This window comes from Oncorhynchus clarkii, chromosome 20 (genome assembly GCF_045791955.1).
Source record: "Oncorhynchus clarkii lewisi isolate Uvic-CL-2024 chromosome 20, UVic_Ocla_1.0, whole genome shotgun sequence".
NCBI classification, from domain to species: Eukaryota; Metazoa; Chordata; class Actinopteri; order Salmoniformes; family Salmonidae; genus Oncorhynchus; species Oncorhynchus clarkii.
In genome coordinates this window covers 14,750,050-14,821,746 of record NC_092166.1, presented here as the reverse complement: position 1 = coordinate 14,821,746, position 71,697 = coordinate 14,750,050, and the positions used below count along the sequence as shown (strand labels likewise).

At 41.5% G+C, this 71,697-nt stretch overlaps 4 protein-coding genes across 10 annotated transcripts in view; 3 read left to right on the top strand and 1 right to left on the bottom strand.

Moving 5' to 3' along the window:
• The first annotated feature begins 24,510 nt into the window (after positions 1–24,510).
• On the top strand, positions 24,511–39,650 carry LOC139377294 (palmdelphin-like). 4 transcript variants are annotated; one of them, XM_071120306.1, is made up of 9 exons: positions 24,511–24,713; positions 32,512–32,563; positions 32,674–32,754; positions 33,020–33,138; positions 34,091–34,205; positions 34,347–34,371; positions 34,489–34,593; positions 34,742–36,319; positions 39,037–39,613. In XM_071120306.1, the coding sequence occupies exons 2-9, from the start codon at positions 32,519–32,521 to the stop codon at positions 39,075–39,077; spliced, it is 2,109 nt and encodes a 702-aa protein (XP_070976407.1). In that variant the 5' UTR covers positions 24,511–24,713; positions 32,512–32,518; the 3' UTR covers positions 39,078–39,613. The 4 variants fall into 4 exon arrangements, with proteins under 4 accessions (XP_070976407.1, XP_070976409.1, XP_070976408.1 ...); XM_071120308.1 differs by having other exon boundaries at positions 24,522–24,713; positions 34,510–34,593; positions 39,037–39,650; XM_071120307.1 differs by lacking the exon at positions 39,037–39,613 and having other exon boundaries at positions 24,583–24,713; positions 34,510–34,593; positions 34,742–36,425.
• A 1,545-nt stretch (positions 39,651–41,195) lies between these two features.
• On the top strand, positions 41,196–51,041 carry LOC139377292 (uncharacterized). 4 transcript variants are annotated; one of them, XM_071120305.1, is made up of 4 exons: positions 41,196–41,284; positions 48,259–50,260; positions 50,432–50,517; positions 50,848–51,041. In XM_071120305.1, exons 2-4 carry the CDS (start codon positions 48,382–48,384, stop codon positions 50,938–50,940), a joined length of 2,058 nt encoding a protein of 685 aa, XP_070976406.1. In that variant the 5' UTR covers positions 41,196–41,284; positions 48,259–48,381; the 3' UTR covers positions 50,941–51,041. The 4 variants fall into 4 exon arrangements, with proteins under 4 accessions (XP_070976406.1, XP_070976402.1, XP_070976403.1 ...); XM_071120301.1 differs by lacking the exon at positions 41,196–41,284 and adding an exon at positions 42,915–43,305; XM_071120302.1 differs by lacking the exon at positions 41,196–41,284 and adding an exon at positions 42,915–43,305 and having other exon boundaries at positions 50,821–51,041.
• An 8,428-nt stretch (positions 51,042–59,469) lies between these two features.
• On the bottom strand, positions 59,470–69,622 carry LOC139375982 (uncharacterized). The gene is made up of 5 exons (XM_071117986.1): positions 69,354–69,622; positions 64,120–64,286; positions 63,119–63,220; positions 62,869–63,021; positions 59,470–62,768 (listed from the first exon to the last, which is right to left on the bottom strand). The coding sequence occupies exons 1-5, from the start codon at positions 69,481–69,483 to the stop codon at positions 62,448–62,450; spliced, it is 873 nt and encodes a 290-aa protein (XP_070974087.1). The 5' UTR covers positions 69,484–69,622; the 3' UTR covers positions 59,470–62,447.
• Positions 69,623–69,758: 136 nt separating this feature from the next.
• The window catches only part of LOC139375981 (uncharacterized), a 9,726-nt gene continuing 7,787 nt past the window's right edge, over positions 69,759–71,697 (top strand). The window contains exons 1-3 of the mRNA XM_071117985.1: positions 69,759–69,996; positions 70,353–70,497; positions 70,879–70,974. Coding sequence (XP_070974086.1) covers positions 69,897–69,996; positions 70,353–70,497; positions 70,879–70,974 — 341 coding nt within the window. The 5' untranslated portion in view covers positions 69,759–69,896. The remainder of the gene's footprint in view (positions 69,997–70,352; positions 70,498–70,878; positions 70,975–71,697) is intronic.

Sequence of the window (71,697 nt, the reverse complement as noted above, 5' to 3'; positions counted from 1 at the left end):
ACGCTCGGTGTTGTACGGCACAACCCTCCCATAGAGGTCATCCAGGAATGAAATGAGACGCTCGGTGTTGTTTGGCACAATTAGCGGTTTGTGTAACAGCCATCCATCAGAGGATATTGCTGCAGACATTGTGATGTTGTCCCCTCTGACCCGGGACATCCACTGTGGCTCTTTTCCCAATCACATTCCTCGCCACCGTGTTTTGGCCAAGCTGAAACCAGCCTCATCCACAAAGATGAATATGTGGGGTGTTTCCCTGGCTTCAATCTCCATGACGCTCTAAAATAAATCCACAATGCAACATAAGAGTTAGGCTATTACGGTAGTTTACATTATACCTTAAAACATCCATTGTGTGCCTCTGCCCTGTTTGGTTTTGTTTAAAACCAGTTCTGTATTTTATAGTCAACTTGCCTGGACATATTGAGTTGCTTGACTCGTTCAGAGTTCCTCTCAAAGGGGCCAGTGTACAACTGCTTCATCCTGACTTGATGTTGTTTCAGGACTCTAGATAGAGTTGTTATGCTTACATTGTGAATATTTCCAAATGTAATGTTGTCTGCTAACACTCTGTCCCGAATCTGTGAGTATTATGCCATTGTTTCTGATGACCATATCAATGATTGCACGGCAGTGAAAATCCTACCTCTCCTGCCTGTGGGAGGTAACCGTTGGGTCATAAGCAGAAATACAAAAACAATTACATACATTACACAAGTGGGTTTGAAGGCTTTGCTCAATTTACTTCTGTAATGTGCAGTTCAGTCAGGTGCCCCTGCAGAATGCACATCTTACCTGTTGTTTTGCCGGAAATTTCTCACAATAGATGCCACTGTTGAGCATTGCAGATTTGGCTGCACTCTCAGACCAGCCTCTCTCAATGATTGATCATGTAATAAATCATGGTCTATTATAGTAGTGCTAATCTCATCTGACACTACAGCTCTTGATCTTCCTCTCAGTCTTCTTCTACCACGCATACTGTACATACTCCTCTCCCTCTCCCACTCCCAGCCACTCTTCTTACTCTGTCAGCCACTTCTCTATCTCTGGCTGGGTCCATGTTTACATTACAGTACAACATTATTCCTAAGATGTCCCCTTTTGTATAGATGGTAATGAAATTGAAAGACTAACACCTGTGTAGGTGTTCAGCTACAATGGGAATCAGCTGTGGTTGGTCTAATTGTCTTGACAGTATTTCATTTTTAAGATTTGGAATATATTTCAATATGGTATTACTGTAGAAATGTAGCAAATTGCTGTCTTGTTCAATTTTGTGTTATGTTAGGTTCTGAACTTAAGTTTAACAGTTTTGAAAAGAGTATGTAAACATGTGCAAATTGGCCTGTAGGTACATAGAGTTTTGGTGGTGGTTGTGTCTGAGTGAGAAAATAATTCATGAAATTTGTAAGATGTAGTCATTGAATGCATTTTGTGCCAAAGCAATGAAAAAATATCCACCGTTTATCCCACATAGACTGCTGTTGTGTTCACTGTGTTGAGAGTTTTGAAAAAGTGACATAAAAGAAAGAGAGAAAGAGAGAGTTTGTGTCAGACGAGACATCGTAATAAACACTCATATGCAATAATTACTCCAACAGTGTAGAGGAAAATTGGGTACGTAGCAAACAGCATGTTGCTTGGGAATATTTCATGTATAGCTAAATGAATGTTTTCAAACATCTGACACATCTTTCCACAATAAGTACAACACTATCAAAGCCACATTAAACCTCCGTTTGATATAAATTCATATGTGATTGAAGACAATCCCACGTGGATCTAAGTCACTGTGGAGTTTCACTGAGCAGAAGCTGGTCTCAGGAGGACCTGTGTGTTTTGATACTCTCCGTCAGCTCAGCTAGGCATTATTACTACCACACACACACACACACACACACACACACACACACACACACACACACACACACACACACATACACATACACACACAGTCCTCCAGAGGGAGAGTCACTTTAATTTATTTAATCAATTGATTGTGGGTCTTTTGGAGGTCTGGAGGCTGAGTTAAAGATGACACATAGAAACACTGATGTGCTAAACTGACATTTTGGGCAAACGTTTTAAAGATGTCTTGACCTGCTGTACTAGAGAGTTTTCTCAAGCTCAAAGAGCCTACGCCTTTTAGAGTCTCAGAGTAGTAGTGCTTATCTAAGATCAGTTTTATCTTGTAGATAAAAACATTTTAACGCTTTATGGACAAAGGGGGACCTGATTCTAGCTCATCACTCCTACTATCAGACTTTATTAATACAACCCCGATAGTAACAAGAACAAAAACACTTCTGCTTTATTACGGTTTTTCCCAATGGTTTACACACTAAAACTAGCCCATGAGGCACAATGACCTGAATCTGTAACTCATTTGGTAGAACCAGACACCAAATCTGCAATACTACTGGCACATGTTTTGCTTTACACTCAGATTGTAATTCTGTAACAAACATTTGGCAAAACACAAGACACAATTATTTACCTTTGGCACAACCTTCACAACTAAAATATATTGTGTGTGAAAAGCAACACTGTTCAACAAGCTAAACTCAATTACCAATAGATCCCTTACACTCTTCATATGTGCAAACACTATTTGCGTAAATGTTCACTTTGAAATCAGACTTTTGGTATGGATTACAGTTTTTCTCAATTGCTAAAACACTAAAACCCATTGGCTGAACAAAGTTCTCAGTTGCCTGGACTCATTTAGCTAATTATGCAGTCTGTTGTCAATACCTTAAACCATTTCACATGGTAAAACACAATTTGCAGATCTCACTTAGACTTTTCAGCAAAACTCTAAACACATTCTCATTCTCAAAACACATTCTGCACTTTAATGCACATGTCATCCATACTGGTAAACACAAGTGGCAACAATCAAATACAAATAGAGAACACATGTCATTGATTGAACACAACCACTCAAAATTGATTTAACCTGTTTTAAATTATGCAACACAACCACTATAAGCCAGTTCAGAGAGCAAACAGGTTGTTGAAGGTGGGAAGGAGAAAGTCTGAGAATGGATAGAAGAAACAATGTGAGAGGACGAGGACGAGTGCGTATGCGAGGTGGGTGACTAGGAGGAAGAGGAGGAGGAGGGCAAAGAGTGGAAATATCTGATGAAATTCGAGCAACAGTTATAGACCATGTTCTTGTCCACGGACTGACAATGAGGGAAGCAGGACTTAGAGTGCAACCCAATTTGAGCCGATGTTCTGTGTCCACCATAGTAAGGACATTCAGAGAAGAGAACAGGTACAGGATACTACTGTATTTTTGTAATTGCAAATGTACTGTACTACACTATATGCAGCTGTTTCAATAGACATTTGTAAAGTGAATCACTGTATGTATTGTACTGCATGAATATGTTTTGTAACTGCACTACTACTTTTTGTAGAATTGCAAGGCTGCCACATGCAGGTGGAAGGACAGCTATATTCACTCAGGAGCAAGAGGCCGTTATAGTTGGCATGGTCCTTCAAGATAATGCAATACGACTCAGAGAAATCCAGGAACGAGTGATACAAGACAACACACACTTCCAGGGAATCGACAGTGTGAGCATTTCCACAATTGACCGTGTCCTCCATTGTCGAGAAAGCAGCCTTCAATCTAACAAAGAGGAGAAGGGGAGGCCGAAACATGATTGGACAGCGGGCCATTGTTGAAGTCCCTGGTCAACGAGGTGGCAATGTCACAATCCGTGCTGCTATCAGCAACCATGGTGTTCTACATCACCATGTTACACTCGGGCCATATAACACACAGCACCTTCTAACATTTATTGCCAATCTAAGAGATATTTTATTTGAGCAGCAGGTTCAAGAGCAGCAGGGTCAAGAGCTAAATGAGAATCCCATTCCCACCTATGTGATAGTGTGGGACAATGTCAGTTTCCACCGAGCTGCTCAGGTAAGGGAATGGTTTAACATCAATGGGCAGTTTATGAACTTGTACCTCCCTCCATACTCACCTTTCCTGAATCCGATTGAGGAGTTTTTCTCCTCTTGGAGATGGAAAGTGTATGATAGACAACCCTACACCAGAGTGAACCTGCTGCAAGCCATGGATTTAGCCTGTGGTGATATAGGTGAGGAATCATGTCAGGGCTGGATACGACACACAAGAGGCTTCTTCCCCCATTGCTTCAGGAGAGACAATATTGCTTGTGATGTCGACGAAGTGCTCTGGCCTGACCCAGCCCAAAGACAAGAAGAAGCACATTGATTACACGTTTACTCCTTTGATTTTTGTCCCTTTTAGTATTGTATACTGTAGTACAGTGCATTGTGGGCTGTATACTGTACAATGGACAAATTGTATGGCCCTGAACATTGTGCTTTCCATTTATTAACAGTACTGACTGCTCAATAGATTTTGACTGGTTGCAGGTTCATATCAACAAAGAACAAGAATTACAGTATCACAGAGACAAAGGACAAGTTTGTGAGATGCAGGGTACAGTACTGTAAAAATAGGGGTACAAGGAGGAGGAAGAACAAAAAAGTGGAGGTCGAGATAAAGGTAGAGGTGGAGGTTGATGTAGAGGTGGTGGAGGAAGACCAAGATGTGGTGGACCACGTGGTCAATCATGGTTTGACCTTGAGAGAGGTTGGGCAGTGAGTGCAGCCCAATCTTAGCCGCTTCATCGTAGCATCCATTATTAGCTTCCGGACGTTCCTAAATGATAATAGGTATGTACTGCAGACATTGGACCTATCTACTTCTTTTACTACCTGAAAGTAGTACACCATAAAACATAGTAAAGACTGTAGATTCCAATTCATACTTTAAGGGGAAACAAAGTAAATGTTTCAAGTATAACTGTATGTATGAAATTGTAGGTATACTATTTTGCAACATGTATATCTTGTATTACTTTAGTGTTTATTGTACTGTATGCTATTTTGTTTTTGTAGAACTGAAAGACGATTTATTTACAAGCAAACAGGAGGCTGCCATTGTGCAAATGGTAGTTGAAAATAATGTCATAAAACTGCAGGAAATCCAAAAACAGATTATTGAAATCCCTCCAATCTTCCATAACATCAGAGTGAGTTTATCAACCGTAGCCCGCACCCTTAGGAAATACCATCTCCAGATGAAGCAAATCTGCGGAGTCCCATTTGAAAGGAATTCAACCCCATTAAGGAGGTTTTTTTAGCATGGCAGTGGAAGGTGTATGATCGCAAACACTGTAACGTTCTGGGTGAAGTGGGTGAGAAGTCAGGCGCAGGAAGCAGAGAGTTCAGGGTAGTGCTAATTTAATGCACAAAACGGCGAACATAAGCCAACCCCACGAAAACACAGGGCGTAAAACAAACCAACGCCCCAAACACGGGGACTTAAACTGTCCAGCAAAACCCACGAAATGGGAAACACGTAACCCACAGACGTGCACACAAGTTACACAAAACAATCCAGAACAAAGAGCAGGCGGGCCGGCTGGCTAATAAAGCCCAACTAATCAGCAAATAACCAATAAACAGACAAGGAGGGGGAGAAAAGAATCAGTGGCAGCTAGTAGGCCGGTGACGACGACCGCCACCCGAACGGGAAGGGGAGCCACCTTCGGTAGGAGTCGTGACAAACACCATGAATGTCTTACCCTTCTCCAGGCAATGGAGGAGGCCTGTGGTGACATTCCAGCAGGGGTGGATGCGTCATGCCAGAAGATATTTCCCCTTCTGTCTGGCCAGGGAGAACCTGTGATGTTGATGAAAATCTGTAGCCGGACCAAAACAACAGACCTAACTGATTTTGTTAAAGCAATGGAGTATTTTTTTTCATGACTTATGATTTAGATTTGACTGTATTTTGACAGTTTTTTTAATCTATTCCATACAATTGATCTAACGTGCAGTACAGTAGTACAAATAGGTCTATTTTTCTTCCTTTGCTTATGCAAAATATTGTAGCAACCGGGGGATTGGGCAGGGGGATAGAGCATTGGAAGTTAAGACCATGTTAAGCCATTGAGCTCTCTCTTACGTCTGGTCTTCACAAGAGAAGGTCAAGGTTGTTTTACAGGATATCTTTCATTTATTTGGCGTGGGCTACAGCCAGTAGCCTGTGTGGAGTTGGGTTAATAAACCATACATTCGTAAACTCCTCTGTGTGGACAATTGTTTCTTTATGATCTAGCCAGGTCATTACAATGTATGTACTGTATGTGTGCTAACAGTATGCTGTGTGGCATGTATTGAGTCATGTCGAAATACAAAACTAAAATGCTTGCATTTGTGTTCCTTTCTGGTTTGAGTACACAAACAATATAACAAATATAACAACAAAAATTTAGTCTACACTGAAATATGTTCTGATAGTAGTGTTTAGAATATATCACATTAGTGTGATCTCGGTTGTCACTAAGTTAGATTCATTCATAGTGTGTGTATGTCTCATTTGTTTGCAGAGTTTCATTTTGAGCAGGGAGTACATGATTTTGATTGCTGTGTTTCATTTTGCTAGATGTCTGTGGGGTTTGGCAAAAATTGGTAACTGCTTTGTGTTTAGAGTTTTGAGTACTTGAGATGTAGTTTCAGCAAACGTGTGTTAACAATTGGGAAAAACTGTCATTAAAACCTGGAGTCGATGTTCACCATCCTATGAAAATCTAATTAGCATAATAATATGTTTTTCTTTTTAATCCCCATTTTTTTTCAGTCTGTTTAACCCTCCTGTTCTGTTTAACCCTCCTGTTGTGTTTAACCTTCATGTTCTGTTTAACCCTCCTGTTATGTTTAACCCTCCTGTTCTGTTTAACCCTCCTTTTCTGTTTAACCCTCCTGTTGTGTTTAACCCTCCTGTTATGTTTAACCCTCCTGTTGTGTTTAACCCTCCTGTTCTGTTTAACCCTCCTGTTCTGTTTAACCCTCCTGTTCTGTTTAACCCTCCTGTTCTGTGTAACCCTCCTGTTCTGTTTAACCCTCCTGTTATGTTTAACCCTCCTGTTGTGTTTAACCCTCCTGTTATGTTTAACCCTCCTGTTGTGTTTAACCCTCCTGTTCTGTTTAACCCTCCTGTTCTGTTTAACCCTCCTGTTCTGTGTAACCCTCCTGTTCTGTTTAACCCTCCTGTTATGTTTAACCCTCCTGTTGTGTTTAACCCTCCTGTTCTGTTTAACCCTCCTGTTGTGTTTAACCCTCCTGTTCTGTTTAACCCTCCTGTTGTGTTTAACCCTCCTGTTCTGTTTAACCCTCCTGTTCTGTTTAACCCTCCTGTTCTGTTTAACCCTCCTGTTATGTTTAACCCTCCTGTTCTGTTTAACCCTCCTGTTATGTTTAACCCTCCTGTTCTATTTAACCTCCTTTTCTGTTTAACCCTCCTGTTCTGTTTAACCCTCCTGTTCTGTTTAACCCTCCTGTTCTGTTTAACCCTCCTGTTGTGTTCCTTTCATGTTAATTCATTCTGTGTTCCCAGTCCAAAATGACCGCCACCATTATAGCTGATTGTAAATCCATAATAATACATATATTATCATCTAATGTTGTGTTAGATCTTTTTATCAACTTAAGTTCTTGTGAACATTACACGTTTTGAACTTATATTTGCTATTTATGGCCTGTAGGCCTCATTGACCTGAGCTCATACAACTCGTTTTTGAGTTTAGAAAGGCATAATGTAAGGATTATTTTGACTATAACACATACTCAGATGAAACATATTGTGCTATTTATCACAGACTACTTTGTGTCGACGTTTAACAAGGACTCTCTCCTCCTCACCAGTGTCATGATCAAATATATGATCAACAGCCTCACATACAGTATATAATTTGGTCATTGTGCTGCCACAGAATGAATTGTGAGCAAGGCCTCAAAAAAAACGTATATACCAGAGTTGCGAGAAAAGTTCTATATATTATTGAAACAATGTTGCGATTATTTATGAGAATGCCAACAAGTATGGTTCCCGTAGGGGAAAGATTCTATTGGGGAAAGGTTCCAGTTGGGGTTGCCATGGAAGCCAAGAAGGCGAGTGAGGTGTGTGTGTGTGTGTGTGTGTGTGTGTATGTGTATGTGTGTGTGTGCTCAAACACACATTCATGTGGGGGTCTGGGAGAGGAAGTGTGTCCATCTGATGAATGGGCATGTGCCTGAACTCAATTTTATACACTAATTGTAGTCTCACCCATTAATTTCGAATGACCGGTCATTTTTGACCGGGAACACCACAGGTGAACAAAGTTAAGTAAAACACCAAAAATGCTGGGAAAATCAATAAAAATCATCAACATTTTGTGTGTTCAGATGCCCTGTGTGGACAAAGTCATGGAACCTAATGACAATCAGATTAAATTAACTACATTTTGAGAAAACTTTGTCTAATTCGACTGGAACACAGCAGGAGGGTTAAACTAGACATATCTTGTCTCAATCCACCGCATCCGCCAATGGCCTTCCGCATCTGCAGTGGAAGGTGGCCAAGCTACAGTGGTGTTTGTCAGACCTTGAGACATCCCGAGAATCGGTCTTCTCACAAAAACGCCTGTAGCGCCCGAACAGTTTGGCCTACAAATCTAATATCACCCATCTATGGAAAGATGAAAAGACTCATCTGAAGGTAGCCGGTATCAGTTTAAGTATATATGGAAGTAGTTTAGTGCCAAAACAAGTTGGTTAAATTTGGGCAAATTTTCTCATCTTTCTTACATCTCCTCTTAAGGATCGGACCGGACCCTTTTTTGAAATTTTTGCCTAAAATGCATATTCTTGGTACCATTTGAAAGGAAACACTTTGAAGTTTGTGGAAATGTGAAAGGATTGTGGAAAATATAACACATTAGATTTGGTAAAAGATAATACCATCATTTTTGGAATGCAAGAGAAAGGCCATAATGTATTATTCCAGCCCAGGTGCAATTTAGGTTTTGGCCACTAGATGGCAGCAGTGCACATGCAAAGTTTTAGACTGATCCAATGAACCATTGCAGTTAAAAAATGTGTATCAAGACTGCCCAAATGTGCCTAATTTGTTTATTAACATCTTTTCATGTTCAAAATTGTGCACTCTCCTCAAACAATAGCATGGTATTCTTTCACTGTAATAGCTACTCTAAATTGGAGAGTGTGGTTATATTAACAAGAATTTAAGCTTTCTAACAATATCAGATATGTCTATGTCCTGGTAAAACTTCATCTTACTTACAACCTCATGCTAATCGCATACGCCTCCATTAGCTCAACAGTCCCGCAGGGGACCCACCGATCCTGAAGAATATCTTTCAGATATAGGACAGACACTTTAAAACAAACTTAATTAAAATGTATTTATTTTTCCATGTATGAATCGGTTATTCAATGCATTTCTATGGGCTAATAGCAGTAAGGCCAAATTAAATTTTTCATCAAATAAATGTGTTTTATATTTTTTTTTTTAATGCCTAAAGTGGTCCTAAAATTCTAAATCAAACACCTAAATGATCCTTGGCATGACCATTTTAAAACAATTCCATGTGTCAGTTTAGTAGAACCCCCAATCCGGCTTAGACTCTTAGGGATTAAGACATGAAAGCAAATGCAGTAGCTACACATTGCATGACTGCCTGTACCTCCAATGTTCTGGCATACAGTGCATTCAGAAAGTATTCAGACCCTTTCCCTTTCTCCACATCTTGTTATACAGCTTTTTTGATTAAATTACATGTTTTCCTCATCAATCTACACACAATACCCCATCATGACAAAGCGAAAACAGTTATCTTTGTGTGTGTGTGTACAAATAACAGAAATACCTTACTTACATAAGTATTCAGACTGTTACGTCTCTCGTCAGAATGAGGATCGGACCAAAGCACAGCGTGGTAAGTGTTAATGATTCTTTATTACTCAAAAACACTCTAACAAAATAACAAAGTGAAAAAACGAACAGTTCTGTATGACAACTAAACTATACAAAAAACAACTACCCACAAACACAGGTGGGAAAAAGGCTACCTAAGTATGATTCCCAATAAGAGACAATAATAGACAGCTGCCTCTGATTGGGAACCACACTCGGCCAAAAACAAAGAAATAGAAAACATAGAAATAAAGAAACTATAATGCCCACCCTAGTCACACCCTGGCCTAACCAAAATAGAGAATAAAAGCCTCTCTATAGCCAGGGAGTGACAAAGACCCTTTGCTCTGAGACTCAAAATGTATGTTTTATTTAACTGGGCAAGTCAGTTAAGAACAAATTCTTATTGAACCCGATCGATCGAACATCTCTAGAGAGACCTGAAAATAGCTGTGCAGAAACACTTCCCATCCAACCTGACAGAGCTTAAGTGGATCTGCAGAGAATTGTGCCAAGCTTGTAGCATCATACCCAAGTCAGTTAAGAACAAATTCTTATTTACAATGACGGCCTACCCCGGCCAATCCAGGACAACGCAGGGCAAATCGTGCACCGCCCTTTGGGACTCTCAATCCCAGCCAGATGTGATACAGCCTGGATTTGAACCAGGGCTGCCTCTTGCACTGAGATCCAATGCCTTAGACTGCTGCGCCACTCGGGAGCCAAAGAAAATGAGTTGGCACTGAATTTCCATTGATCATCCTTAAAATGTTCCCACCTGTGGTAAATTCAATTGAATGGACATGATTTGGAATGGCACACACCTGTCAATATAAGGTCCCACAGTTGACAGTGCATATCAGAGCAAAAACCAAGCCATGAGGTCGAAGGAATTGTCCGTAGAGCTCTGAGACAGGATTGTGTCGAGGCACAGATCTAAGGAAATGGTACCGAAAAATGTTTGCAGCATTGAAGGTCCCCAAGAACACAGTGGCCTCCTTCATTCTTATATGGAAGAAGTTTGGAACCACCAAGACTCTTCCTAGAGCTGGCCTTCTGGCCAAACTGAGCATACCAGGGGAGAAGGGCCTTGGTCAGGGAGGTGACCAAGAACTTGATGGTCACTCTGATAGAGCTCCAGAGTTCCTCTGTGGAGATGGGAGAACCTTCCAGAAGGACAACCATCTCTGCAGCACTCCACCAATCAGGTCTTTATGGTAGAGTGGCCAGACAGATGCCACTCCTCAATAAAAAGGCACATGACAGCCCGCTTGGAGTTTGCCAAATTGCACCTAAAGGACTCTGACCATGAGAAACAAGATTGTCTGGTCTGATGAAACCAAGATGGAACTTTTTGGCCTGAATGCCAAGCGTCACGTATGGAGGAAACATGGCACCATCCCTACAGTGAAGTATGGTGGTGGCAGCATCATGCTGTGGGGATGTTTTTCAGAGGCAGGGACTGGGAGACTAGTCAGGCTTGAGGGAAAGATGAACGGAGCAAAGTACAGAGAGATCCTTGATGAAAATCTGTTCCAGAGTGCTCAGGACCTAAGACTGGGGGCGACGGTTCACCTTCCAACAGGATAATGACCCTAAGCACACAGCCAAGACAACACAGGAGTGGCTTCGAGACAAGTCTCTAAAGGTTCAAGCCCGGTCTTGAACCCGATCGATCGAACATCTCTGGAGAGACCTGAAAATAGCTGTGCAGAAACACTTCCCATCCAACCTGACAGAGCTTAAGTGGATCTGCAGAGAATTGTGCCAAGCTTGTAGCATCATACCCAAGTCAGTTAAGAACAAATTCTTATTTACAATGACGGCCTACCCCGGCCAATCCAGGACAACGCAGGGCAAATCGTGCACCGCCCTTTGGGACTCTCAATCCCAGCCAGATGTGATACAGTCTGGATTTGAACCAGGGCTGCCTCTTGCACTGAGATCCAATGCCTTAGACTGCTGCGCCACTCGGGAGCCAAAGAAAATGAGTTGGCACTGAATTTCCATTGATCATCCTTAAAATGTTCCCACCTGTGGTAAATTCAATTGAATGGACATGATTTGGAATGGCACACACCTGTCAATATAAGGTCCCACAGTTGACAGTGCATATCAGAGCAAAAACCAAGCCATGAGGTCGAAGGAATTGTCCGTAGAGCTCTGAGACAGGATTGTGTCGAGGCACAGATCTAAGGAAATGGTACCGAAAAATGTTTGCAGCATTGAAGGTCCCCAAGAACACAGTGGCCTCCTTCATTCTTATATGGAAGAAGTTTGGAACCACCAAGACTCTTCCTAGAGCTGGCCTTCTGGCCAAACTGAGCATACCAGGGGAGAAGGGCCTTGGTCAGGGAGGTGACCAAGAACTCGATGGTCACTCTGATAGAGCTCCAGAGTTCCTCTGTGGAGATGGGAGAACCTTCCAGAAGGACAACCATCTCTGCAGCACTCCACCAATCAGGTCTTTATGGTAGAGTGGCCAGACAGATGCCACTCCTCAATAAAAAGGCACATGACAGCCCGCTTGGAGTTTGCCAAATTGCACCTAAAGGACTCTGACCATGAGAAACAAGATTGTCTGGTCTGATGAAACCAAGATGGAACTTTTTGGCCTGAATGCCAAGCGTCACGTATGGAGGAAACATGGCACCATCCCTACAGTGAAGTATGGTGGTGGCAGCATCATGCTGTGGGGATGTTTTTCAGAGGCAGGGACTGGGAGACTAGTCAGGCTTGAGGGAAAGATGAACGGAGCAAAGTACAGAGAGATCCTTGATGAAAATCTGTTCCAGAGTGCTCAGGACCTAAGACTGGCGGCGACGGTTCACCTTCCAACAGGATAATGACCCTAAGCACACAGCCAAGACAACACAGGAGTGGCTTCGAGACAAGTCTCTAAAGGTTCAAGCCCGGACTTGAACCCGATCGATCGAACATCTCTAGAGAGACCTGAAAATAGCTGTGCAGAAACACTTCCCATCCAACCTGACAGAGCTTAAGAGGATCTGCAGAGAATTGTGCCAAGCTTGTAGCATCATACCCAAGAAGACTCTAGGCTGAAATCGCTGCCAAAGGTTCTTCCACAAAGTACTGAGTAAAGGGTCTAAATACTTATGTAAATGTGATATTTCCGTTTCTTTTTTTTATACATTTGCAAACATTTCTAAAAACCTGTTTTTGCTTTGTCATTATGGGGTATTGTGTGTAGATTGATGAGGAAAAATCTATTTAATCCATTTCAGAATAAGGCTGTAACGTAACAAAATGTGAAAATGCACTGTAGAACATATAGCAAAGCAAAGCATAGCATCATGTCTCCTGTGTCTTCTCCTCTGACGTAGAAAGAACATTCTATTCAACAGCGAGATTATCCACCGAAACAGCTTTTCAATGAGGAAATCTCTCCTCTCATTTCTTCCCCAGCCAACCCACCGTGTTATACTACGATACCAGTGGTCTATTCAGGAGAGTGCATCGTTGCGGACCATTGAAATAGAAATGTATTGTGTAGAAAATGCATTATTCTCTGTCATATACAACAGTGAATTGTGTCAGCTTTATACATTGTATTTCTATCAGGTTGCACTACACTGAATAATCCCTACGTGTAGATTTGTCATAGCTCACAGGCTGATGTTAAATACCACTGTGCGTGTGTGAGTGTATCGATTGAAGGGGTGCTTACAGCTGAATGCTGATTGTTCTTTTCTATTTTTCACAGTTCTATCTTGGTTCTTTATTTTTGTGGGTCTCTCCACAGAAAGCTGCTTGACACACAGTGGAGGGCTGCGGAACATGCAATCCTCGATCGCCCATGTAGAAATTCACCATGGCAACCATGCCACGGAGACAGTGTAAGCTCAGCAAGTTTGAGCGGTCAACACAACAAGCTCACAAACACATATGCACACACTGCTTGTGCATGCACAAACACACATACAATTTCACAATTAAAGTGTGTGCGTTTGCGTGGATAGGTAAGCATGTGCATGCAAGACAGTTCGAGAGAGAGTGAGTGTGTGCGTGACTATTCAATACAGTATGGATTTAGCTGCGTGAGAAAGTGGTTCTGAGTTGATTAGATGTCAGATTAATGTTCTCCACAGCAAAGAACACAGTATGAGCACAATCTCTGTATGGGGTCTATGCAGGGGTGGACTGGCCATCTGACATTTCAGGCAAATGCCAGATGGGCTGGTCTGTCTCACTTGGTTATTTTGTGCAAAATGATAATTATCTGGCAAATAATGAGGGCCTCAAAGGAAAAAATGGGCCGGTGTGGCGCCCTCAACAACAGAAAATGGGCCAGTGTGGGGGCCTAAAGGAAAAAAATGGGTGGTGTGTTAGATATGCCAGGACCAATTTCTGGTCCCAGCCCACCCTGGGTCTGTGGTTGCCTGGTGGTTAACATTCAACCTCCAGGCAATCCCAAATGAACCCCACTCTCCCCTGCAGCCACAGACTCTAATCCCAGGGCTTAATCCCATTTTATTTCAGTTTGACTGAACCCAGAACAGTCAACAACAAGGGTGAGACATTCTCATCAGACAGTGTCAGAATTCACACGCTGATCCACAGACAGACTGAAAGGGAGGATGTACAGTAACTGTAGCTATCAGGCTGCCAACAATCTGTCTCCCCTGATAGATTATGTTGCCCTTCTCAAATCAGTTTTGATTGCTATTATGACACAAAATAAGAGTGGTATAAGGGTTTGTTGTTTGTCCCCATAGCAGAAGTCTTTTTTGGTTCCAGGTAGAACATTTGGTGGTGAAAAAGCTTCCACTTAGATCCTTTTAGAGGCGAAAGGTTTCCACTTGGAGCCAAAAATTGTTATTTGCAGAGGTTTCTCATATAGGCACAACTGAAGAACCCCAAATGGTTCTAGGTAGCACCATTTTTTTAAAGAGTGAAGCCCAGAGGTATTCAACTTTAAGCCAGCAGGGCTAAAGTGCTGTTGGTTTTCACAGAGTCCACTCCCCTAGCCTCCCAGTTCTAAATAAATTCCTGATTAGAAATAGAGAAAACAAAGAGTGTTTTGGCCCCTCCTCTATTCATTCACCCATGCTGGGTGGATTTGTGACTGACACTTTGAGATGTCTTCTGCCTCTGTCGTATCCTCCTCTCTGGTGTCACTCAAAAGAAAAAACCTCTGGAGATGTGACCTGCCATCCCATATGCCTCACTGGATTAGTCTCACGCTCCAGTTTTAAATGAGATGTATCATACTGCCACCTGCTGGTCCTAAAGTATCACCAATACCTAATTGGATTGAGTTTGCTTCTGAAGGTGACAGCAGCCAAAACGTGTGGCCCAATTGGCAAAGTAGGAAGCTTCAGGGTATGCTTTGAACTTCAGCTCGTGAAAAAATAACAATCATCCATCATTCTCTCTTAATAAGCAATAATATTTGGTGGGGGGGGGGCTTATTGTGATTTTAGCACAGCTGTGATGCGGTTGGTCATAGGTAGGCTACGAGGTGCTAGGTCATAGGCTACAGCAGCGTTTCCATTTGGGATCGCCCGATTTGAAAATGGGGTCGTGTGAGAAACTTTAAAATAAAATGTAAAAATTGTGCTCGTAATAAACTGTAATAAATTGTGCTTGTAATAAACAGAGCGGTTTTTCTTCCTACAAATGTGGCACTATTTCTTTACTGTTTAATCTACAAATCACTGAAAGATAAGATTCTCAGGAACATGTATGTGTCTTCTGTTTCCCTCTACAATACCCACAAGCCTCACAGAGTGGACAAGACCAGGCACTAAATCAGACTGGGGGGAAAAGACCATCAATGGTAATGTACTTTTTTATACAGAAGATCATACAAAATGGTTGCCTGAAGATCTTCTGATAACTTTCCAATACCTTTTGGATGCATTTCGGTCACTTCAAACCGTACTTCCTTCAGATTGAAATACTTTCAAAAGTACTGTCCGACTGATTTGTAATAGACTGTCATAGCCCATATTAAAAAAGTAAACATTGGCCGTTGATTCCATCACTTTTTTTACATGGTGAATCACAAAACAATGTTGATATCAAAATGGGGTCTCGGGCCAAAAAACTTTACAGTGTTGTAATGATGCAACTCTCAGAAGTCACAAGGACCTGTGTCTGACGAAGTAACTAGAAACGTTGCTCAAACGTGTCTCACAAAGTGACATTCACTCACATGTACGGGGCACACACGCAGAAGAACCTGCTAAAACTAGAGCCAGACACTAATTTGCAAACAATAGATTAGTTAATGGTAAGTTGCTAGAATTCAGTATCCATGACAACACAACAGAGCCTACACTGCACATGAACTTGAGGTCGAAAGACACTTATAGACAGTGGAGGAAAAGTACCCAATTGTCATACTTGAGTAAAAGTAAACATACTTTAAAAGAAAATGACTCAAGTAAATACTACTTGAGTAAAAGTCTAAAGTTTTTGGTTTTAAATATACTTAAGTATCAGAAGTAAAAGTATAAATCATTTAAAATTCCTTATATTAAGCAAACCAGATGACATGACTTTCTTGATTTTTACATTTACGGATCGCCAGGGGCACACTTCAACACTCAGACATCCTTTACAAATGAGGCATTTGTGTTTAGTAAGTCTGCCAGATCAGAGGCAGTAGGGATGACCGGGGATGTTCTCTTGATGAGTGCGTGAATTAAACAATTTTCCTGTCCTGCTAAGCATTCAAAATGTAACTAGTACTTTTGGGTGTCAGGGAAAATGTAAGGGGTAAAAGTACATTATTTTCTTTAGGAATGTAGTGGAGTAAAGTAAAAGTTGTCAAAAATATAAATATTGTGCTAGTTGTGCCACCAGAGACTCTGGGTTCGAGCCCAGGCTCTGTCGCATCCGGCCGCGGGGCAGCGCACAAATGGCCTAGCGTCGCCCGGGTTAGGGAGGGTTTGGCTGGCAGGGATATCCTTGTCTCATCGCGCACTAGCGACCAGGTCGCTAGGTGTACGGTGTTTCCTCCGACACATTGGTGCGGCTGTCTTCCGGGTTGGATGCACACTGTGTTAAGAAGCAGTGCAGCCTGGTTGTGTTGTGTTTTGGAGGACGCATGGCTCTCAACCTTCGCCTCTCCCGAGCCCGTACGGGAGTTGTAGCGATGAGACAAGACAGTAACTACTAACAATTGGATACCACGAAAAGGGGGGTAAAATGTTGTATTTATTTTTTTAATAAAAATATATATAAATAGTAAAGTACAGATACCCCAAAAACCGACTTAAGTAGGACTTTAAAGTATTTTTACTGACGTACTTTACACCACTGCTTATAGACAGTATATAAAATGATCTGATATATACAGTAGATGGCCTAGTAGAATGTGTCTATTGACTCAACATTTTACTCATTTTCATATGGTTTGTGCGATTTCATTCCATTGGGGTTTACTTCTGCTGCTAGCCATGTAATCACACCAGAACTTTGATTGAGGGATTACATAATTTTGCATGTAAACAGGCAGTCTACAAATAATATTTTTCTGTTTAGACCAAATATTACAAATGTTTTGTCAGACAACTGTTTCCTTCAGTCCAAAATGTTGCTGCATCATCATCAACAATACAGAGGACGTACCTGCTTGATGAGGCAACAGAGTGGGCTTCAGAGTTGTTACGCAACCCTCCTTAAATTCAGTTAGAAAGAGTCTATTAAAAGACCAGCTTCCAGATGCTGGATGTTTTTATGGGAATGACCACACCATATGGTTATTTCCCACTAACCTGATACATACCTCTCTCATTAGGTCAGTCATGACACAAAGCTTTATGGTAAGAGTACTAAGATAGCATTGGGACCTAGAAGCTAGAAGAACCGCGCATCAATTCAATTCAATTCAACTCCCATTACACATTGGTTCAACGTCATTTCATTGAAATGACGTGGAAACAACATTGATTCAATCAGTGTGTGCCCAGCGGGTAGCAATTGTGGTTCTCAATGTTCAGCAAATTTTTACTGCTATGTACAGGTCATGAAGTAAAATATTTTTTCAAAATGTACTTCTTCAGCAGATATTCAAGCCGAATGGACACGTCACTTGAGTGGGTTGAGTTGAAGATATCCCTCTAGTGGTGTGTGGGGTTATATCCTTCCTGCTTGGCCATGTCCGGGGGTATCATCGGATGGGGCCACAGTGTCTCCTGACCCCTCCTGTCTCAGCCTCCAGTATTTATGCTGCAGTATGTGTCGGTGGGCTAGTGTCTGTTTGTTATATCTGGAGTACTTATCCTGTCTTATCCAGTGTCCTGTGTGAATTTAAGTATGCTCTCTCTAATTCTCTCTTTCTCTCTTTCTTTCTCTCTCTTGGAGGACCTGAGCCCTAGGACCATGCCTCAGGACTACCTGGCATGATGACTCCTTGCTGTCCCCAGTCCACCTGGCCGTGCTGCTGCTCCAGTTTCAACTGTTCTGCCTGCGGCTATGGAACCCTGACCTGTTCACCGGATGTGCTACCTGTCCCAGACCTATTATTTGACCATGCTGGTCATTTATGAACATTTGAACATCTTGGCCATGTTCTGTTATAATCTCCACCCGGCACAGCCAGAAGAGGACTGGCCACCCCTCATAGCCTGGTTCCTCTCTAGGTTTCTTCCTAGGTTTTGGCCTTTCTAGGGAGTTTTTCCTAGCAAAGTTGGTGCTTTAACACCTGCATTGCTTGCTGTTTGGGGTTTTAGACTGGGTTTCTGTGCAGCACTTTGAGATATCAGCTGATGTATGAAGGGCTATATAAATACATTTGATTTGATTTGGATCCACTCACAATGGCTACAGTTGAAAATCCTCAGTAGCTTTTCTAGTATGGCAGGCCACTGTAGATTAATGAAGAGGAGAAATTATCAAACACAAAGCCTTTGCCTGACCACATCCATCTGTCTGGACTGGAGAAGGGTCATAGGAATGGGAAACAAGGTAACAGGCAGAGAGCTAATGGAAGGAAGAGATGGATAGGGAGACACAGGTAGATGATTAAAGAGGAGGATGAGACAGAAAGAGAAATATAAGAGAATTGGAAAAGCAGAGGAGAAACAGAGAGGACGATAGAGAGAAAGAGAAAAGACTGTGTGGAAGAGGGTGAGAGAGAAAAACAGAAGGAAGAGGAAGAGGGCGAGGATCTTGTAAGAGTTCAGACTCCCTGGGCGTAGTCTTGAATAGCGTCTGAGGACTATGGCTTACGGTCTCTCTCACTTGTGGCAGCAGGTAGCCTAGCGGTGAAGCGCATTGGGCCAGTAATGAAAGGTTGCTAGTTCAAATCCCTTAGCCGACTAGGTAAAGAATCTGTTGATGTGCCCTTCAGCAGGGCACTTAACCCTAGTTGCTCTGGATAAGATTGTCTGCTAAATAACTAAACTGTCAAATCTCAGTGTCTCCATAGGATCAACACCTCTTCCCATTGGAGGGAAAGAAGACAGAGGCCCTGATTGGATTAAGGCTGTACGTAGGTTAAGTGTCCACATGCCTGAACCACACAAACACAATGGCTCTTTACCTGACACAGGGCTGTAACTCCCAATGATGTCAATTAACTCAAATTATATTTTGGAGCGAGAGAGGAAGATGATGTGATGATGTGTTGAATGACTTGTCTACGACAATAGCCAACCACATTGGCCACCATTACTTGCCAAAGCAGAATTGGTGTTGACACATACAGTATATAAACAAAAGTATGTGGATGCCCCTTCAAATTAGTGGACTCACGCACCTGACGCACACATACAAACAAACACACACACTCTTTTGGGATCCCTCGTGGGCTATATCATTTCTCTCTAGGAGCCTGAACTTGTGAACTGTGTAACTCTGGTCATGACCTTCTTGCCCTGGGTTGAACGTCAATAGTTAAATCTTGTGATGGTCAGAGGAATGCCCAAGGCTATAGCCGTACCATACACAGTCTCAGGAGTTTTTCCTGACAATGTTTCCTGAACAGGAACAACTCTGGGCCCTAGTTATATAGACTATTGCAGGCCCAGTAGTTTTTCCTTGTCAGATTACATGATCAGGTAAAACTCCTGGCCCTAGCTATTTGTGTCTCTTCTTTGTGCTTTTGGGCGGCAGGTGGACTAGCTGTTAAGAGCATTGGGCCAGTAACCGAAAGGTTCCTGGTTCGAATCCTCGAGCTGACTAGGTGAAAAATCTGTCGATGTGCTGTTGAGCAAGGCACCTCACCATAATTGCTCCTGTTAATAACTCTGGAGAAGAGCTTCCGCTAAATTACTAAAATGTTAAAAATAAGTTAAATGGGCCTCCCGGGTGGCGCAGTGGTTAAGGGCGCTGTACTGCGCCAGCTGTGCCATCAGAGTCCCTGGGTTCGCGCCCAGGCTCTGTCGTAACCGGCAGCGACCGGGAGGTCCGTGGGGCGACGCACAATTGGCCTAGCATTGTCCGGGTTAGGGAGGGATTGGTCGGTAGGGATCTCCTTGTCTCATCGCGCACCAGCGACTCCTGTGGCGGGCCGGGCGCAGTGCGCGCTAGCCAAGGTTGCCAGGTGCACGGTGTAGCCTCCGACACATTGGTGCGGCTGGCTTCCGGGTTGGATGAGCGCTGTGTTAAGAAGCAGTACGGCTGGTTGGGTTGTGTATCGGAGGACGCATTCAGCCTTCGTCTCTCCTGAGCCTGTACGGGAGTTGTAGCAATGAGACAAGATAGTAGCTACTACAACAATTAGATACCACGAAATTGGGGAGAAAAAGGGGTAAAAATTCAACAACAAAAAAAAATTATATATATAAAAATAAGTTAAATGTAATTGCCTCAGTGATGAGGTAGGACAGGGAAGGTCACACTCTGGGTAGTCTCATTGAAGAGGACAATAAACCTGCTGGCTAACAAAAACCTTTAGACGTCATTGGAGCATTGTAATGTGATGGCTGTACTTGAATGACCTTTGATAGAGTAGTGCAACATAGAAAAGAAAGCGTCTGTTGTGGGCTGAGTCACCTTACTTGTGTGTACAATTATTAAACACATATACAGTACCAGTCAAAAGTTTGGACACATTCAAGGGTTTTTCTTTATTTTCACTATTTTCTACATTGTAGAGTGAAGACATCAAAACTATGAAATAACACATGTAGGAATCATGTAGTAACCAAAAAATATATATTTTAATTTGAGATTCTTCAAAGTAGCTGCCCTTTGCCTTGATGACAGCTTTGCACACTCTTGGCATTCTCTCAACCAGCTTCATGAGGTAGTCGCCTGGAATATGTTGCAATTAACAGGTGTGCCTTGTTAAAAGTTAATTTTTGGAATTTCTTTCCTTCTTAATGCATTTGAGCCAGTCAGTTGTGTTGTGACATGGTAGGGGTGGTATTCAGAAGATAGCCCTATTTGGTAAAATACCAAGTCCATACTATGGCAAAAACAGCTCAAATAAGCAAAGAGAAATGACAGTCCATCATTACTTTAAGGCATGAAGGTCAGTCAATGTGGAAGTTTCTTCAAGTGCAGTCATAAAAACCATCAGGCGCTATGATAAAACTGGCTCTCATGAAGACCGAAACAGGAAAGGAAGACCCAGAGTTACCTCTGCTGCAGAGGATAAGTTCATTAGAGTTACGAGCCTCAGAAACTCCAGCCCAAATAAATGCTTCACAGGGTTCAAGTAACAGACACATCTCAACATCCATTTTTGGTTCCTACTGCCGTGCCTTTGTGAGACGCATAGTAGGTGAACGGATTATCTCAGCATGTGTGGTTCCCACTGTGAAGCATGGAGGAGGAGGTGTGATGGGGTGGGGGTGCTTTGCTGGTGACACTGTTTGTTATTTATTTAGAATTCAAGGCACACTTAACCAGCATGGCTACTACAGCATTCTTCAGCGATACGCCATCCCATCCGGTTTGCGCTTAGTGGGACTATCATTTGTTTTTCAACAGTACATTGACCCAGCACACCTCCAGACTGTGTAAGGGCTATATGACCAAGAAGGAGAATGATGGAGTGCTGCATCAGATGATCTGGCCTCCACAATCACCAGACCTCAATCCAATTGAAATGGTTTGGGATGAGTTGGACCGCAGAGTGAAGGAAAAGCAGCCGACAAGTGCTCAGCATATGTGGGAACTCCTTCAAGACTGTTGGAAAAGCATTCAAGGTGAAGCTGGTTGAGAGAATGCCAAGAGTGTGCAAAGCTGTCATCAAGGCAAAGGGTGGCTACTTTGAAGAATCTCAAATCTAAAATATATTTAGATTTGTTTAAAAAAAAATTGGTTACTACAAGATTCCATATATGTTTTTTCATAGTTTTGATGTTTTCACTATTATTCTACAATCTAGTCATTTTTAAAAATGAAGAAAAACTTGGAATGAGTTGGTGTGTCCAAACTTTTGACTGGTACTGTATGATTGCCATGATTTCTGCTTCTGTATGGGATTTGAGTACTCAAAGACATTTGATACTCAAATCCCACAAGAAGCCTTTTGCGGAGTAGGAATTATGTTAGATATACTGTTAACTCAATCTCCTCTCTGTGTGTGTGTGTGTGTGTGTGTGTGTGTGTGTGTGTGTGTGTGTGTGTGTGTGTGTGTGTGTGTGTGTGTGTGTGTGTGTGTGTGTGTGTGTGTGTGTGTGTGTGTGCGTGTGTTTGTGTGTTTGTCTTTGTGTGCATGCGTGTGTCACTGCCTGTGTGTTCTGATCGCTACTGACGTGTTCCTGTTCATTAGAGGCTGCACTAAGAATGTCTCATGCCACCGAGGGTGACATTTCTTAATGGGAGCACAAACAAGCGCAACACAACGTAGGAATGTCTCCCACCTGGGTGTGTTCTGATGCAGTCTGTGAGCTGTCCCATGCCGAGGTGATTTGTGGATGCATTATTGTTTGACACGCAGGTCTACTCTGTACCTATGAGCTAACTGTTGGACGTTCCACTGAGATGAGAGAAGGAGACCTACAACATAGCCCAAAAATGCATTCCTGGAAATACTCAAACAGAAATAAACACACTGAGCTTAGAGGAGAAAACAGGCAGGGAGAGAAGCCACAAGTGCAAAACCTTATAACATGACTCACACAGACAGACATGGGTATTTGGAGACGTGTGTTGTTGCCATAGCTACACTCCCACTTCCCAGACCTGTCCCCACATGCCTGCATGATGGATGTGCTTGGAGCACGTGTCAGTTATTTATGGAATCTTTAACGACTTGGCCGTAAACATGCATGTGCTGTGGGTGTTCAGGACACTGTCTGTCCCATGGTCGAAGTAGTTGATAAAAAACTCCAAAACATTCCCTGGAATGTGACATAATAAATACATGAATTGTTCAAAATAGCATGACTGTGATGGATGACTGTTTTAGGTTTCTAATTATTCTAGGTTCTAGGTCAATGTCTGTCCATGTTTGTCAAGGAGGATCAAAGCAAAGACAGCTATGCACATTTAGAGAAAAGGCCAATTTGGAACTTTGCAAGGAAAGCAAAGAGGAACTTTGTTTCACAGTGAGATGATGAGAGCAAGCACATGGCTTTCTCAAAGCTTCAGATAACCGGTAGGAAGCTGTTTTTACTCACCAATGTAACAACACAGTGTGGTCAGACTCAGTAACTTAGTTGTAGTCACAATCTGGTTACCTATAAGTACAAATATAGTTATGTTTTTGGGTTATTAAATATTTATTTACTTATTTACGGAAAAAAGTCTAAACTACCCACAATGCACTATTTCTCAATGTCATGTGGAGGGTCTACTCTGTGCTATCGAGTTCGTATCCTAGCTCGGTAGCTAGCTCAAGCTGGCTAATGTTAGCCACACCTCATGCTATTCACAAACTTTGTGGCTGTGTTATCTAGTGGTAACCCGTTAGCCCGGCAGGCTTTGGTGCTTTCTTGCCGTGGGCTCAAAATGAAAGAGAAAATCATACCTGTTTGCTCTATTGTGTAGTACCTCGTCTGTTGTCCTTTTTTGTTTTGTCAACTTCTCGGCATGTTCTCTGTGAAGTAGGCTACGGGAGTTTTGTAACTTTTTCTGGAATCTATCTATTTTGGATTTCGGCCTGGTGAAGCGCCCACCTTCCCCTTGCTTTGGTAGCTAAAAGAGCCTGCACTCTTTTAAAAGTTTTTGGATGGGCCCCAACCATCAATCTGTTAATCTCTGCTCGTACCCCTCACATTCTGAAATTGCATTTTTGTCCCCCCCAGTTTTATCATTGGAATGTGGTACAAAACCAGGCATGGTGTGCTTTAGGACCATGCCGACAACTCCGAGCAGTCGGGTAGGCTGTTTGGGGTGTTTATCCGACTACATAAAAAAAATATTATTATATTTTATGTCCCCAGCACTTCTAAAACCGAAGTTGTGCCCCTACATCACAGCCTTGAAAATACATGACTTTGGCATTCTTTCGGAATACTGATCAGTTTTATGTAATAACTCCAAAAATAGAAAAGCGCATTGGGGCTTTTGATGCATATACTAACGCAAATCTGGTTGAATCAACATTTTTCAAAGTAATTTCAACTAAAAAAAATCTATGTTATGACTTTGAATCTAGGTGGAAAACTGATTGGATTTGCAAAAAGTCATCAATGTAAGGGAATTTATTTTTTTATCAAACCCAAATCCAATTACATGGTGACATGTTTGGTTGATTTCACGTTGAATTCACGTTAGTGGACAACTCAACCAAATGTGACGTTGGCGTTGAACTGACATCTGTGCTCAGTGGGATACCACACTTGCCCTGTTGCTATTGGTGTAAAGGCAAGCTGCCAATCATGCATTCGCTTGGCTCTGTTCAAGGCACCCGCGCTGTACCTGACTGTCGCGTTGTTTAGGACAGAGCGCTTTAAACTGTCCACCAATAGTGAACTTGGGTCACCAAGGCATTTATAATCCATATCCAGCATTTGTTCACGCACAACTGGTGAGTGTTCTTGCCATTTTCTCAATCCGTTTTTGCTTGGCAATGTTGTAAGATAAGGCTAATAGCCTAACCACCGATCAAGCAACATTATGGACTAAACTTTAAAATCCTGTTGCTGCTCTGTATGCTGCTGTGACAATATAGGTAAAATTAAGATCCTGCACGTATTATAACTTTGTATGGGTTTTAGGTTTTAACTTGAGTTCGTTATTTTTAAATCATTTCAACATAAATTCACTCTCATATGTTCAATTTCTCTTTTAGCGTGCATGTATAAAACAATTGGACAGGCGCACTGCGGGGTCTCCAGTGATCTCTTCATTTAAACCACTTCAGTTTTTACCGCCAGTGTTCCTGTTCTAACATGGGAAGGCATGGGGATTTCTTGTCATTTTATAGGAACTTGGGACACTGTTGTTTCACTCATGTGAGAGCTGCAAAATCACAGACGACTATTCCTCAGTCCAATGTTTGGGCAGTGTACTCAAGCGCGTGTTCTCCTTTTGTTTCCTTCGTGTTCACCTTATACTTGTGTGAATAAACTATTCTAATTTACCAAAATAGGTCCAGAATATACAGCATTTATGTCTCATCGTTTGGGCATTCTTTGTGCATCTAGGCTATGGTATTGACAAATACTTTGCATGAGCCCTATACTCATGCAAAGCCCTATATTGGAATGAAATACACACCCATTAAATAATAGCATAAAGCATAAAGAAAATGAAGGAAGAATGCACATGAAATTGTATACTACAAATGTGCATACTGTTTTACCATCCTACTGTACATGTGCCCTTTTGAAAACCATGTGTCCATGCAGTTATTGTTGTGGAAGCAGATGCCCCAACAGATTTGCTGCCTGGCTAAATCACCGCAGTGATCAGCTTAGGGCAGGCAGCTTAGAGAAAACCTCCTTCCACTAGAACTGTCAGTCTGCCTGAGGAGGGATTGGAGCTGGGAACTGACCATCACAGTTTGTAGCTGCCACTCTTCACATGGGGACATATTGGGGACATATTGAAACACATCCGATTGATCTGGGCAGGTGCTGATGAAGAAGTAGCCTATAATATGTCTATAAAGAAAAGAAAAGAGTCTGCATACTGCAACACTCTATATGCGCCCAAGTGTGATATATCAGGCCAGCTAAACATGTTTCTTAAGTCTTTCATCAGTTCTCAAACCTTATTAGAAGTGATGAACTAAGGGTCAAAGCTGTCCAGCCAAATTAGGCTGGGTTTACACAGGCAGCCCAATTCTGGGCTTTTTTTCACTAATTGGTCTGTAAGATCTGATGTGAAAAGATCTGATGTGATTGGTCAGAGAAATGCAGTCTTTGTCACACGTGGGAGGACATATGGCACAGTTCATAATGCTGACCAGGGTTGGGATCAGTGAGTCCTGTTTCAGTTCTTTCTAATCAGGAGATTCATTGAAATTCCCCTTCAAGAACTGAAAAGTGCCATTCATTTTCAATGAGGATTTTTCTAATGTATTCTTGTTTAAAATAATATTTAGCCTTTTGATTTTAAACAGGAAAATAATTAGAATTTGAATTGCATTGCATTGTTTATACAGAGCTGTGTGATGATGTCACTGTAATCATGATAGACATAACTGGCCCTATGCCACCTGGCAATATTTCATCACAAGGGCTTTATGTCAATAACATTTACAACCATAACAGCTGCCCAAATGTTTCTACATCACCCCATTTCCTCCTACAATATCAGAGTAGTGTATCTCCCATGTCCTCATAGAAGAATCCCAAAAAAATGTAATAACATGTAAATGAAGAACAGGAACTGTACTTTAGTTTTATCACCTGTTTGCTTATCTCTGTTTTGGAGACAAACAGACGCATGCTTTGCCGCAGAGTGCAACACTTGTCTATTGTTGTTATGACCTATTTATAGACTCTCCTTGAGTTTACACTGTCTTCAGAAAGTATTCAAACCCCTTGACTTATTCCACATTTTGTTGTGTTACAGCCTGAATACAAAATGGATTAAATATTTGCAAAAAAGTCTCACCCATCTACACACAATACCCAATAATGTTTGCACATTTTCTTGGAAATGAAATACAGAAATATCTAATTTACTTAAGTATTCACACCCCTGAATCAATATTTTGTAGAATCACCTTTGGCAGTGATTACAGCTGTGAGTCTTTCTGAGTTAATCTATTAAGAGCTTTCTACACCTGGATTGTGCAACATTTAACCATTATTTTCAAACGTCTTCAAGATCTGTCAAATTAGTTGTTGATCTTAGCTAGACAACTATTTTCAGGTCTTACCATAGATTTTCAAGTAGATTTAAGTAAAAACTGTAACTTGGCCACTCAGGAACATTCACTGTGTTCTTGGTAAGCAACTCCAGTGTAGATATGGCCTTGTTTTATAGGTTATTGTTCTGCTGAAATGTGAATTGATCTACCAGTCTCTGGTGGAAAGCAAACTGAACCAGGTTTTTCTCTAGGATTTTGCCTGTGTTAAGCTACATTCCGTTTCTTTTTTATCCTGAAAAACTCCCAAGTCTTAACGATTACAACCATACCGATAACATGAGGCAGCCACCACTATTCTTGAAAATATGGAGAGTGTGTCACAATTGTGTGTATAGGTGGTAGGGAAGTCAGGCGCAGGAGAATTAAACTTGGTAAAATTGAGTAATTTAATAAAACAAAACATAACTCCAAAAACCATAAATACAAATGAAACAAATTGGGTACAAGGACCCGTCGCGCACCAAATACAAACAACACGAAACTGAACATAAAACAATCTCTGACAAAGACATGATGGGAAACAGAGGGTTAAATACACAACAGGTAATGAATGGGATTGAAACCAGGTGTGTAGGAAGACAAGACAAAACCAATGGAAAATGAAAAATGGATGAATGATGGCTAGAAGACCGGTGACGTCGACCGCCGAGCACCACCCGAACAAGGAGAGGCATCGACTTTGGCAGAAATCGTGACAGAGTGGTACTCCGTAATCTTTTGTATTTGATTTGCCCCAAACATAGCACTTTGTATTCAGGACAAAAAGTTAATTGCTTTGCCACATGTTTTCCAGTATTGCTTTAGTGACTTGTTGCAAACAGGATACATGTTTTGTAATATTTTTTTTCTGTACAGGCTTCCTTCTTTTCACTCTGTTAATTAGGTTACTATTGTGGAGTAACAACCATGTTGTTGATCCATCCTCAGATTTGTCCTATCACAGCCATTCAACTCTGTACCTGTTTTAAAGTCACCATTGAACTCATGGTTTCCTTACTCTCCGGCAGCTGAGTTAGGAAGGGTGCCTGTATATTTGTAGTGACTGGGTGTATTGATACACCATCCAAATTGTAATTAATAACTTCACCATGCTCAAAGGGATATTCAATGTCTGCTTTTTTTACCCATTTACCAATAGGTGCGAGGCATTGGAAAACCTCCCTGGTCTTTGTGGTTGAATCTGTGCTTGAAATTCCCAGTGCGACTGAGGGACCTTACAGATAAATGTTTGTGTGGGGTACAGAGATGAGGTAGTCATTCAAAAATGTCCATTCAACTTGTTAAGCACATTTTTCTCCTGAACTTATTTAGGCTTGCCATAACAAAGAATTGAATAATTATTGACTCAAGACGTTTCAGCTTTTCATGTTTTATTAATTTGTTACAATTTCGAAAAACATAATCCCACATTGACATTATGGGGTACTGTGTGTAGGCCAGTGACCAAAAATCTCTATTTAATCCATTTTAAATTCAGTCTGTAACACAACAAAATTTGGTCATGGGGTGTGACTACTTTCTGTAGTTAGGGTGTATATTGTAGTTAAGGTTGCAAAAGATAAACTTTCCCTGAATCCCCTAGTTTTTGTTTATTTCAGAAATTCCAGTTAGAGGATTACCAGAATCAGGGGGAATAAGCAGTTACAGTTGAAGTCGGAAGTTTACATACACTTCAGCCAAATACATTTAAACTCAGTTTTTCACAATTCCTGACATTTAATCCTAGTAAAAATCCCCTGTCTTAAGTCAGTTAGGATCACCACTTTATTTTAAGATGTTTAAATGTCAGAATAATAGTAGAGAGAATTATTTATTTTACTTTTTCTTGTCAGAAGTTTACATACACTCAATTAGTATTTGGTAGCATTGCCTTTAAATTGTTTAACTTGGGTCAAATGTTTCAGGTAGCCTTCCACAAGCTTCCCACAATAAGTTGGTGAATTTTGGCCCATTCCTCCTGACAGAGCTGGTGTAACTGAGTCAGGTTTGTAAGGCCTCCTCGCTCACACACGCTTTTTCAATTCTGCCAACACATTTTCTATAGGATTGAGGTCAGGGCTTTGTGATGGCCACTCCAATACCTTGACTTTGTTGTAAGCCATTTTTCCACAACTTTGGAAGAATGCTTGGGGTCATTGTCCATTTGGAAGACCCATTTGTGACCAAGCTTTAACTTCCTGACTGATGTCTTGAGATGTTGCTTCAATATATCCACATCATTTTTCACCCTCATGATGCCATCTGTTTTGTGAAGTGCACCATGCCCTCCTGCAGCAAAGTACCCCAACAACATGATGCTGCCACCCCCGTGCTTCACGGTTGGTTGTTCACGGTTTGGTGTTCTTCGGCTTGCAAGCCTTCCCCTTTTTTCTCCAAACATAACGGTGGTCATTATAGCCAAACAGTTCTATTTTCGTTTCATCAGACCAGAAGAAATTTCTCCAAAAAGTACGAACTTCCAACTGTGCAGTTGCAAACCATAGTTGTTTTTTTTATGGAGGTTTTGGAGCAGTGGCTTCTTCCTTGCTGAGCGGCCTTTCAAGTTATGTCGATATAGGACGCGTTTTACTGTGGATATAGATACTTTTGTACCCGTTTCCTCCAGCATCTTCACAAGGTCCTTTGCTGTTGTTCTGGGATTGATTTGCACTTTTCGCACCAAAGTACGCTCCTCTCTAGGAGACAGAACGCATGTCCTTCCTGAGCGGTATGACGGCTGCATGTTCCCATTGTGTTTATACTTGCGTACTATTGTTTGTACAGATGAACATGGTACCTTCAGGCATTTGGAAATTGCTCCCAAGTATGAACCAGACTTGTGGAGGTCTACAATTTTTTTTCTGAGGTCTTGGCTGATTTCTATTGATTTTCCCATGATGTCAAGCAAAGAGGCACTGAGTTTGAAGGTAGGCCTTGAAATACGTCCACAGGTACACCTCCAATTGAATCAAATTATGTCAATTAGCCTATCAGAAGCTTCTAAAGCCATGACATCATTTTATGGAATTTTCCAAGCTGGTTACAGGCACAATCCACTTAGTGTATGTAAACCTCTGACCCACTGGAATTGTGATACAGTGAATAATAAGTGAAATAATCTGTCTGTTCACAATTGTTGGAAAAAATTACTTGTGTCATGCACAAAGTAGATGTCCTAACCCGACTTGCCAAAACTAAAGTTTGTTAACAATAAATTTGTGGAGTGGTTGAAAAACAAGTTTTAATGACTCCAACCTAAGTGTACAGTGGGGCAAAAAAAGTATTTAGTCAGCCACCAATTGTGCAAGTTCTCCCACTTAAAAAGATGAGAGAGGCCTGTAATTTTCATCATAGGTACACTTCAACTATGACAGACAAAATGAGGAAAAGAAATCCAAAAAAATCACATATTAGGATTTTTAATGAATTTATTTGCAAATTATGGTGGAAAATAAGTATTTGGTCAATAACAAAAGTTTATCTCAATACTTTGTTATATATCCTTTGTTGGCAATGACAGAGGTCAAACGTTTTCTGTAAGTCTTCACAAGGTTTTCACACACTGTTGCTGGTATTTTGGCCCATTCCTCCATGCAGATCTCCTCTAGAGCAGTGATGTTTTGGGGCTGTTGCTGGGAAACACGGACTTTCAACTCCCTCCAAAGATTTTCTATGGGGTTGAGATCTGGAGACTGGCTAGGCCACTCCAGGACCTTGAAATGCTTCCACCCCATGCTTCACAGTAGGTATGGTGTTCTTTGGATGCAACTCAGCATTCTTTGTCCTCCAAACACGACGAGTTGAGTTTTTACCAAAAAGTTATATTTTGGTTTCATCTGACCATATGACATTCTCCCAATCTTCTTCTGGATCATCCAAATGCTCTCTAGCAAACTTCAGACGGGCCTGGACATGTACTGGCTTAAGCAGGGGGACACGTCTGGCACTGCAGGATTTGAGTCCCTGGCGGCGTAGTGTGTTACTGATGGTAGGCTTTGTTACTTTGGTCCCAGCTCTCTGCAGGTCATTCACTAGGTCCCCCCGTGTGGTTCTGGGATTTTTGCTCACCGTTCTTGTGATCATTTTGACCCCACGGGGTGAGATCTTGCGTGGAGCCCCAGATCGAGGGAGATTATCAGTGGTCTTGTATGTCTTCCATTTCCTAATAATTGCTCCCACAGTTGATTTCTTCAAACCAAGCTCCTTACCTATTGCAGATTCAGTCTTCCCAGCCTGGTGCAGGTCTACAATTTCGTTTCTGGTGTCCTTTGACAGCTCTTTGGTCTTGGCCATAGTGGAGTTTGGAGTGTTTGAGGTTTGAGGTTGTGGACAGGTGTCTTTTAGAATGATAACAAGTTCAAACAGGTGCCATTAATACAGGTAACGAGTGGAGGACAGAGGAGCCTCTTAAAGAAGAAGTTACAGGTCTGTGAGAGCCAGAAATCTTCCTTGTTTGTAGGTGACCAAATACTTATTTTCCACCATAATTTGCAAATAAATTCATTAAAAATCCTACAATGTGATTTTCTGGATTTGTTCCCTCATTTTTTCTGTCATAGTTGAAGTGTACCTATGATGAAAATTACAGGCCTCTCTCATCTTTTTAAGTGGGAGAACTTGCACAATTGGTGGCTGACTAAATACTTTTTCGCCCCACAGTACGTAAACTTCCGACTTCAACTGTATGTACAGAACATTTTACCAGTAACTGGAAGCCCCCCATATTCTACTCACTTATCAGACTGCTATCTCTTTCAGGTTCCTACCTCTATGTGAAGAGCAAATATAGAGGCTGCTGCTGAGTCATCCCATTAAGGGGGCTGTCTGAGAAAATAGCTAGTCTAGAATATCTGTGGAGCATGGTGAGAGACAGGAAGTCTGCGGTAGGGCTCACATTTCGTGGAAAGATGTAAGGAGAGACCAGGGAGATGCTGGCATGCCCTTTCAGGGCCATAGGTCATCACTGTCACTGTCACCACACACAGAACCACACCCCTAAGGTACCCCAGAGTGCATTAGTTTTTGCACTTTATGATTTTTGAAAGTATGCGTATCGGCATTCCAGTTGGAGACTCTTGCCTTGTAGGTCAGTACATTTCTGTAATATGATATTAGGGGCCTGAATGCTATGCTCTCTAAGACCAAAAATGTAGTGTGTTATTGGCTAGACCAGACTCTTGTTTCAGGTCTGGTCAGGTAGAATTGAGTGTGAAATCCCTCAGTAATGACTAGGTCATTTGTCATCTGTGGTGGAACTCAAACCCTCTTGTTTCTGGTCAAATTCAAGTCACTCTTTCAAAGTGTGTCAATCACCACTGACACTCTTCCTGGTTCAACTGTTAAAGGGATAGTTCACATAAAAAGGTGACGAATCCCTTTAACTTCCCACTCAATGGATCATAAAGCCCTATTCACTGGATGACTGGTATGTGTGTCTACGCATCACATTTTAGCTGTTGTTTTTGTTCCAGAGTTTCCTTCTCATCGCCGTTGTTTTTTCTTTCTTCATTTTTCTTTGGTCCAGGGTCGGTATGGAAGAGGCAGACCTGGTCAAGGAGCGGCTCCAAGCCATAACGGTAAACTGACCTAGAGTTCTGGTTCTCTTACAGCAAATCAACGACTGAATAATATCTGTGTCAAGTACTTTAAGGTTCACAACTTTCTTTTTTAAATACTTTATCTGCAGGATAAGAGGAAAGTCCAAGAGGACATTGCTCATAAAAAGCTGGAGATTGACAAGGAGAAATTAAAGCTTCAGCACTTAAAGGTACAGTTAGCTCATTTGACCATCAATGAAGTGATAACATTACAGTTTATCTTACTGTCATATTGTCAAACCACATTGTTTCAATAATTCGTAACTATCTGATGACAGCGAGAGTTCCAAGTATATCAGCTTGATGACAGTTTTTAGATTTTATGGTCACTGTGGCTGAGCAGTCCATTAAAGACATATGTTAGAGTGCAAAAATAACATGTCATTCATGACAGTTAAGACATAATGCTGTGTCACCCTCTCTTACTTTGAACAGAAAAAGTCCTTGAGAGAGCAATGGCTCATGGATGGAGCAGCCACCCAGAGCCCACAGCAGAGAGAGACTTTGAGGGGAGATCAACAACAAACTAAGCTCCTCCAGACCAGCATCCACAGGTACAGTAAGCCAGGACAACTGATACTCCATTTGTTCATGTCTAAACTGATCTACACTATGTTTACATTGCTCGTTTATTAACATGGCTGCCTGATGGAATATAGGCCTTGGTATGTCGAGATGTGTTTTTCATCTTGGATGCTTCATTTGATTAAACCTTACCCATGTTAAATCTGTACCACTTATGGTGAAGTGTTGCTTTTAAATGGGGACGCCTCTTTTATTTATTTTATTTCTATGCTCAACACCCTGGCAACGTGTATTGGACTGTCTGCGGTGAAGGGTAGCCCATCAACTGTCCAGTTAGACCTATATTTGTCCGTAGATTGGTCCAAGTGGCAGTCAGTGCGTTCCCTGAAACCCATAAGGTGCTGGTAATAAGACACCCGTAACTGAGATGGAAGTAACAGAGTTCTTTTTTTTACCTAACGAAAACCACCTTGGATTTAAACATATAGGTATTTGTCACTATTAAAGGGTGGTGTTCTGGCCTTTTTGTTTCTTTAGTAAGAGTGAGGGACATCCACAAATAGACTCATTCTGTCCTCCCCCCTCCTGATCCACCCATCTCAACTGAATGGACACTTTTTTGTATTTCACAGGATAGGTTCCAATCTGTTAGGGTCGTACCGCTTTGGGGTATAGCCATTTGAACTGTAGGTGTCAAGTAGCAGGGTTGTGCTATTCTAATGGGGTGATTTAATGCCAGTTGGGTGGGATAGCACAGCATTGATGGGGTTGTCAGAGGTGGGATGCCCTGGTGGTTGACCCTGAGTCTGTCTGCTGCCAGCCATGATCAGTTTGCCAAGTTACACCTCTGACGAGATTAGAGCCAGAAAAGGAAGTCTTCCAAAGATGAGAAAACTGTCAGTTCACTGATTCGTTCTTCATCCCTTCTCCGCCTGTCCATGAGGTGATATGACCTTTGACCCTTTCTGTCTCGGCTTGCAGGATTGAGAAAGAGATTGAGGCTATGGAGAGGGAAGAGACGATGATATCAAAGAACGAGGGCTTCATACTGAAGAGACTGAAGGCTATTGAGAAAACCCCTGAGGAGATAATAAAGGTACTTGGACATAACATAATTGACATTGAGATATTTCTGGTTTAGATGTTTTGCTTTGGCCACAATGAGGCTACTGTTAATCTGAGGTTTTGTTGATCTGAGTTGTATCTCTAAAAGTGCTGTATGTATGTTGTCTTACAGGAGGCAAATGAGAATTTCAAAGAAGGTAAGGTCTTTTGCTAACTTTCTGATTGCGTTATTCATTTCATGTATTTGATCAAGCGTGTTACACTATACACATAATCATTGGTAATACAAAAAACATAGCTTATTTTTTTCACAGAGACAATCTATATTTCCCCAGCTACTCTAGATGTCCCAAAGTTCTACAAGCCTCAGATTTCAAGGAAGCAGTCCTTTAAATTTAATAAGGACACACCCAAACAAAGTAAGAAACTACATAGTAACATTTATTACAACAATAGCGTGTACTGTAGATATGTCAAAACCCTATTTGTATCTAATTTCAACCCATCTCTCTCTCCATCTCTCCCTTCCTCGTACTCTCTGTCTCTCCTCCTTCTCTTCTCCTCCAGCCATGTTTGCAATGGAGATCAACGTCCAGAAGGACCTCCGTACCGGGGAGAGCCGGGTCCTATCTACATCCACCGTCACCCCCCAGGAGCTCCAGCAGACAGGGGTTAAAGTCTACGACGACGGCCGTAAGTCCGTCTATGCCCTGCAGTCTGATGGGTCTCACCTGGGGAATGGAGTGGATGAGCTCAGCCCTATAGAGGTGGAGGAGCTGCTGCGAGCAGCCACAGAACAGAAGAAGTCTCAGAGAGGACCTCGGGGCCACCAGGGCCATCAGGAATCAGCACCTGCATTCTCCCCCAACTATAGCCCTCGGGGCCACCAGGAACCAGTGCCTGTAATTTCCCCCAACTGTGGCCCTCTGGGCCACCAGGAACCAGTGCCTGCATTCTCCCCCAACTGTGGCCCTCATGGCCACCAGGAAGCAGTGCCTGCATTCTCCCCCAACTATAGCCCTCGGGGCCACCAGGAACCAGTGCCTGCATTCTCCCCAAACTGTGGGCCTCGTGGCCACCAGGAACCAGTGCCTGCATTCTCCCCCAACTGTGGCCCTCGTGGTCACCAGGAAGCAGTGCCTGTATTCTCCCCCAACTGTGGCCCTTTGATCCACCAGGAACCAGTGCCTGCATTCTCCACCCCCTGTGGCCCTCGGAGCCACCAGGAGCTCAGACCTATGGAGGTGGAGAAGCTGCTCCGAAAGGCTATAGTGCAGAAGATGCCTCAAAGCGGAGCTTTCCCACAGGACCATCAGGTTCACCAGGAATCAGTGCCTGCATTCTCCACCACCCCCGGCAGGAGTGCCTCAGCCTCCAACAAGCCCCAACAGAGTCATGCTAAAGTCCTCCAAGGAACCAATGGGAATGGGTATCAGCAGGAGTTGTATGAGCATGACGTCCTCTCCTGGAAGGAGCTCCACTACATTGATGGAGTCCACTACTCAGGGCCGGAGAGTCTCTCCTCCTCCCCTCACATTCCAGTCCCCTCTTTCATCTGCAGGAAGGACGAGGAGTACTACCAGCCAACCAACGGGTACAACCAGAACCCTTTCTCCTATGGCGGGGAGTTTCACCCCACCCACAACTCCTACCATAGCCCTAGAGAGAGCCAGCAAGGCGGGATGTTTTACAACTCGTCGGCTAAAAAGGACCAGAAACCATCTCCGATCTACCAGGAAGACTTGCACTTCAGTATCCTGAACGCCATAGACACATCTGAGCCTATCACTGCGATCTTTATGGGCTACCAAACCGCCAAGGATGACAGTGGACGTGGTCTGGGCTACGAAGGGTCCATCCGGGCTGAGCTTGTCGTCATTGGCGATGAGGATGGGGTGGACGAGAGTAACCCTCAGCTTAACACCTACAACCCGGATGGATACAACAACTGGGGTTATCATCACTCTCAACCTCAACAGAAATTAATACAGTACATGGCAGAGCCCACTGCTAATATTAACGCTAACAATGCGTCACCGTACACAGCGTCAAAGAAGTTGGTCTACTCTGGTCAACAGGCCAAAGAGGCATGCTACCCATATTCAGACGGACAGTTGGACGGGACAGAGAAGCACCCAGCCCCAGGTATCAGAAAGATTCAAAAGATTCAAAAGAGAAAGAAGCCATGCTGCATGCTCATGTAACCAACCTGCAACTGTTGACACTAGCTACCTAACATCACTTCCTTTGCTTTGACTGACAGCACTTTTGAGGTTTCTCATTGGCTGGCTAGTGTGTTGAACTGTATGCTGTATGCTGGCTTCTCTGTTGCATCAGTTTGTTCTTGTCTTAATCATTGTAACACAGACTGACCTGAAACTCTCATTCTAATCACACTCTGTCACTGTTTACATACATAGTGATGTTGTGTATCCATACCAGAGCTTGTTTTGATACTTGAAGTCAAACTCTGCCTCTCTCTAGTGGCTGGAAGACAGTAATGCTGTAACTTTGGTTTCCTACAGGAGGCCAAAATGTGCTTGACTGCTTGTATAATATGTCAAATATTATTGGATATTTTTTATGTTTCTACTTTTGGATAACAAAGCTAGAATTAACTTTTTTACTGACATATTATAAATAACTGGTCTGAAGGTACAGTGCATATCAAATGTACACTCTGATTAAATCATTGTTTTGCACTAACTTAATATTTATTATTTTGCATGTGTTTTTTAGAATCTCTTTTCCACATTGCAATGTTCTTATGCCATGTCTGTACTCTGTATACTTACAGTAATATGCATGATTGCTTGCCCAGTAACTTAAACAGTAATTAACTCATTATTGACTGCCTTAATCCTCTTGTGTAACAATGATCTGTTTGTGTGTGTGTGTGTGTGTGTGTGTGTGTGTATGTGTGTATGTGTATGTGTATGTGTATGTGTATGTGTGTGTGTGTGTGTGTGTGTGTGTGTGTGTGTGTGTGTGTGTGTGTGTGTGTGTGTGTGTGTGTGTGTGTGTGTGTGTGTGTGAGAGAGAGAGAGAGGTTGCGCTTTTTGAAATAAACATGTAACAATATGAACGGAGTATGCAAAACATTAAGAACAATTGATCTTTCCATGACATAGTCTGTCCAGGTGAATCCAGGTAAAAGTTATGATCCCTTATTGATGTCACTTGTTCAATTCATTTCAATCAGTGTAGATTAAGGGGAGGAGACAGTTTATAGAAGGATTTTTAAGCCTTGAGAAAATTGAGACTTGGATTGTGTATGTGTGCCATTCAGAGGGTGAATGGACAAGAAAAAATATTGAAGTGCCTTTGAACACCGATTTGTGTTAAGAACTGCAACGCAGTTGGGACGGCAGGGTAGCCTAGTGGTTAGAGCGTTGGACTAGTAACCGGAAGGTTGCAAGTTCAAATCCCCGAGCTGTCGTTCTGCCCCTAAACAGGCAGTTAACCCCTAGGCCGTCATTGAAAATAAGAATTTGTTCTTAACTGACTTGCCTAGTTAAATATAAAAAACGCTGCTGGGTTTTTCATGCTCAACAGTGTGTATCAAGAATGGTCCACCACCCGAAGGACATCCAGCCAACTTGACTCAACTGTGGGAAGCATTGGAGTCGACATGGGCCAGCATCCCTGTGCAACTCTATCAACACATTGTAGAGTCCATGCCCCGATGAGTTGAGGCAGTTCTGAGTGCAAAGGGGAACGCAAGTAAATATTAGGAAGGTGTTCCTAATGTTTTTTACACTCAGTGTATTTCTGCTAAACAATTGTTGTTCAATGTTTGCTTTATTTATTATTAAAACATTTCATCACACCGTCACTATGTAGCTAATGAGATTCAGAACAAAGTGGAAGAAAGTGCATGGCAATATGTTAAGGACTTCAGTAGAACTGTAACTGAAGCTAATGTCAGAATAATTTCCTATACATAACCATCACTGTGTTATTACTGATCACTTCACATCTGAGGAGTCAAAGGAAGAGGGATAAGACATGCGTTCCACCCACCCTCCCTCCCACACACACACACGCACGCACGCACGCACACACATATGTACACACACACACACACACCCTCCCACACACACACTCACACACACACACATGTACACACATCTACACACACCCTCCCACACACACACACACACACACACACACACACACACACACACACACACACACACACACACACACACATATGTACACACACACACACACTCACCCACCCTCCCTCCCTCCCACACACTCACACACACACACACACACACACACACTCTCACACACACACACACGTACACACGCACACACACATACACACACACCCAACAACACTTTCACACCATCTGACAGTGCTAACGACCTTTCTGTCACCTCTCATGATCTCTCTGAGGACAAGGACAGTGGATGGTCTGGACCTTAACAGACTTAACGGTCCAGACATCAATCAGATCATTAGACATGGATGTCTCCCGAACTAAGAGGCTTTTAAAAGGAACGTGTCATCCTGTAATATGTGATTGAGACACACTTATATAACTATAATTTGAGTTACGTAAATGCTGATGACACATGACTGAGGACATACACCAATCTTAGCTCTCCTGGGGTTGGTTCAGACAGTGTTTTTCCTCACAACTTTGTCTGCTTGGTGGGTAGGCTATTGAAAGGGTGGTGTTAATATACTTCACGTAAAGACTTGTCCAATACTTTAGTCATGAGGTTATTTCAGGACACACATTACTATAAACATAACACAACTAATCTGGACGAGTCTTAATTAGTCTTAATTGATGTGATATGATATTTACATGGTAAATGTGTTTTATTTTCCCTTACATTTCCTACAGCTTCAAGTACGTGTATGGAGAAACCGGAACAGTTTGTGTAGAAATACTCCATGCAAGACTCATCAACCATTCAAGTTCCATGACGAGAAGGAAGAAACACATCTTTGCGCAACACATTCGACGAACACCGAGCACACTTCTGTGAGGCCATCAACTTTATATTTGGATTCTAAATATAATTCTCAATACAAGGTTCTGTTTAAAAGTGTAAAACATGTTTGTTCATAATGTTTCCTTACACAGAGTGTTAGAGCTTAAAATATACCAATGATGTCATTTCGAGAAGGAACAACCAGTCTAAAACAGACTTTTGAAGGGAATCACTGATCTTAAATGAAATATCTGCTTGTTCAATGTTCCTGAAGATATCAGTGCATTTGATGTTTACTCTCCAGCCTTTACGCTGCTGCCAGATATATTTTCCTCCTCTACTGTAGGCTACTAGCCAGCACTTTTCATATGCTAACAAACCTTTTTAGAGTGCCTTAATGTAATTTGCTGTTGAAACTGTAACCTGCTTGTGTATTGGTATAAGAAAGTCATGCAAACAAAATCATTAAAAAGCTAATTGTCACACAACTGAGTGTTAAGCTGTTATACAAAGGAAATGCCAATAAGTCGTTGAAACTGAGATTTTCTTATTATGTCCCTTGACAAAGGCTTTGATTTAACTAGAGTGTGGTGATGTGATATTAACTTTCTTTCAGCTCAAGGGGAGGATGCTGCAGATATTTGTCGATATCCATTATAAAACACAGAAACCAATATATGTATACACTGTCTCGTGCCCCCAAATATCTCTCACTTAAAATATAATTGTCTTCACTGACCCTATAGAACAGTGTTTCCCAACCCTGGTCCTCGAGTACCCTCAACAGTACACAGTTTTGTTGTAGCCTTTGACAAAAAAAAACTCATTCAACTCATTGAGGGCTTGATGATTAGTTGACAGTTGAATCAGGTGTGCTTGTCCAGGATTACAATAAAAATATGTACTGTTGGGAGTAGTCAAGTACTAGGGTTGGGAAACATTGCTATAGAGGAAAGATAAATTGTGAAGCCAGAAAAAAATCCATATTCACAGACCTTGATTCTTCTACCATTTAAAATCCCTGACAGGAGTAGTATTTGGTATTTTCTAAGGATCCCCATTAGCTGCTACTAACGCAGCAGCTACTCTTTCTGGGGTCCACACAAGACCTGACAGAGTAGCTAACGGTTAGCTGTGTAGGAGGCTGTGTGGGGGAGTCTTTGTATTCCATCCCAGCTGTTGGTGCCATGCGTGTAACAACAACACATCAAATAGTCAGGTTGTTGTTTTGCATCTTTCTTCTGCTACTGCTGCTGCTCTGAGCTAGTGTGATTAATGAGGATGAAGGAGATTAGAATGTCAAGTTGACAGATGTAACACGTGCCATATGTGATTATGAAAAGTAGTAAGTCCTTTGAAAATGTCATGTTGGTGTGTGTGTGTATGCAAGATCTACACTGAGTGTACAAAACATTAGGAACACCTGTTCTTTCCATGACATAGACTGACCAGATGAAAGTTATGATCCCATTTTGATGACACTTGTTAAATCCATTTCAATCAGTGTAGATGAAGGGGAGGAGATAGGTTAAAGAAACAATTTTAAACCTTGAGACATGGATTGTGTATGTGTGCCATTCAGAGGGTGAATGGGCAAGACAAAATATTGAAGTGCCTTTGAACAGGGTATGGTAGTAGGTGCCAAGCGCACCGATTTGTGTCAAGAACTGCAACGCTGCTGGGTTTTTCACGCTCAACAGTTTCCTGTGTGTATCAAGAATGGTCCACCACCCAAAGTACATCCAGCCAACTTGACCCAACTGTGGGAAGTATTGGAGTCACCATGGGCCAGCATCCCTGTGGAATGCTTTCGACGCCTTGTAAAGTCCATGCCCCAACGAATTGAGGCAGTTCTGAGGGCTAAAGGGGATGTAGCTCAATATTCTGAATGTTTTGTACAGTCAGTGCATTTACCGTGTAGCTGCCCTTAGCTTGTGATATTCAATGTGTGAGCCTGTGAACGCATGTTGCACACACAACTGTCATCAAAGCTTCTGTTTCGTGATTGGCTGATTTCCACGCACCCGATTTGTGTCGCTGCCTGCCGCTGTGGTGACTGTGTGTGTGTGTCAGACAGATGCAGACAGGCACACTCCACTTCATCACTCCACCACTGGACCAGTCCGAGCCCGAATCACTGTGGAAAGACCCTGAGAGGTAAGAGATCAGTAGGACAACATGACGTTTGGTCATCACCTAGTTATTCAGCATCAGTCTGATGACCATTAGCGACACTTTAGAGACGGTGACCAAAGTAGGAAGGTCACAAAAATGTGCTTTGCACTTGATAGTCTTGGTGGTGGTTACCAGTTCAGAGTATTGAGTTAGTACTGCTGGGATTGTATTCTGGAAGGCAAAAAGAGTGATAAAGATGGAGAGTGTTTGAGAAAAACAGGGAATGAGAGATACAGAGAGAAAAAGTGAGAGAGGGGGAGAGAAAGATAGAGATGTAGGCTAGAGTGTGACAAAAAGAGGAGGAGAGAGCTCTGCTTTAACATAAGGTAGGCTGTGTTATTGGTATTTGGTTGATTCGGTTCTTACTGTGGCTTAAGTGTGTGGTTGAAGTGGAGAGAAACAAAGCTCTGCTCCAGTGAGCCAGCTGAGCTGAGGAGAACATAGAGTGAGGGTGGATTAAACTGTAAAAACACTCACAGCAGCACTGAGCATTTCTGCATACACTAGAGAGGTTGTCAAGCTGACCACTGGTTTAAGACTGATAGTAGTGTTTTTAAAAATGTGTTTTATAGGTTTTAATGCTGGATGGAGAGCTGAGAAAAGTTGTAGTGAGTTGAGGAAGCGCTTTTGAAAGCTACTCTGACACAGTTTCGGGTATTTTGTACAGCTGGAATGACCCCTGGAACTCAAAATGTCAGAGTTTTACAGGCCATTCACATTACAAGAGACAGATATATATCCAGGGTTGCCATTTTAGCCAATTTGGGCCACTAAAACTAACTGTGCTTTGTATACATTTTGTTTAGCATATGGCGTAGATATGGTGGCTTTTGTTGGGGTTCTCCTCTTATTTTATTTTGTATTTAACCTTTATTTTATCAGGGAGTCATATTGGGAACAATGTCTCTTTTACAGATGAGCACTGAGTTACATAAATTACAGAAAATACACACATCAATAGAAATAGAAAATGGAAGCAGAAAGTAAAACACGGTCATAAAAAACAAACACGTTCAGCAGATTAACTGAACACCTTTAATGGTAGGCATACTGCCTCATTTATCACAGCATGCCCAAAGTGAACAACTGATCCCAAATGTTGGACACAGAACAAAAGTGGAGCATTAAAAGATTAAAAAGCCAGTCCTGCCATGGCACTCTCATCCACCTCACTTAAAGATCCATCATTGATCCAGATTGGAATGGCTTTTTAACAGCAGTAAGTTAACTGTGTCTTGGGGTTATTTTTCAATACAGTACCCTCACCAGAGACTTCACTCACTTGCACCACTCAGCTCTGGTTTATCCTTGAAACGACTGAAATATTTAGATGTTCTAATTGTCCACTTAGTCACAGAATATTAATACTATAACCCAGACAGCCCAAACAATGAACTTAGGGGTCAGTCAATTGAAATAATTGTATGGACAAATCCTGACAGCTGGTAAAACACTGAAGCCCTTTATGGAAAAGGATTTTAATGGACCACAATGAATAATCAGTGAGCTAATGATTTCAGAGCAGCAGTGACGTTGGTCATGGAAATCGACAGGGTTCTAAAAAGTGCAGGCAAAATCAAACGTTCCATAGCTGGTCTCTGAAAGAGAAGGAGCCTGGGGGCGATAGCTGGATGCTGCAGTATCCGATGCATACGCGCCCAACGTATCTATCTGTATGGGGATTGGGCAGGATGCTGTGAGAGAAGCGCGGGGGGTCGCGGGCGATGCAATGCATTTCAGTAGCGTTTATGCCAATACTTATTGCGTCTGCTCTAGTTAACTTCAGACACATTTGCCTTTCGAATCGATAATTTCGACCGACACCTACCACACACACCCACATAAACGCGAATCTCTTCCTCCTTCAAATTAAACCTATGAATTACTCGCAACGCGTGGCCGCTTGGTTGAGTTCTCTACCAGTGAATGTAGTTCAAATAATATGTGGTCGCTTCGGTAAATTGGAGATGATATCCTTCTGGTTGCTCTGTTGGAGGCTGCTGGTAGGTACCATATATGTTATCCTATCCAAGTATACTGTATATTTTCGCCACGGCCAGCTTGTTTTGATTGGCAGCTCAAGGCTTGGATGGGTACATAAATCGCATGGATTTTGCACAGCTACGGCACGTGAGTTAATCTTCACTATGCTGGGCATTTGCCTGGTCGGTGCATGTCTGTTTGCTATCTACATCACCCCGCAGAATGGTGGAAATGTCTGTAATTTGCGCAGTGGGGTATCCTAAGCATTTTGCGCGTGACTATTTTATCTGTTGTCCAACATGTCTTTGGTCCTCAGCCATATGACAGGTGGTTTGCCTTTACGAAGATTTTAAAAAATGTCCCTTTAAATTAAGGCATTTTTCACATTATTATCAGCCAAGCAATTAATTCTCATAAACATATTTACTCTCTGAGATTTCCTAGAATTGAATTTTCTCATTCTGTATCACTGCAAATGGTGGATCATTTTCCCATTGGTTGGGTATCCTGGGAAAATTGTGAACAGGTTATTCAGAGTACATCACTCAACCTTTGATGTAACAAGGGAAGGGGTGTGAGGGACTCTCCTCATACTCAACAATCAAGTCATCTTTCAGTTGTATTTTCCACCTCCCAAGTAAACCGAACTGAGGGATTTCATCCTACTGTAACCAGCTGTTGATATCATCCTTGTTGTGTCTGCAGACGATCAAAGCAGTAAACCTATCTTGGCTGTGCAGACCACAGACTCCATTTTGCAATGATCGAGTAGAAACACCTACAGCAGGCCACGTGGTCATGATATAACAGTACACATGGACAACACAAAGATACATGGCCATGCAGGTGAAATGAGTTGCTGATAGCCTGGCAGGTGAATCCATCCCTAGGCTTGTGGTAATTTGACCTTCTGCAAAGCACTCAAAGATTTCCTTCTCATTGAATTTTCAAACTGTACATGTAAACATTCATAATGCTATTCAGTAAAATATTTGTGTGTGTAAAGTAAAGCTTCCCACTGAGCACAACCTGGTTGAATCAATGTTTTTTCAACGTAATTTGTCAAGCTATTGTGATGTGGAATCTAAATGGAAAATACATTGGATTTGCAAAAAGTAATCAAAACTGTTGTTTTGAGGGTGACATTTCAACCACAGAATTATGTCATCATGGTAACCAATTTTCAACCTTGTATAAAATATGTTTAGTTTGTACCTTTGAAACAACGTCAGAACTTCAACGTTATATCCACTATCAGGAAAAAAAACTATAGGCTTAGCAGTACCTCCTACTGGAGAGCAAATGTATCTACAGCTATTGCATTTGGTCTCCCATCCCGGGGTTTAACCAAGCCCAGCTTTGAAATTTGTCACTAACTACTACCAATGTGTTACCGTGAGAATGATTATTTAGAGATTTCTTAATAACTAAATATATTTACCATTGCTATCGAAGTCATTCAAAAGGGTAGGTTTAACAGTGCAAATTACATTTAACCATGCTGTATAAGCGTTTGCGAAGAAATCAAAAGCTATTGTTTCAATTCAGCCCAGGGTTCAACAAAAATAAACAATACATATAGGCCTAGGGTTCAACAAAAATAAACAATACATATAGGCCCAGGGTTCAACAAAAATAAACAATACAAATAGGCCCAGGGTTCAACAAAAATAAACAATACAAATAGTCCCAGGGTTCAACAAAATAAACAATACATATATGCCCAGGGTTCAACAAAATAAACAATACATATAGGCTCAGGGTTCAACAAAATAAATAATACATATAGGCCCAGGGTTCAACAAAATAAACAATACATATATGCCCAGGGTTCAACAAAAATAAACAATACATATAGGCCCAGGGTTCAACAAAAATAAACAATACAAATAGTCCCAGGGTTCAACAAAATAAACAATACATATATGCCCAGGGTTCAACAAAATAAACAATACATATAGGCTCAGGGTTCAACAAAATAAATAATACATATAGGCCCAGGGTTCAACAAAATAAACAATACATATAGGCCCAGGGTTCAACAAAATAAAAAATACATATAGGCCTAGGGTTCAACAAAATAAACAATACGTATAGGCCCAGGGTTCAACAAAATAAACAATACATATAGGCCTAGGGTTTCAAGCTTTAGTGAAATTTAATATGTTGGATTCACGTCTCCATTTCAACCAGAAAATCGAAGTTAAAAGAACAGGAATAAATCAAATCAAACTTTATTTAAAGTGCATTTAAAGTTTGATTTGATAGTCCTGTTTTATTACTTTGATTTTTGGTTGAGATGGAGATATTTGTTTGCGTTGACAACCAAACACAATTTAATCTCACTTTTGCAATACGTAAATAGCCTATTAACTTGTTGGATTCAATAGTCTACATATTGGATTCACATCTCCAACTAAAACAAAAATAAAAGCTAACGAATAGGATTAAGACAGTGGCTCAGATGAAACTATCCAAGCTTTAGATACATTTCCTTTCAAATATTGATATTTGTTTGTCAACCAACACAATTCAATATAACTTTTGTAATACAGTAAATAGCCTAAAGTTAAGGCTATGTAACAGTTTTTATTCAACTCATCCATGGCCACATTTAGAGGTTACTGTAACTCTAAAAGTCTTATTATGTCATCATAGAAAGTGTGCATGTTCAGGATAGCATGCAAATATCACAGGTCTGTGGAGATCTTCACAATATTAATGAACAAATATTAACAAATTAATTATATTATATATTAACAAATATAATGAACAAATGAATAAATCTTGTAATATAATCTCAACTACAATCCAGGTCATTTGGTAGTGCTATTAGATGAAGCACAGTGATAACACCTTAAATTGTAGTATAAATACAACATATCTGACATTGTAATCCCATTTGAACTTTGTTGTGTTTTCAAATGGTTGAAATTGAAGTCGTAACACAAACCAAAAATCGGACATTGTTTTTCCATGGGGAATTTGGTTGTGCTTTTAGATGGTTGAACGCATGTGATACCACATTGGGAATTCAACAAACTTCTGGCTGTCTTTTTGAGTGGGCAAATAAAGGTTGACATTTCATTGATCAACGTCTCAACCAAAAAATTAGCTAAATTTCCATGTTGAAATGACGTGGTGTGGCCAGTGGGTTAGGCTACTTTTCAACATATGTCCCTGTTGTATCATTCAAGATAAATCTGGTCCATCTGGCAGATCTAGCCATTACTGGTATTGCAGAGAGCTTACTGTACATTTAATACTGCTCTATGAACATTAAATATGACCCAGAGGATAAAACATATAAAAAGGCATCTCTCTTACAAGCTGCTCCCAGGAGGGCTTGGATTTTCACATCAGCAAGTTTCTAGGCAACCGTTCCAAAGCTATATTTATACCATATACAGTACAGCATGTTTGCTAAGAGATTCACACCAAGTGGACTTGATCTCCATCCAGGAGACAGTCAGAAACACCAGTATATGGGAGGAATAGTTTGTATGGTGGTGCACTGGAGAAGCAAACCTAGTGCAAGTTAAGAGCTTCAAAGAATTCACTCCAACCATCAGCATTAGGATTGATACAGCATTATGGATGAATGATCAGTACATGTTGAATTCAGGTCTTAGTACAGTGTGGTGGATAGAGGCTGGGTTGGATGCCCTGAGGGCTCGAATGTACTGATTCCCTGTACTGCAGTACCAGGACCCAATGTTCAAACGCTATTGGGACACAACCGAAATGACGGGGGCCGAGGTATTTCATTCTTACATAATGGATCCAATTTGTTCTTTCAGATGGGTTTATTCTGTTCTCTGCCCAATGCCATTGTCACAGTATGCAGCACCACATGTTTGCAACATGTGCGTAAACAAACAAACACACACACACACTCAGAAACATGTGCAATGCTTTCACCATTTTTTTGTTTTTCTTCAGATAAAGAAACTGTTGATTATTTGCAGATATGGGGTCTCCAAGCTTTCAAACAACTTAGGCAATAAGCACACTACACAGCTTCACTTGAAAAATAAGTGCTGTCCAACTGGTGGACAGTAGCCTATCCCAACTGCAATGGTGTGAATTATCAGTGTTGGTGTGTGGGTGTATTCACTATGCAATAAATGTTGTCTTAGCAATAGCTAGGTATGTTGATTAGGGCAACTGTGTGGGCTGATTTGCTTACATCCCCTAATCAAGAAGTCAGTTTTAATCACATGTAAACTGTTATTAGGGGCCTCAGAAAATGGTCTGGTCACCATGTTTCATGCATACATGTACTGTATGTAGACAGCTTGCATCTCTTGTATGAAAACCTTATCCAAACGTTCATCTAAAGACATACAGTATGTATGAGAACAAGCCCATCTCCCTTCACCTAGCCATTTTCTGTGTTTTTTTAAATGTATGTCAGTACTATGTTTGTTTTGACATCAACATGTTATCCCTGGCAGAATCACATGCTTGGCTGTGAAATTATCAAAATCATGCTAATTCTCACCCACTTACACACGAAACCATGCTCTGTTTGAAGCATGTCTCATGGTATTTTATGCTTTGAAAAGATTTCCTCCCACCCTCGGTGAGCACCAGAGTGAAGACAGCGTTTTGATGAAATTAAAATGGCGTGGTGAAACCCTGGTGTGTCATATCACAGAGAACCAAAATGATAGCCAGTTAACCAGTTACTGTGGTGGGTGTTAAAAGCATAACATTATACCACCTATAAGGATAAACTATATATTTTTAGATGGAACTGAGGGTACTGGCTGGTATAAGTGTTACTTAATTTGAGATTCACTAAATAAGGAATTCCACTCGCCACCACACTTCATCAAAAGAGCCATCGAAGAAAGACAAAAATACCTCATAGCAGGTTCAGTAGGCTATCCCATTGATCTATTCAGATACAGGTTTTTTTTTGTGTCTCTGCCTTATTCTACCCTTAGTGTTTTATTTGACTTCCATAGAGAGCTACAGCTGGAGTGAAGAGGATAAAGGGGAATGAAGTGAGAGAGAGCTGCAGTGCCAGTGCCAGCGACACTCCACAAGAGAAACAACAAGAACAAGAATCCCACTCTGGGGCCGTAGCCATGGAGACCAGCCAGCTTTCAGAGACGGACGAGCTAACAGACTATAAAATGGATTCTGGGGAAACGGAGGACCAGAGACCCCTGCTTAGTGAGAGCGAGGAAGAATGTGACCAAGAACCTTTCGCAGAATACAGAGGAACAAAAGAGAACATAAAAACGTCAGTGGATGAACCAGACGAGGATGATGAACATGTGGATGGAAACAGAGAGGAGGGGATTCTCAACTTTGGGACAGGACAAGATGACTTCAGTCTAAAAGAGTTACTCAACTCCTCAAGTATATTTGGGAGTGAACCCGTTTGCAAGGTGGAAGACCTGCTTGCAGAAGATGACGTGGACAACTCTGCTCCATCAGAAGTGATGGTGACACAAGAGTCCATCTTGGAGCAGCTTATCCGAGAGGAGGTCTCCTCTGACGTTTCTACGGGGTCCTGTCATGACCTTGACCGAGACGACCTGAGTGACTGTCTGCAGGTAGAAATGGCCATCGTGTCATCAGACAGCGAGACTGATGACCAATGGAGGTCCACTTTTGCATCTACAGTCAACAAGGAGGAAAGGTGTGACGGAAATGCTCAAGATGCTCTTGAGAAGGACACATTTGCAGGGGAGGCAGATAATGGGGCCAAGGATGAAACTGCAGATAGTCCTCACGAGCTTGAACAACCCGATTGCCCCACAGAATGCGAGATCCAAGACCAAGATATGTCCTCTGGCCAGTTCAAGGTCTTATCAAAGATTCCAGAGGATGAGGAAGAGGCCAGCCAAGGCGGAGCTTGCAAAGTACGTCATTCTACATCTGCAAGCTCTTCTGTAAGCTCTGACCCTGACAAGAAGGTTCCTCAAGACTACTGTGTGATACAAGAAATGACGAGCAAGAACGTTAGTACAGAGCATGTAGACTTCCAGGGGGCTCGGAAGCAGTGGCGCCAAATGGAGGAGCAGACCAAAGGACAGGTCCAGGTCCACCAGCCCACTGTCAGACAGCAGGGGATGTGCCAGGGAGGCCACAGCGCCATGTACACACCCGTCAGGAACATCGACCGACCCAGGAGGGACACCGAACTCGACAGCCTCGCCCTGGGTGACTTTCATCACACCCAGTTCAGCCCATGTTCAGAAGACTCAGGTCTGGATGACCTCAGCTACAGGTCCCCTTACGAGGACTCAGACAACCCTGTCGAAAGGGAGATACGACAGACCATAGAGCGCGAGGAAAACTTCAGGCGGGAGAGAGGGATCGCAAAACAGGGTCAAGCTGGAGAATCATCTGCACATCCCAGACCAACCACTCTCTACCCCGGCAAGTACGGGAAAGGTTTTTGCCAGGAGGTGGAGGAGAAACGGAAGATGTTTGACTCTAGTGATCCCGGATGCAGGCCACTGAGGTCTCCCGACGCAAAAACTCCAACCTTCTCCATAGCCACCTCCCCCTCACCCACACCGAGGTGTGCGACCTACCATGAAATGACCGCCCAAAACGTGATCATCCTGGAGCCAGACTCCTACCCCACCAGCCCAAGGCACCGCACCCGAGGATCCCTGCTCTCCCCGGGTCCCAGCCGTTACAGCGAGTGGCCTTTGGAGACGTCAGCCAACGTCATCATTCTAGAGACGTCCAACCTGATCATTCGGAGTGCCTCAGAGTTCTGCCTGAGCTCGGCCTCCTGCCAGGAGACCCAGGAGAGCACATTTGTCAACAACCCCTTCTTCAAACTGCGCTCGCGGAGCTCCATGTCCCTGGTGGACCAGGAGATTAAGATGGTGAAGCAGAGGGAGGAGGAGTGGAGGAGGCAGAGGAGCCAGATGCACACCAGGGAGAAGTATGACACTGTTGTGGTGTCCCCGAACCTGGAGAACCTGAGCTTTGATACAGCAGGTATGTGCTGATGACTGATGAAGAGCACGGTTAATATGGGAAAGAGTTTGTGGTTTGTAGCTGTGTTGTGTTTTCATTGCATCACTAGTGGTCACCACTTGTCCAAATTCGTGATATAGGTCTCTAAGCATATGAATGTATGAGTATTAATGGTTTCTCTTTCTTCTTTAGAAGTGCCACTGAAATGTGTGTCTTCCCCTTCATCACCATCAAGGACTCGAAAGCTGGATCGCTCCACCCTGTCATGTGACCATAGGGTATGTCCTATCTTCTCCAATCATAATTAATCAACAAACAGATGTTAGCCTAGTCACCTGATCAAATGTGTGTGCTTTAGTCAACTCCCTTGTGGTGTTTGTTGTCATGCCAATTGCAAAACATGACCAGTGTAGAAAAAAATATTTTGTCATCTGATTGCCTCACTAAATGTCATCTGAATGCCTCACTAAATAACATTGCATGTGCTCATGTTTAGTTGTGTTCATTACATTTTCTGATACTGTTTTTTCATTACAAACCATTTTATACACCATCCATTTTCACCTTGAAACTGCATGCAGTTTTACAGGTGAAACTCTTTCCCCCAGTTCCCAGAATCACTCTCCACATTACCAAGGAAAAAGAATGTGATGGCTCAGAGATGGGAGGCAAGACTATTTGTCAACCACGAACAAGAGTGAAGAACATCAAACCTGAATAATCCCATTCCATATTACTACAGCTGCCAACTTCCTGAACTTTGCTAGATGTTTCCAGTTCTATTATTGATACAGCTTGAATATATATATATATATATATATATATATATATATATATATATATATATATATATTCATTACTGGTACTGTACTTTTAAAGTTATTGTGAAATAAAATATGTAATTGGTATTGTAAGAGATATGACACAATGTAATGAACATAGATGGACTACCGGATGAGTACATTACGATATTGTTCAGTTAAGATCTTTACATATTTTTAAGTACCATCTTGGTTATACAAAAGAAAGATATTTATGGTATTTTTGTATTGTATTTTCCTCTAAATAGAGTTTAAACTAAAGAGGCAATAAGAATATTATGATAAATGTGGAAATCCAAAGCAGTAAAAAACGAATCTATCATTGTTCTAAAATAAAGAATGCATATTATGATTACCTATATAATTAACTTCATTTAAAATGTTTAATGTGATAGCCACTTATAGTATAGGATATTCAAAGCTTGACCCGACATTGCCATTTTGAGATGCCTTTTTCAACTATACTACTGTTTTTTATGCTTCACAATGTGATCTTTTTTTGTTTGCAGGTGGTCTAGTATTATGTACTAAACTAATGCAAAACTCCAAGGTGAATACTTTAAAGTTTAAATTGCATTCTCTGTTATTTTAAGTGTTACGTTGTTCCATGGAGATTTCGCTTTTGTTTGTTTTTGTTATTCTCAATTGATAATTCTGCATCAAAATAAAGTTGTATTGACATTAAGGAAAATAATTGACTTGTCCTCTTGTTACCTAGAAATGGGTGTGCCTGTAAGTGTGTATGGTTGTGTGTGTGTCACGTTCTAACCTTAGTTCCTTTGTTATGTCTTTGTGTTAGTTTGGTCAGAGCGTGAATTGGGGTGGGTAGTCTATGTTCGTTTTTCTATGTTGCGTTTATGTGTTTGGCCTGGTATGGTTCTCAATCAGAGGCAGGTGTCGTTAGTTGTCTCTGATTGAGAATCATACTTAGGTAGCCTTTTCCCACCTGTGTTTTGTGGGTGATTATTTTCTGTTCAGTGTTTTTCCATTCACCATACAGGACCGTTCGTTTGTCGTATTTTTGTTCAGTTATTTTATTAAAAACATGGACACTTACCACGCTGCGCATTGGTCCTCCTCTTCTTCCACCTACGACGATCGTTACAGTGTGTTGATTGGGTTATTGACTGGGAAGTCCACACTAGCTATAACACCAATAAAATAAAATCACAGGTACAGTAGTCACAGGATGGGATAGTTAACTACAAATTCATGCATGATTAATTCATACAGTAGTATACTACAGGATACATTCTGTTTTGGAAAGATATCTGACATGCAGTACAGAGCTGCTCTGTTCAGATGTAGACTAATTATAGTTATCTTTCAACAAAATGTGAAGATTGTAATCATGATAATAGATTTACAGTACTCTGCATTTTCCTGAGAAGTTAGGATAACAACATTACCACAAAATCAATAGTACAAAAATGCTTTTGGTATGTGTGTGAAATTGATAATCTATCCAGTAAAAAATGTTTTGTTTAAATTATTCCCTACCATTTCCTTTCCCTCGATCTAGAGATCGTACATCTGGTTCAGTGCCTTGATCTGCCTGTGGCCTGAATCTGAATAAGAATCACAATCCTTCATCATTCTAACAGCCAGTGACTTGTCCTGTATCATGAAAAGGCCACCCTGACAGTTGTGACAATACACCGATGGTGTAAATAAAGCTGACCAGGAAATCCGCTATTCCCAATAACTAAGGTAACCATTTTGAACCATGCATCCTGTGAAAAAAGGATGCCATTATATTAAATTGTCAAAAGTGCACAATTAAATAATATCCGACAAATAAAAATGGTGTCTTTGCACCAATCTGTCAAGACAGCCATAATATGGAACTGTTAATAATTAGCTAAAAACCAGCAGCTGATTAGGTTCTGGGGCCAACATTATACGTTGCACAATCAGTTACTAGTAAATCCCAAATATTTACTCATGAACATGAGCTTCTTGCGATATCTAGTCAAACCAAGACAATTTCATCAAAATATCAAGTTCAGGAGAAGAGTTCCATCCTAATTATCCGTCATTGGCTTTAAACCTGAATTCTTACTGGCCCGTATACTTCAAATCACTTAAAAGCTTCACAGAGATAACTCTTAAGTCTGTGCTTATGGTGTTACCCAAGTGCAGCCCTCTGAGTAGTAAGCAAGAATCCCCTGCTGGTCATTAGGGTCACTCACTGTGGAAACAAGGTCACAACATCACAAAACAGGAAATTGGTGCTGAAAAGCTTTTCACCTTTGAATATGAAACAATGACAGCTCTTTCTACAGAAAGTGTGATCAATCACCTTTAACCTGCTATACATGTTAAAATTAATGGGAAAAGTGCATTGTCTGAAAATAATTTATATATTCAAGTAACAGACATATAAATCATGAAACAAGTTACGTGTTTTAATGTAGGCTTTTTTATGGAGCCCAAGGAACCTTCTCAAGGAGAAACCCAGCCAGCACCCCCAGCCACCAGGGGTGAGGCTGACCAATCCCCAAAAACATGGCCGACTGCATCACAACAGGAAAAGAGTATCACAATAAAAGGGTCGTTAGTAGCCCATTTCTACAATTTATCTTCTTAAAATTAGATTTTCAACCTAACCTTATGCCTAACACTAACTTTAAACCAAAAAGCTAATTTTGTAGCTAATTTTGACTTTGTGGCTGTGGAATCTAACTTTGTAGCTGTGGAATCTGACTTTGTGGCTGTAGAACCTGACTCTGTGACAGTGGAACAGGACCTTGGGACGATAGAAACTAGTGAAAACCAATGAAAACTATGGGCCCAAGTTGTAGATAGGGTGAAGAGATTTTCCTGTTAAAGTCAGGAAAAACTCCTGGCTCTAAACAACAATTATTCAATGATGGGAAGTGGTCATAATCAGCTAACTGCGCAGTAACAGTGACATGAAATACGACAAAATTAGGATAATGTATGCACTTTAAGTTATTTAGCTTGACTATCAAATAGAAACAAATATGTACTAAAATAACATAAGTTCCAAAGATGGACTAACCAGCCATAATCTCCCCATTGCATCCAGTGAAATACCCACCTCCTGCATCAAGAGAACAGCTAATCAGTGGTAAGACTACAGGTTAATAATAGAAGCACACCTTATTTAACAGCCATGGAGAGGATTTACAGAAAACAACAGCACCCCATTAAACACAGCATCCATCCACACATACACAGGTAATAACCAAACATCCATACCAGCAGCTTAGAGAAACCTTATTTTACAGCATCAGCATCTTCAGAGTATGATCATGTATGAGATGTAGATGACAGTTGGGCGTTACCTGGAGAAGGTCTGAGAGGCCATTATGGGCTGAAGTATAGCCAGGGCTGGGACAGTACAAATTCAAACACACCTTTGTTTCATCACAAAACCGGAGAGCAACAGCTGTCTGGTGAAGTCCACAAAGCATGTGGTATTAAATGACCTACAGCAGGTCAAGCAGGTTAATGTTTCCGACATTTTTGGACTAGTAAACAACTATTGATTTAGAACCACAGAGTGTTATCACAAGTCACAAAGAAAACAGGAGCTGCCTCCACTATTACAGCACCATTTCAACTTTAACATTTCAACATCATCAAATAATCTATGCTTAGTCTAATACAGTGACAACTAAGATACCAAAAACCACTTAGTCCAATAAACGTAAGCTAGATATGATGTGGCTGTCCATGTCACTGATTTCTTTGTGTGTGGGTGGGTGTGTGTAGGTAGAAAAAACATGTTGACTCACCCTACTTGTAGTGAAACACCAAAGCTGTCCTCTCTTTCATGACTCTGCCATACAGTGCACGATTTTAGATTTTGTTGGCCTAGGCTACCTAGCTAAAATGCTTGCTTGCTTGCTAGCTAGCCTAACTTCAGTTCATGGGAAACGATGTGCCAAGCCAGCTAGTTAACATTAGTCTACTACATCTAGCTACATATTGAACTTCCTTCCTCTCAGGCCAGAGGCACAACGTCTGAATTTATGATTAGATCCGAATCGCTGTTATAATCACTGGCCAGTAAGGATAATTAAGTAAAACCAGAAGTCCAAATCCCTATCTCAATTCCTTGGCTAATTTAGGAAAGGGAGGATTTTAACTAGCTAGCTAGCCACCAGAGGACAACAACACAACGAGATACAACAATTACATTTTTTTTCTGTAAATTATTTGTTGATTTTGGTGTAATGTGATTGCTGTGAATCTAAATCCAAACTGGCTTTCCTTGCATTTAATACTATAGGCTGCAGTAACGTTATTCTCTTTTTGACCAGACAGCCTCAGATAATGGCCTACACGTACTGAGACAGAGGGGCGCTGTTTCGCTCCCTCGGATGCTTTCTCCGGTGAGATACATTTGAATTGAAGGATAATTAGGGAACACAGATAGACTAAAAATAAAAAAAAATCTTATTTTTCTTGGTCAATTTATTGGGGAAGCCTGGCTTCCCTTGGCATCCACGAATACATGCTACTGGATAAACAACACACTGTACATCAAACCACTTTTCCACTGAGGCCGGCATCCTACAACAAGATATGATGCCCTCTGCTGGCAAACTAAAGTTAAAGCAGGGCATAACAGCAAGAGGGAGGCAGAGTAAGAGGGGGGCCTGTATGTTTGCTGTAGCTCACCTTACTCTATCCTCCTTTGTAGATGAAAGGAAGAGTGAAGGTCAAACAGATAAGCAGCACTGTTAACACCATCAATCCTCAATGCATTTGAACATACCCAGGACACTTACACTGTATCTTTGATGCTTATCACCTTCAAGCAGGGACATATCAATGTGAAGGGACAGCTTATTGTCCATGTACAGTGTATTTCCTGAGCCGTTACATCTACAGCCTTTACATCTGTAACCTTTTACAACAGATGTTACATTTTAGTTCATCTGTTTGTTGTTACATACCTGGAAACTCATTTTCTGACTGAACAGTGTTTGCTCTGGGCAATCAGGTTTGAAGTAGCTGGCTATGAAAGTGTCCGTGCTTCCAGCCAACATTCAAGCAATCAACATGAGAGTGCTTGATATTACAAAAGCGATAATGTAAACAATTTTAGATTACCCTTAATCATTCATAAATCAAGTCAATTAATGCCGTATATATCAAATTGTTGACGAAAGTCTGACATGATATATATATATATATATATACACTGCTCAAAAAAATAAAGGGAACACTAAAATAACACATCCTAGATCTGAATGAATGAATTAAATATTCTTATTAAATACTTTTTTCTTTACATAGTTGAATGTGCTGACAACAAAATCACACAAAAATTATCAATGGAAATCAAATTTATCAACCCATGGAGGTCTGCATTTGGAGTCACACTCAAAATTAAAGTGGAAAACCACACTACAGGCTGATCCAACCTCCACGTGCCTGTATGACCTCCCTACAACGCCTGGGCATACTCCTGATGAGGTGGCGGTTGGTCTCCTGAGGGATATCCTTCCAGACCTGGACTAAAGCATCCGCCAACTCCTGGACAGTCTGTGGTGCAACGTGGCGTTGGTGGATGGAGAGAGACATGATGTCCCAGATGTGCTCAATTGGATTCAGGTCTGGGGAACGGGCGGGCCAGTTCATAGCATCAATGCCTTCCTCTTGCAGGAACACTCCAGCCACATGAGGTCTAGCATTGTCTTGCATTAGGAGGAACCCAGGGCCAACCGCACCAGCATATGGTCTCACAAGGGGTCTGAGAATCTCATCTCGGTACCTAATGGCAGTCAGGCTACCTCTGGCGAGCACATGGAGGGCTGTGCGGCCCCCCAAAGAAATGCCACACCACACCATGACTGACCCGCCGCCAAACCGGTCATGCTGGAGGATGTTGCAGGCAGCAGAACGTTCTCCACGGCGTCTTCAGACTGTCACGTATGTCACATGTGCTCAGTGTGAACCTGCTTTCATCTGTGAAGAGCACAGGGCGCCAGTGGCGAATTTGCCAATCTTGGTGTTCTCTGGCAAATGAAAAACGTCCTTGCACGGTGTTGGGCTGTAAGCACAACCCCCACCTGTGGACGTCGTGCCCTCATACCACCCTCATGGAGTCTGTTTCTGACCGTTTGAGCAGACACATGCACATTTGTGGCCTGCTGGAGGTCATTTTGCAGGGCTCTGGCAGTGCTCCTCCTGCTCCTCCTTGCACAAAGGCGGAGGAGCGGTCCTGCTGCTGGGTTGTTGCCCTCCTACGGCCTCCTCCACGTCTCCTGATGTACTGGCCTGTCTCCTGGTAGCGCCTCCATGCTCTGGACACTACGCTGACAGACACAGCAAACCTTCTTGCCACAGCTCGCATTGGTGTGCCATCCTGGAAGAGCTGCACTACCTGAGCCACTTGTGTGGGTTGTAGACTCCGTCTCATGCTACCACTAGAGTGAAAGCCCCACCAGCATTCAAAAGTGACCAAAACATCAGCCAGGAAGCATAGGAAATGAGAAGTGGTCTGTGGTCCCCACCTGCAGAACCACTCCTTTATTGGGTGTTGTCTTGCTAATTGCCTATAATTTCCACCTGTTGTCTATTCCATTTGCACAACAGCATGTGAAATGTATTGCAATCAGTGTTGCTTCCTAAGTGGACAGTTTGATTTCACAGAAGTGTGATTGACTTGGAGTTACATTGTGTTGATTGTGTTCCCTTTATTTTTTTGAGCAGTGTATATATTTTTAATGAACCTTTAACTAGGCAAGTCAGTTAAGAACAAATTCTTATTCTCAATGATGGCCTAAGAAGAGTGGGGGTGATAACCCTGGTGTCCTGGCTAAATTCCCAAGCTGTCCCTCATACCATCACGGTCACCTAATCATCCCCAGTTTACAATTGACTCATTCATCCCCCTCCTCTCCCCTGTAACTATTCCCCAGGTCGTTGCTGTAAATGACAACGTGTTCTCAGTCAACTTACCTGGTAAAATAATGAATAAATAAAATTAAATAAATGGAACAGTGGGTTAACTGCCTTGTACAGGAGAAGAACGACAGATGTTTACCTTGTCAGCTCAGGGATTCAATCTAGCAACCTTTTGGTTACTAGCCCAACGCTCTAACCACTAGGCTACCTGCCGCCCCAACCATATTAACATGGTATCACCGAAAGTTCTATGAAGGGTACATTCTTATGCATTTGTTTTCCTGCTATTTTCAGTGTTCATTCCACTCACTGTGAAATTTCACGAGGAAGGGTGATTGGGAGCCGGGGAGATTCTCTGCTGGAACATTGATGACTTTCTACCATGAGGATATGAGGGGTTAGGTCATGCTTGTGCACCACCCAGACAAGGCAATAGTCACAGAGGTGGACGAGTTAGTAGTAAGTCACTTACAGAAAGTCGGCTTCTCGTACCATCAGCGACATATACTGTGACTAATATGTCAGTGAAGGTGAGGTGACATTCAACGGGTAGACTCCATCTTTAGAAATAGGGCATACAATTAATAAGATGCATGCTGTTCTATGACAGCATGATTGGAAGCCATTTCAAAAGGCAGAATTACTAAATAAATCATTTCGCCAACCTTCATCCAAAAAAACTTTAATCTCTATTCTCCATTCTTTGACAGCTTATCATTACCGTCATAAACAGGTCATAAAGTGGCCATTGAGGGGAAAAATGTATAGCTATATAAATGATTGAGGCCTTCTATCAGACCCCCCCATATTATATTTATACCGCAATTCATCTGACACTTACAGTAAATGTTAAATTAAGGTTAAATAAACAAATGTAGTCAGTAGCAGAAGCTACGACAAAACAATGAGCCAGATGTTTCACCGGATGTAAATATCTGAAGTAATCAGTTGGAATTTCCACTTACCACCAAATATGGTGATAAGAACAAGCCCAGTGGCCGGCAGTGTGAGAAGATGGATTTTGGCCCACATTCTGCAAATTTTCTCATCAATTAAAAATGTTCTGTTTCCAAAACTAGAATCTCTTACAAACAGAGTGGACTATGTTTTGTAGACTTTGCCCTTTCCCAAAGTAAAAAAAAAATGGCGTTGTTAAAAGAAGTGCAAGCACTAATTGAGCCATTGCACACACGCACTTAAGAGTAGGCGTTTCCTAATGGAAATATGCAAATACATGCTGGGACGCACCAATAGGATCTCGCTAGCTTGGGCTTGTTCTGCCCACTATGATTAATTTGCTCCCATTGGAAATGAGTATATTTTGGGTTAGTTAAACATTTTTTGGCTGAAGCGTGGGTGTCATTAAACAATAATATGACATAAATGTTATGAGACTTTACCCCAGGGGCAGTAAGACAAGCCAATATCAAACCACAAACCCCTTGAGCTCATGGACGAAAGAAAACACTGACTGACATTACATTTTTGAGAACTAGGAGATAACTAGTAAAGCCAGGGAGCTGAGAAGATCGAAGTTGCATTTTTATTTTATGTACAAAGAAAGGTGTGTGGAATACCAAATCCACTAACGGATGTACAAAAGCAAACTATTTGAAATGCAGCACATTATGTAAAGTAATCAGATAACTTTTAGAATGTGTTAGACCTTGTTTCCCCCACCAAAATCCATAGACAAACATTTGTGTAAACAGTTATGCAACTGTATGCAATTATAGAATGACAAGAGAGATAAAACAGGTTCTGGGGAGGGCAGTGTATTCCCAGGTGAATCAGATACATGGCCTAATCAGCTAAACAAGATAACATGTGAAAGTATGAGTGTTTCACTTTCATATCAAAGCCACTCAAGACTATATCACAGACCAAAACCACATGTCCTAAAATATTATAGCCTTATCACTGCATTCTCCATTTTTGAGATCTCTCTTATATTGGAGTGGAAACCGACAAGACCACACAATGAACGTATAAATCAGAGGTTCTACAAATGGGTTCCGCGGAGATATTGCAGGGGTTCCACAGCCAGATCTCAAAATGTATTAAAAAAACAGTTAACAGATTTTGGCCAAGAAATCCATAGAACAAGTTTAGAGAGTGTAATACAATGTAATATTATTAATCTACAATTTATACTCTTAACCCTCGGTAACATGGACATGGAAGGATCACGGGGATATTGGTAGCCACAGTACTCCACCAAGGAGGGAATCAGACAGAAGACCTGACCTGGGTACTGGATGTGGAAATGCACCACATACAAGCAGTGGTGTAAAGCACTTAAGTAAAAATACTTTAAAGTACTACTTAAGTAGTTTTTGGGGGTATCTGTACTATATTACTTATATTTGACAACTTTTACTTCACTACATTCCTAAAGAAAATAATTTACTTTTTACTCTATACTTTTTCCGTTACACCCAAAAGTATTACATTTTGAATGCTTAGCAAGACAGAACATCTTTCCAATTCACACACAACCTGCTATACATGTTAAAATTAATGGGAAAAGTGCATTGTCTGAAAATAATTTATATATTCAAGCAACAGACCTATAAATCATGAAACAAGTTACGTGTTTTAATGTAGGCTTTTTTTATGGAGCCCAAGGAACACTCTCAAGAAGAAACCCAGTCAGCACCCCCAGCCACCAGGGGTGAGGCAGACTGCTGACCAATCCCCAAAAACATGGCCGACTGCATCACAACAGGAAAAGAGTATCAACATGAAAAGGGTCGTCAGTAGCTTTTATAGACACAGTCACAAACCATGCCCATTTCTACAATTTATCTTCTTAAAATTTGATTTTCAACCTAACCTTATGCCTAACACTAACTTTAAACCAAAAAGCTAATTTTGTAGCTAATTTTGACTTTGTGGCTGTGGAACCTGACTCAGTGACAGTGGAACCTGACTCAGTGACTGTGGAACAGGACCTTGGGACAATAGAAACTAGTGGAAACCAATGAGAAGGGCTAATAATTTTCATGGCTAGACGGTCAGGAAAAACTATGGGCCCAAGTTATAGATAGGGTGAAGAGATTTTCCTGTTAAAGTCAGGAAAAACTCCTGGCTCTAAACAACAATTATTCAATGATGGGAAGTGGTCATAATCAGCTAACTGCGCAGTAACAGTGACATGAAATACGACAAAATTAGGATAATGTATGCACTTTAAGTTATTTAGCTTGACTATCAAATAGAAACAAATATGTACTAAGATAACATAAATTCCAAAGATGGACTAACCAGCCATAATCTCCCCATTGCATCCAGTGAAATACCCACCTCCTGCATCGAGAGAACAGCTAATCAGTGGTAAGACTACAGGTTAATAATAGAAGCACACCTTATATAACAGCCATGGAGAGGATTTACAGAAAACAACAGCACCCCATTAAACACAGCATCCATCCACACATACACAGGTAATAACCAAACATCCATACCAGCAGCTTAGAGAAACCTTATTTTACAGCATCAGCATCTTCAGAGTATGATCATGTATGAGATGTAGATGACAGTTGGGCGTTACCTGGAGAAGGTCTGAGAGGCCATTATGGGCTGAAGTATAGCCAGGGCTGGGACAGTACAAATTCAAACACACCTTTGTTTCATCACAAAACCGGAGAGCAACAGCTGTCTGGTGAAGTCCACAAAGCATGTGGTATTAAATGACCTACAGCAGGTCAAGCAGGTTAATGTTTCCGACATTTTTGGACTAGTAAACAACTATTGATTTAGAACCACAGAGTGTTATCACAAGTCACAAAGAAAACAGGAGCTGCCTCCACTATTCCAGCACCATTTCAACATCATCAAATAATATATGCTTTCCGTTACACCCAAAAGTATTACATTCTGAATGTTTAGTAAGACAGAACATTTTTCCAATTCACACATAACTAATCCTTGGTCATCCTTACTGATCTAGCAGACTCACTAAACACAAATGCTTCCTTTGTAAATTATGTCTCGAGTGTTAGAGTGTGCACCTGGCTATCCATAAATAAATAAAAAGAACAAGAAAATGGTGCTGTCTGGTTTGCTTAATATAAGGAATTTTAAATGATTTATACTTTTACTTTCGATACTTAAATATATTTTAGCAGTCATTTACTTTTGATACTTAAGTATATTTAAAACCAAATACTTTTAGACTTTTACTGAAGTAGTTTTTTATTGGGTGACTTTCATTTTCTATTAAGGCATCTTTACTTTTACTCAAGTATGACAATTGGGTAATTTTTCCACCACTGCATACAGGATTATCACCCAAATGTATTTTTATTTTATTACAATTAATATTAAAATGGTACAAGTATGCTGGCAGGCTTGGGTTACCACAAAACCCAGCTCTCAAAAATAAAATATTCTGGGAAAAAAACAAAAAAAACAGACTCAACACATATATATACACACACACACTGCCATCCTCCGGCACCCTAGGCTCCCTGCCTACAAGCAATCTCACTCCACACTCAGTTTGGCAAACATGGTTCTTCGCATGTGTTCTGTAAATCTGCATGCTGTCCTACACTGTCGGTGAAAGGTTGCGATGCTCCCTGGGTTGGTAGGGTGGCCATGTCCTCCTCAGCCTTTCTCTTCCTTGGGGAAAGGGTCAGTGTGAGATCTTTATCCTGTGGGACAAGTCCTTTCATTTCCTGCAATAGGCTTTGCAGATGTGAAGACAGGCCAGCCATATACTGTTCATCTTGAAGATGATAGGTGAGGTCTGTGATTTCTTTTAGATAGCCTGCACATTGCTTCTGCAACATCTTCAAGTTCTTCTTAGAGGACCTCTTTGGGATAAAGAACATGGGTTTATCACAGAGTAATTTATTTAAAAAAAAATGTATATCATTCTTAGGTAGGACAGCTTGCATATACATACACACATACCTCACCAACAAGTGCGTGTGAGCTATGCTCAGAGAGAGAGGGGAACCTGACACAGTAGACAACCTCTGCCTTCACAGAGCTTGGTTTTTCACTTAGAGCTGCCTTCAGATCTTTTGAGGCCTCCTTTTTAGAGCGCACAGTACTCTCCTCAATCTAGACAGGAAATAACATGCTTGTTAAATGTGTACTGTTATGTACAGCATTAGACGGTCAGCTACAGGGCTAAACCATGATAGTTCTTCATATTTACCTTAAAACCAGGAAAGCGGATAATGTGGGCGATGTTTATTAAAGCCTTGCAGTCCACCTTCTTTGTATTTTGTTTCCGTCTCTTTAAGGCATGGTCTTCAAGCTATGGAAGGTGGCAAAACATTTAATAATAATTGATTGGACTTATATAGCAATTTGAGACAACTGAAGCACTTTACTGTGTAGGGGGAACTCACCTCATCCACCAATTTATACGTAACTGCCAAAATAAAGGAAACACCAAGTTTCTTAATAGGGCATTGGGCCACCAGAGCCGCTTCAATGCGCCTTGGCATAGATTCTACAAGTGTATTTGGAGGGAGGCAACATCATTTGGTGGTGGTGAAAAACGGTGTCTCAGGCACCGCTCCAGAATCTCCCATAAATGTTCAATTGGGTTGAGATCTGGTGACAGAGACAGCCCCTATACCTCTTTGAGACCCCTCTTTCAAAGTTGCAGATCTCTTTTTCTAATCATGCTAGCCAAAATAATGGGCAACTGGGTATTTATTATACATGATCTTAAGCATGATGGGATGATAATTACTTAATTAACTCACAAACCACATCTGTGTGGAAGCAACTACATTCAATATACTTATTATCCCTCATTTACTCGTGTTTCCTTTTATTTGGCAGTTACCTGTATCTCACCCACTACCATTTTGAGCCAGACTGCTCACCACACATTAGCTATCATGGTGGAGAGACGAGGAGTGATATATATATATATATATATATATATGCCAATTACAAGAATGATAATGGAATGAGGCCTGGTTGGGAATTGGATTTTAGCCAGAGGCTACTCTTGCAATAAGTGCCATGGGATCTTTCTTTAGTGACCACATAGGGTCAGGAAACCCATTTAACGTCCAATCTTCTATTTCATTGAGTTACAGTCTATTGTTAGTTAGCCTAGTACACTTCAACATTATTGAAATTAAATTAATGTTGCAAAAGTGTATGGTAGAAATGACAGCAATCCGACTTTGAACTTACCGCCTTCTTGTTCATTTTAGCAGCATGTTTCTCTTTAGCTTTTACTTGTCGGTCTTTCCCCTGATGGCATTCATATGTGCTTGTGCCCACAACCTGAAATGGAACTCCATTGAATGGGTGACTTTTTACCTCCCAGCTGATCTTCTTTCCTTCCAAAGGGTGTGCATCTGTCGAAGGACAAGAAACGGATATATTACTATTGGGAAACTAACGTAGGGCGGCAGGTAACCTAGCAGTTAAGCACGTTGGGCCAGTAACCGAAAGGTTGCTGGTTCGACGCCCCGAGCCGACTAGGTGAAAAATATGTGGATGTGCCCTTGAACAAGGCACTTAACCCTAATTGCTCCTGTAAGCCGCTCTGGATAAAAGCGTCTGCTAAATGCAAAAAATAAATAAAGTAGCAACGTTTCTCTATCCAAGAACTCCTCTGTGCTTGGAATATAATCCCATATGCTAGCAACTATTAAAAATATTGTCTGTTCCAGCTGGCTGGCTGAGTGTTATTAGATAGGTAATGTTTGGTGTGACACAGATCATTTGACCAACCTTAACGTGTTGACACTTCCTGACTCAGACAACCAATGTCTTCTAAACGTCCATGTCTAGCTGCAGGGGGTTTGTATGAATTTAGAAAATGATCGGGAGTCTGCAACAGCTCAATACAATGGAGGTGACAAAGAGGCATTTTTTTAGGTTGTATGTAGCTTGATGATAGCAATCTAAACTCCATACCTGGTGACTATCTAGCATATTTTCTCATTATTAAACTTGAAAAGCTGGTGAATGGCTGCTTCCTTGGATCCTGAGAGGTGCAGCGGTCTAAGGCTAGAGGCGTCACTACAGACCTGGGTTTGATCGCGGGCTATATCACAACCGGACATGATTGGGAGTCCCATAAGGCAGCGCACAATTGGCCCAGCATCATCCAGGTTAGGAGAGGGTTTGGCCGGGGTAGGCAGTCATTGTAAATAATAATTTGTTCTTAACTGACTTGCCTAGTTAAATAAAAAGGACTTAAAAGGAGATTCACCATATCAACAGCTCCTGTAAGGCTAGTCCTTGATCATGACTCTCAGTTCCATTACATTACAGATAATTCATTGGATGAAGGTGTCTTCTATACAAGGGAGTTTTGTTAAGAGCACGCCGCTCAATCTGAACATTAACATATCACTTCCAGTACAGTTTTGGAAGCATAAGGACCTTATCTTACATATCATTGATAAGGTTTGGTTTAGCATTCCCATACGGCCATATCTCCATGTTTCAGCGCATGTTTACGGAAAACAGACAGAAGACGAGGCGACCACCTATTCTAATTACAGTGCCTTGCAAAAGTATTCATCCCCCTTAGCGGTTTTCCTATTTTGTTGCATTACAACCTATAATTTAAATTGATTTTTATTCAGATTTCATGTAATGGACATACACAAAATAGTCCAAATTGATTTAGTGAAATGAAGAATTTACTATAAAATAAAAAGCTGAAAAGTGGTGTGCGCATATGTATGCACCCCATTTGCTATGAAACCCCTAAATAAGATCTGGTGCAACCAATTACCTTCAGAAGTGACACAATATGTTAAATAAAGTCCACCTGTGTGCAATCTAAGTGTCACATGATCTGTCACATGATCTCAGTTTATATACACCTGTTCTGATAGGCCCCAGAGTCTGCAACACCACCATGAAGACCAAGGAGCTCTACAAACAGGTCAGGGATAAAGTTGTGGAGAAGTAAATATCAGGGTTGGGGTTATAAAAAAGTATCTAAAACTTTGAACATCCCACAGAGCACCATTAAATCTATTATTTAAAAAAATTAAGAATATGGCACCACAACAAAACTGCTAATAGAGGGCCACCCACCAACCAAAACTCACGGACCAGGCAAGGAGGGCATTAATCAGAGAGGCACCAAAGAGCCAAAGATAACCCTGAAGGAGCTGCAAAGCTCCACAGCGAAGATTGGAGTATCTGTCCATAGGACTATTTTAAGCTGTACACTCCACAGACCTGGGCTATATGGAAGAGTGGCCAGAAAAGCCATTAATTAAAGAAAATATGCAAACATGTTTGGTGTTTGCCAAAAGGCATGTGGAAGACTCCCCAAACATATGGAAGAAGGTACTCTGGTCAGATGAGACTAAAATTAAGCTTTTTGGCCATCAAGGAAAACTGTCAGGCACAAACCCAACACCTCATCACCCTGAGAACATAATCCCATGGTGGTGGCAGCATCATGCTGTGGGGATGTTTTTCCATCGGCAGGGACTAGGACACTGGTCAGGAATGATGGTTGCCGCTAAATACAGGGAAATTCTTGAGGGAAACCTGTTTCAGTCTTCCAGAGATTTGAGACTGGGACGGAGGTTCACCTTCCAGCAGGACAATGACCCTAAGCATACTGCTAAAGCAACACTTGAGTGGTTTAAGGGGAAACATTTAAATGTCTTGGAATGGCCTAGTTATGGAATGGCCTAGCCCAGATCTCAATCCAATTGAGAATGTGTGGTATGTCTTAGATTGCTGTACACCAGCGGAACCCATCCAACTTGAAGGAGCTGGAGCAGTTTCGCCTTAAAGAACGGGCAAAAATCTGTGGCTAGATGTGCCAAGCTTATAGCGACATACCCCAAGAGACTTGCAGCTGTAATTGCGGCAAAAGTTAGGGGGGGGGGGGTGAATACTTTCACAAGCCACTAGCTATCTAACATGCTCTAAACACGTGTGTAAGCGTAACTCGAAGTTTAGAGGAAGTGTAGTTTTGTCAACTAAAGGCACCCATAGCTGTACGGATCTGTGCAAAACTGCTACAGTAAGTATAGATTTTTTTATTTGAAGGATTCTTTCTCGCTGATGAAAGAGGCCATATGTTTTGAAAGCTGTATCGCAAGTGATGATTATTGCCGTTTTCTAACAAAAAAAACTAACAAGTATGTCTTTGTGGCTGTGGTAACTAGTGACAACCTCTAGCCCATTATCAAATGGACATAGCTAGAAGGCATCGCGCTTTTGTCAAATTAACTTAAAGTTGAAATGTTTAGCATTTTAGTTTACCCTTTTCTGAGCCTAATTCTCCTAACCTAGGAGCCAGTCTAGTCATGACCATTAATCAGTTTTGCCAGGTCCAACTAAAATTTCCTGCCCAATGACCCCTGAAAACCTTCCCACAAGGCCTGAGAATTAGCCCCTCCCCCAAAAAAAAATTGCAGCATTGCAGTGTTGCCACATTTATCCATGAGACCCTTTTGCCATAACATTATTGAGCGAAATAAGGAATATCGACAATTTAACCACGTAGGCAATGAAGGAAAATGTTGTTTTCCACCAGAAAAAAAATATTGCAAGTTTAAGAATGTCACAAGGAACTTCCCTTATTAAACTCCCCAGATAAGTTGACATCCCATTGATGAAAAATTAACTTGTTTTGACTGCCATGATTAAACCATAAGGTCCTAGGACATGGTAGATGGACAATATACCACAGCTAAGGGTACATTCCTTGGAAATAGCCCTTAGCCATGGTATATTGGTCATATACCACTAATCCCTGAGGAGCCTTATTGCTATTATAAACGGGTTAACAATTTAATTAGAATTGTAAAAATATGTTTAAATGGTCATTCCCATAGTACACCGTCTGATACGCCATGGCTTTCAACCAATATGAATTCAGGGCTCAAACCCAGTTTCTAATTGTAAATAAGTCTAGTTTGTGCATGCGCATAACTATAGATAAATCCTATGGGAAAGTGAGTGATAACTTGGACAGAGGGTCTCAATCTCTGTGCAGGAAACACTTGTAAGAACTTCAAAAAAACAATGTTAGGCAATTTTCTGGCAATTGTGCCTTCATTATGTGCCAGATGTTAAGACTACAATCTTTTATAAATGGCCTCTTTGCGAGATTGACTTGTTATTTCAATAGGCATAGGCTAATTACTAAAATATGGGGTTATAATTGCAATTCAACTTTGACATGGTTTACTGAGCTAGATGCAGATGTCCTTCCAGGGGCTATAGGCTCTCATTTCAGGGAAAAGTCCACAATGAAACTGACATTAAATGTGGACAGATATATTCGCGATAGAGCTGTAACCATGATCACAATTGATAACTTCCAATTTAATTAACTAAACATGGCCATAAATAATTGCATAACACAAGGCTACAACAACAAAAACGGAGTTATAGGCTATTAATTCTGTTTGCCAGCTCCGGCTAGGCTACACAAGTGACAAATGGATTTGCAATGACTCCAGTGATTTCAACATATTTATTGTACTGTATCAAATGGTAGGCTACAGTAGCCGAATGGCATTGCAATTAATAGCCTCCAACAGATCCAAATGTAGCCTATCATTCTCAACATTCAAGGTCATTTTCATTGGACTTTTCTCCCATAACAGAAGCACGTGAGGGAGTTCGATAATATCACATTTCCACTCGCGCAGCGCTCCAGACCCTGGAACTGAACATGACTAAACCCTTCGTTTGATATGGTTAACCATGAGAAAAGTCGACATTTGAATGTAGTTTACTTTAAACCACATTTTTTAGTGAATTTATCTAAAGAGCTTTGTCGCTGTTATAGTTTTATGGAAAAAGTGTCATTGTGGAGACATTCTTAGCCTACCAACTGGTAAAAAAAAAAAAAGTAAGTTGTGTTGATGTGCAGCACTCTCAGTTGCAGCACTCTCAAAGCGCGCGCGCGCACCCCCCCCCTCTCTCTCTCTCTCTCTCTCTCTCTCTCTCTCTCTCTCTCTCTGGCTATCAGCCTGCACATTGCCTGATAGTCAGCAGCAGCTAGTTACAAATAGATAGCTAAATAAGATGCCGCGGTGCCAATTAGAAGTAGGCCAAAAGACCCGCCACCAATACATTTATCCGCGACATCGTTTTCAAAGTAGCCAAATTTGGCAAAAGAAGCGGGGACATGGCAACCCTGGTTACAATCTGCTAGCTAGCGTTAGCTCATTTTAAGATGTGGAGGAAGAGGCAGTCCTTTACTAAATAACCAGACAAAAAGCTACAGACCTAGTTTGCTAGCTATTCCCACAGCATGTCTACATCGTTATTTGTTACTGTATACCCCAGTGGTCTACCTACACCAGCTCAGCATGGCCACAGTGTACTAACTAGCTAACGTTAAACCATCTTGATAACGTTAGCCACTTCGCCCCGGGAGTAAGTAGCCTAGTACATCAGACGGTGATAGGCAACTAGCTTACCCTTTCGCCCAAAACGTTTGTCTTTGCGCAATATTATGTATTTCAACGACGTTGTCTCTTCTTGTTTTGCTATTTCTTTAGTTATTTGGTCTTCACTATCAAACTCGCTTATTTGCAATGTTGCTGCCATTTTGAAAATGACGGGGCTATCACTGCCTCATCTGATTGGTTGGATGATGGTGCTTCCTACTTTGCAACTACTTGGCCGAATAAAGCAAGTCAGCGTGTTCTTTGATTTGATAACACCAAAAATGTTAACTCATATTATTTGGGGATTTATCATTTGACACATGGACAGTGAAAATAAGACAACCATTCCAGTTGAGTCTTTTGTTTTTGTATATGCTTCTCCTGCACAGCAGGTGGTGCTATGCCTATTGTTGACAGTGGACATGCAGCAGGCAAGAAATTCCCGAAGAAGATTGTTTACACTCCTTATATTGTTACCCAACCAAACACCACCCAGTGTGGACTTTCAAGATCATCTATCGACTAGACTAGCCAGTTATCTAGATACACTGTAGCTGGTGTAGTTAAACAATAATGGAAGTTGGAAGCCTTCCTCGTATTGTGGTCATTGCACTGTCTGTGCTGATCTACATTTCTGCTTTAGCAATTAATGCTATGGCAGGCGCTGGAAAGGGTGAGTCTCATGTAACTTAACTAACGCTAACTCATGTGAACGCAGTGTTGTGTAACTTGCTATGTTTTAACTGTGTAGCGCTTCCTATATGGCTTTTCATACTAAACTGTAGGACAGGAAATAACATTTTATTGGCAGCACAGCTGCACATTATTCTATTCTTAAGTAGAAGCATTAAAAGTTTCTAGCTTTGTGTTTAGCAGGGGACATGCAGAAGCCACCCTATTACACAAAGTCAATGACAACCTTGTCCTCAGGGGAGGAAGTCTGGTGCTTGAGACTACATAACTGACTGATGCAACACTAGTTTCCCTAACAGTTTTGCTGTACTTGTTTTGCAATCTCCTCTCTCCTAGGACCATTCCATTCGAGTACAGGGAACATTTCCAAGAAGTATGAAACCGACATAACTCCGGCCGGATGGACCTTTTCTATCTGGGGGCTCATCTACACCTGGTTGTCTCTCATGCTCATCTATGTCATCTCCTTCCTCTACAGAAGGTACAGACACAATTATTCACCCTACCTATATCAGTCAATCAGTCAATAGCTCAACCATGCAGCCATCTATCTTTTAAGCTACTATTCTATAGTATTCTATTATTTTAGGACCCCATCCTTCTGCTGTAGTATCAACACGTAGACAGTGAAATGCAGTAATTAATGTATTAGATGTATAGTTATGTAGGTATTACAGCACAACCGGCCGTCATTGGGAGTCCCATAGGGCGGTGCATAATTGGCCCAGCGCCATCATTGTTGATAAGAATTTGTTCTTAACTTACTTGTCTAGTTAAATAAAGGTTACATTTTAAATAAAACATTTTTAAAACCTACAGTAGAATGTTTGTTCTGATGCCAACTTTATTTTCAATTCCTCAGGAGCTGGACCCTCTCTGTGCTGCCGTACGGTTTCTATGTGTCCTGGATAGTCAACATGGCCTTCAACATGATCTGGCTTGTCCTATGGGTTCAAGAGTGCGTAACAGTCTTTTAACACCTAAACTAATGAGTTCCTGTTGCCTGACTAACCTGTTTTAAGTAGATGGGTGGAAGCAAAATACCGCATCTCCACTTCCACCATGGCTAGACCAGCCCTGCGCCAATGTTCGCGTGATCATTTTGCCTATCTCCACCAGGCGCAATCATTACATGTAGGTTAAAATATCAAAATCAATATTTATTTCCAGGCAGGTTGAAACATGCATGTTGCTAGCTCGTTTGTTTTGGGAGATTAACATTGGGTTGTTTAACCTGACATGCATATGGTCCTCTTTATAGTTGGTTAAAAAGGACCCAGATTCATACAAAATTATGTTTCTCTACTCAGACGATTAATCAACAGATAAAAAGGGAAACTTAGTTTGTTTTTTTTATCTCTGATGAATCACTCCTCGTTTGTCTTTGTCATCCACGTGGGTTTGTATCTTCCTGATAACCAATAAGGAGGGCATTTGCAGCCCGTCGAGTATCTTAAATAGAACCAAGTTATATTTACCGCCTTGCTACGCTACACAGACACTGACGCGTGATTAGTTTGGTTGAAATTATTGAATAACATCTGTGTAAATTTATTTTGCAATGCTCGCACACGTAATGTGGACGGTGTGGTCAAGGTGTTACTATAACCATACCACACCTACCCACACTGTGGGCCCCTGCCAGTCTGTAGAGAACATTGAGAGAAGTTGAACCACATAG

What these genes read in the sequence shown, in the direction of transcription:
- LOC139377294 (XM_071120306.1), top strand. Translation starts at nt 32,519, where the DNA reads ATGGAAGAGGCAGACCTGGTCAAGGAGCGGCTCCAAGCCATAACG. An exon ending in AGCGGCTCCAAGCCATAACG is followed by an intron (nt 32,564 to 32,673) that starts GTAAACTGACCT and finishes CTTTATCTGCAG; the next exon opens with GATAAGAGGAAAGTCCAAGA. An exon ending in TAAAGCTTCAGCACTTAAAG is followed by an intron (nt 32,755 to 33,019) that starts GTACAGTTAGCT and finishes TACTTTGAACAG; the next exon opens with AAAAAGTCCTTGAGAGAGCA.
- LOC139377292 (XM_071120301.1), top strand. Translation starts at nt 43,180, where the DNA reads ATGAATTACTCGCAACGCGTGGCCGCTTGGTTGAGTTCTCTACCAGTG. An exon ending in TGCTCTGTTGGAGGCTGCTG is followed by an intron (nt 43,306 to 48,258) that starts GTAGGTACCATA and finishes TGACTTCCATAG; the next exon opens with AGAGCTACAGCTGGAGTGAA. An exon ending in CCTGAGCTTTGATACAGCAG is followed by an intron (nt 50,261 to 50,431) that starts GTATGTGCTGAT and finishes TTTCTTCTTTAG; the next exon opens with AAGTGCCACTGAAATGTGTG.
- LOC139375982 (XM_071117986.1), bottom strand. Translation starts at nt 69,483, where the DNA reads ATGGCAGCAACATTGCAAATAAGCGAGTTTGATAGTGAAGACCAAATA. An exon ending in CTAAAATGAACAAGAAGGCG is followed by an intron (nt 63,221 to 64,119) that starts GTAAGTTCAAAG and finishes CACCTTCCATAG; the next exon opens with CTTGAAGACCATGCCTTAAA. An exon ending in TCCGCTTTCCTGGTTTTAAG is followed by an intron (nt 63,022 to 63,118) that starts GTAAATATGAAG and finishes TTTCCTGTCTAG; the next exon opens with ATTGAGGAGAGTACTGTGCG.